At 37.6% G+C, this 72089-nt stretch overlaps 2 protein-coding genes across 3 annotated transcripts; both read right to left on the bottom strand.

Annotated features, from left to right (window-relative positions):
• Window positions 1-4357: 4357 nt before the first annotated feature.
• Window positions 4358-8411, bottom strand: LOC149844953 (putative receptor protein kinase ZmPK1). Its single transcript, XM_089986588.1, has 2 exons — window positions 7744-8411; window positions 4358-6427 (listed from the first exon to the last, which is right to left on the bottom strand). The coding sequence occupies exons 1-2, from the start codon at window positions 8409-8411 to the stop codon at window positions 4672-4674; spliced, it is 2424 nt and encodes an 807-aa protein (XP_089842714.1). The 3' UTR covers window positions 4358-4671.
• Window positions 8412-30351: 21940 nt separating this feature from the next.
• On the bottom strand, window positions 30352-58183 carry LOC149844952 (RNA-binding ASCH domain protein). 2 transcript variants are annotated; one of them, XM_089995398.1, is made up of 7 exons: window positions 57914-58183; window positions 57254-57397; window positions 55076-55143; window positions 54912-54962; window positions 33726-33785; window positions 33183-33647; window positions 30352-30726 (listed from the first exon to the last, which is right to left on the bottom strand). In XM_089995398.1, the coding sequence occupies exons 1-6, from the start codon at window positions 58068-58070 to the stop codon at window positions 33288-33290; spliced, it is 840 nt and encodes a 279-aa protein (XP_089851524.1). In that variant the 5' UTR covers window positions 58071-58183; the 3' UTR covers window positions 30352-30726; window positions 33183-33287. The 2 variants fall into 2 exon arrangements, with proteins under 2 accessions (XP_089851524.1, XP_089851523.1); XM_089995397.1 differs by having other exon boundaries at window positions 30352-30736; window positions 57914-58181.
• Between the last annotated feature and the right edge of the window lie 13906 nt (window positions 58184-72089).

Below are 72089 nucleotides of genomic sequence, written 5' to 3'. Positions count from 1 at the left end.
AGACAAGGTTTTGTTTTGAAAATCAGGGGCATTACATTATTGTTTTGCCATAACTTCAAATTGAGTTTGATCCAAACTCAATTTTAATTTTTATCGGGTCCACTTAATGGATTTGAACAAAACTATGATATCTAGATCCCTAGTTAAATAATTCATTTCCTTTGATAATTGGTTTTCCCCCAAAAAACTTTTAGATAATAATAAATATTATTAACTATAACTGCTACATATCTGAGATTCAATGATCCAATAACTTTAATAAATATAAAAGTATTACCGATAAATAATTTGATAACCATAACCAATGATGATTAATTTTATTAGTAGTAAATTTATAATCTCAGAAAATTTGTAGTTGTTACAACTTTGAGGCACCAACACATATTAATTCAGATGACTATACACAAGGTCATAAGTCACTTGTTTATGCTCGATCAATCAGTCAATCTCATATCAAAATAAATTATCACATATCTCATTTCTATCATGATGTAATTCAATAAACTCATACATGTATCATATCAGATATCACATCATCTAGAAGCATATCATAGCATCACATTTTATAATACTTATATGTTCATAAATTGAACCTTGAAGCATGCGCACGAAAATCCAAAACATGTGTATTCGATACGTCGAATCAATTATATTTCATAACATGTGTATATAATTTTGAACTTGCATATTTAATTCAAAACATGTGTATTTTACAATACGAGATACCTAAACCTTAACACACACACACACACACACACACACACATATATATATATATATATATACATACATATATATATATATATATATATATATATATATATATATTCGTAAAACCATGCATGCGAACATATATACATATTTTATTTATAAAATAATGTATGTGAGCATCTATTTTACTTAATTTAAATCATGCATTAGAATCATGCAAATACTAAAGTTAGTGTAAATTTACCTTACCCCAAAATCCATGTAGTTTTAACAAGGAGCCAAAAATAACAAACTTCTTCAATAGTGAGCTCTCATATTTTAGAGCTACCCCAATTTCATAGATTTAGATAGAGCCTAATTAGAGGTCACTCTCGAAATAGTTAAAAAAAACAACTCTTTTACTATAAGAAAATCGGCACCAAGGGGAGGAGAAAAAGATAGAAAGGGTGAAGGTGAGAGGCATTTTATAGGCAATAGAGCTGGAGAAACCAAGGAGTGAAAAATCATGAGAGGAAAACCATGAGTTGTAAAACAAGGGGTGAAAATCAAGGGATGAAAACTATGAGTTATAAAAAAAGGGGTAAAAACATTGGGTTTAGATTTTGGTTTTGGATTTGGTGAGACTCATTCGGGCATTATATATATATATATATATATATATATATATATATATATATATATATATATATATATATATATATATATATATATATAGAGAGAGAGAGAGAGAGAGAGAGAGAGAGAGAGAGAGAGAGAGAGAGAGAGAGAGAGAAAGAGAGAGAGAGAGAGAGAGAGAGAGAGAGAGGGAGAGATTATATTTAATATAGTTCTTTTGGGTTCTGAATGGACCCAAATCATTTTTACTTTAGTAAGATCTATTTGGGTCTCAAATGAATCCAAATCCCTACTTTATTTTTGTGGGATCCATTTGGGTCTCAAATGGATCCAAATCATCATTTCGTATTAGTGAGATTCATTTGGGTCTTAAATGGATTCAAAATTATTTTTACCTTTAAGAGATCTGTTTGGGTTTCTAGTGGATTCAAATCCTTAGCAAAACCTATTTGGGTCTCGAATGGATCCAAAATTCTTTTATATCCAGTTTAAACCCCAATACGAGTTTAAATCCTACCCAAACTCATTTTGGTTGATCTGAATCATTCGAAGATCCAAATCTGGATAACTTAAGATTTAGTGGATCCAATGTACTTATTTGAACAATTCGAACTTGCATAAATATGGGTTGCTCATCTTAGATCTAGATTTAAATACCTTGTACAAAGCATCATAAAGCCCAATTAAATTTGCTATTAATAATAATTTATTGTAAATAAGAATAACTCGTTAAATAATTAAAATTTATCAGTGTAGATTGGTATCCGAATAAGTAACACCCTCTATATTTCATTAAAATATTTGATAAAAATCCTGAATGTTACACTTGCTCTAATACCAATATACCATGTAAGGAATTGATTTGAATCACACAAGGTCTTTGGACCCTCATACATAGACTCACACGTAAACAAGGATTTAACGTGGTTCAGCTAAAGATGCCTACGTCCACGACAAGGAGGAACTTTCGGTCTCTCTCATGCTCCTTTGAGAGAGGAGAGTCTATATTTATATAATTGCATAAACCAAGTGGTGAGAGTCATTTTATAGGTAAGAGCTGGAAAAACCAAGTGGTGAAAAACCATGGGTTATAAAACAAGGGGTGAACTTCATGGGGTGAAAACTATGAGTTATAAAATAAGGGGTAAAAATCATTGGATTTGGACTTTGGTTTTGGATTTGGTGAGACCCATTCGGATCTTATAAAATCCAACCCATCATATATATACTTATATATATTTAATATATTATATATATTATATTTAATATGATTCTTTTGGGTCCTGAATGGACTCAAATCATTTTTACTTTAGTGAGATCCATTTGGGTCTCAAATAAATCCAAATCCCTACTTAATTTTTGTGAGATCTATTTGGGTCTCAAATGGATTTAGATCATCATTTAGTATTAATGAGATTCATTTGGGTCTTAAATGGATTCAAAATTATGTTTACCTTCAAGATCTCTGTTTGGGTTTTTATTGGATCCAAATCCTTAGCAAAACCTATTTGGGTCTTGAATAGATCCAAAATTCTTTTATATCTGGTTTAAACCCTCAGTACTAGTCTAAACCTTACCTAAACTCATTGGGTTGACCTGAATCATTAGAAGATCCAAATCTGGATAACTTAAGATTTAGTGGATCCAATGTGCTTATTCGGAGAATTCGAACTTACGTCAGTATCTGTTGATCATCTTAGATCACTACTGAGATCCAGATTCAAATACCTTGTACAAAATCTCGTAAATCACAATTAAATTTGCTATTAATAATAATTTATCGTAAATAAGAATAACTCATTTAATAATTGGAATTTACCAGTGTAGACCGGTATCCGTAACACCCTTTATATTTCTTTAAAATATTTGATAAATTTTCTGAATATTACACTTGCTCTAATACCATGTAGGGATTTGATTTGAATCACATAAGGTCTTCGGACCCTCATACATAGACACACGTAAACAGCGATTTAACGTGGTTCAGCTAAAGATGCCTACGTCCACGATAAGGAGGAACTCTCACTCTCTCTCTCTCATGCTAGGGAGGAGAGTCTATATTCATAATTGCATAAACCGTTCATATAGGACTCCCAACCACTTCAACTTTCTCTCAGAAGGGCAAGGGTTCTCATCACAACAGAACTCATTATTATACAATTTCTTTACAGTTTTGAACTCTTCATCTTTACCACTCTTGAGTCCTTCAAGCCCATTTTCATTAACCTTCTCATTTGGGGTTTTCATAGAAAACATCGACTCTAATGAGTTTTGAGAGTTCTACTCCTTCAACATGTATAACCTGGATAAGAAGGGCATTAACCAGCAGAGATGGTGTTTGGCTGTCCACACTTCAGCAGAAAGGCATGACCAGCTGGACCTATGAGGAATATAAAGGGTATGACAAGCATGAAAGCCTTGCCAAACCGGTTAATTTAATTTCCACAGCTGAGGGTGCTAAACTTGAACTAATATTTATTAGTATAGTTTGAATGCTCAAATCACAGAAACTGGAATTTCATCCTCAACTCTAACATAAACACCTTAATTGGGAGACGACTTATTTGAAACCGTTAAGCAAATGAAGCTTGTCTAAAGTAAAGTCTTGCAACTTTTGCATGTATTTGGTGTTAAGGTGAAAAAATTAATGAAAATATATAGAATTTCCGACCAATTTTTCTCTTGAGTGCATGTTTTTGGATAAAAAGGGAACTCATGCAAGAGAACAAGGTAATGAATAAAGGAGTGAGGACATAATCTTCCCTTAGTTGCCTCTTGACCATTTTCTTATATGCAGTTTGCTGCATCATCATCCCTATCGTGCACGAAGTCATGGAACAGAACAGAAGCTTCAAGTGTTTAAAATTTACTAAGGAGACTGCTAGAGTTGTCACCATTGCCTCAACAAGGAGAAGAGGAGAAATAGTAAATCTCTCCTACCAAACGCACCAAACTTGTCTCACACACTATCAACAGGTAAAAGAGAGCCAACAAAATGAAAAATAGAAATTTTGAGTTTTAAAATGTGTAATCCAATCTCATGAAAACATCTTTATACTTATTATACAGAGATTATTGATGAAAAATACATTAAGACGTTACAAGTGCTTCTCTGTTTTCACATTCCACAGAAATCAAACATGTTAATACTTATTGTACGCAGGTTATTGATGAGACTATTACAAGTGCTTCCCTGTTTCCACATAACAACAACTATTACCCAATCTCAAGAATAAGCAAAACTTGTGCTATCAAAATACCTATCCGTTAAATTGGGAAAGACAGTCACTGACGAATTCAATAGACAGTCTGGTTAAAGTGAGCCCTCCAATCAAGCATTCCCTTTTATTCTTCAATTCCGGATAGCACTTCATGGTCTTGTTGACATGTATGTATAATAGAATCTATAACCTGGCTCATGGTTGGTCTTGCATCCCGTTCTTCTTCAACACACTGCAAAGCCACTTTAACCAACATCTCCATTCTTGGCTTGTCATACATCCCAGACAAACTTGGTTCAGCTATTTCTTCCATCCATTGTTGCCTTGTTCTCACCATTTCCCTGATCCATGGGATCAGTTGTCTATATCGCACTTCTCCATCTTCCCCGATCTGTTGAAATCCAACTGAACTCTGCCCAGTCACTGTCTCCAGCACTAAGATGCCGTAGCTGTACACATCAACCTTAGATGTGATGGGTAGGTTCAATATCCACTCAGGGGCCAAGTAGCCCCTTGTTCCTCTCACCTTAGAAAAGTCGTTGGTATTATTTCCACCTCTGTCAAAAAGCTTGGACAAACCGAAATCGGCCACTTTTGGTTGGAAGTCCTTGTCTAGAAGTATGTTTTGAGGCTTGACGTCACAATGAAGAACCCATTCTAAACACTCCTCATGCAGATAAGCAGGACCCTTTGCTGTACCAACTGCAATATTGAACCTCTGTTCCCAACTTAGCTTAGCAGAATTGCCAAACAAGTTCTTCTCCAAGGACCCATTTTCCATGTATTCATAAACCAACAGCCTGTGTTGTTTTTCAGCACAGAATCCCCACATTGTTACCAAATTCATGTGATTGATTCTCCCAATGGTGCTCACCTCACTCCAGAATTGCGCTTCTCCTTGGTTCACACCCTCTAGCCTCTTCACAGCTGCAACCCTCTTATCCTTCAGCACTCCCTTGTAAACCACCCCTGATCCTCCTCTTCCGATTTCATCACTGAAATTCTTTGTAGCTACCTTCAGTTCTTTGTAAGTGAACCTCCTAAAGCCCGCTGTTAGGGCCAAGTAACCTTGTTCAATGTTGTGAAGATGGTCTTTGTCCTTGTGTAAATAAACCCACCATAAAGTTACACATATTATTTCCACCATGCCAATGGCAACAACAAATCCAATTGGAAACTTCAAGTAGTCTCCTTGTTCTTTGACAACTGAAGAAACTCCACCCTCATCAGTTTTGGATAAATTTACTTTTGAACAATCCAAATTGAATTGATCAACAAGAGAACCACTGAAGTTACCCTTCAAAGGAACTTTAACATACATGTCGCTGAAAAAGTGCGGACCAGCTTGACCATTGAAGAGGATGCTCTTTGGGTAACATACTCCATCTCCATTCAACCCATACCCAAAGCCGCGGCAGTTGCAATCACGCATGCAAACGTTTTTACATTCTTCAAATGATACTTTAGTTGCGTAAGTACTTAAATCGTAGCCATAAAAGTCTGTGTGTGGGAGCTTAACAAGCTGCACTTGCGTCTGATTGCAAACAATATTGAAAACTGGTTCGCATCCTTGAGTCCAATCGGTTGGGTTTTTCATTTTAAATCCAGGAGGGCAAGTGCATTTAGGCTCTGGAGTGTAAATACAAATTCCATTTTCCCCACAAAGGCCATGAACTCTGCATCTCTGCAGCGTTGGCATCCATGAAACTTCCCATTTTTTAGTTCTACTATTAAGACTGTATAACCTGAGAATTCCATCAAAATCCATTGTTAATCTTCTCTTGATTCTCAGCCCCACATCTGATGCAGAAAATTGTAAATTATCACTGGAGGTAAACCAACCCTGGTCATCGAAAATTGCATACCTCGTGCTATTATACCTACAAAAGCATTTACAGCAGAATTATAATGTAGTAATCATACGGTGATCCTGGAGTACGTACTCCTTCAAATAAACCATTAGATTTATTTTCAATCCAGCGCTTTAGATACCGATTAGATGAGGTTTGAAAACCTGTCTTTCACCGTTATTATATAACTTAAATGAAAGTTGGGAACAGTAATCTCTCTCTCTCTCTCGTTAGGGCATTTAAAAAGTAAACGAGAGGATCTATTTCCAAAAAATGAAAAGTTTTTATTTAATGCAAAAAAACATATGCCCTTGATGCATGCATGTTGGATCGGTACAATTGATACTTTCATCCATACAAGGCAAGGGCCCTTTTGTCTTGAGTTGCACTAAAAAAGTGCAAATCCATTAAGGTGCATGCCTTATAAGCTTTTAGGCATGCACCTCATGGCATGGCACGCCTCATGGCAAGCCGCTCCTCAAGCTTGCCCTCTTGTTGTCTCTCTCTTGTACACCTTATTCTTGCCTGATTTTTTTCCTTCTAATAACATATGGGTTTGTTATTTTATACATTTGTTGCAATTGTAGATAAATTTGATTTTTTGCTAGGTCCTTTGATAGGTGTTATTAATCTGGATGCTACTCTTTTTTAATGGGACTAGTTTTTCTTGAATTGTTTGGTGGGCTATATTGTTGGGTTGATAGTCATGCGTAGTGAATCTATCTTGCCAAACCTCAATGTAATTGCTGCAAAGCCTGCAATGATGACTGAACAGGCTCGAATGTGTCATTATCCTGGTTTTGCATGAATACTATTGAAAATTTAAACTTTCTATATGCTGCAATTATAGATTCCGAATGTTTGTGAAACGTTAGAACATGATGTTCGTCATCTTTTGTTGGGCTATTTAATTACTAAAATTTGTTGATGTTAATGTGGATTTTTTTATGGTGATATGATTTTGAGAAATTTGATTGTTAGTGATTTTGTTACTTAATTTTTTTTATCGAGTGCTTATATTTTAGCTTTTTAGATACTTAGATAAATGAAGTTATTGTATTAATGCTACTTTAATATGTTAATCTCATATTTGTCAGTATTTTTATTTAAGATTTTTTACTTTTTATTGGTTGTTATTTCATCAATAAAGTATTTATTTTGTTTATTTGTATTATTAAATTTTTTTAAATTTTTTTTTTTAAATGGACTTACTTTTTACGCCTCGAACCTTATGTGTTTAGTTTTTTGTGGAACGCTAAGCTATGCCTTGACGCTTTTCAAATAGTGAAATATGTAAGTGGACACTGAATCGTAATTAACTGTACTTATAATAAGAAAGTGAGAACCTGGTCCTTCCGTTCTGAAAGATGTCATTGTCAGGGTTGGGCCAGTAGAAACTAGAGATATGGGGCCCGTCGTAGAGGAACCTCAGCACGTTGTCGTCGTCGAAATAGAACCGGTAGTAGCCGGAGGCGTAGGAGCCGTCGGACCTTTGAGAAACCAACCTTGTGTATCTTGTCATCGGTTGGAAGGCCAGCAGTGTGTCGGTGGGGAAGCCGAAGCTCTCCCACACCATCCTTCCCTGGCCGTCCCTCAGCACCAGGTTCCCCGTCTCCAGCAGCTCGGCGCTCACTGGGTTAAAAGCGCTCGCGTTGGTGGCCCACACAGCACTGCCGTCTGCGTCCACAAGGACGAGGCCGCCGCTCCTCCGGGAGAAGGAAAGAAGGGAGTCCCTGCCGTTCACCGGATAGTCCCTGTTGGCCATCCAGACGACCGTCCGGTTGACCGACTCGGCGAACCAGACGGCGAACGCGAACGCGTTCTCGCCCACCGGGTAGAACCCGGCCTCGAACGTCCCGCTGGCCGAGACCAGGAAGTCCTCGGAGAACCTCTCCACGGAGAGGGAGTCCCCTAGCTTCAGCACTTGCAACGACCCAGACGAGACGAGGACGAACCAGATCGCCGTCGTTGCCACCCAGAATTGTGCACGTAAGAGCTTGAGGCTTTCCCCCATGAGGACGAGCGAGGGCTCTCTCTCTCTCTCTCTCTCTCTCTCTCTCTGGGAGAGATTTGTTTCCGTTCTTTCCATCTTCTTTTGTAGCTTTGGCTGAGTGTGGGACTCGCACGTTCTCTATGGACTGTGGGACCACTGTTGACTTTGACAATATAAAACCGTGCTTGACGGGGAGAACTATTTTCCGAGTCATTCACTCAATTACAAAATTTGGGGCCCACGCAGCCTGTCTCGAAGGGTTAAAAGAGTGTGGGACCACCTTGTCGTCCACAGATGGATCCAACGTGGTCAACTTAAAAGGAATGGACCTTTCAAATGTGTGTTTTGATTAAAAAACTATAATTTTTAATAAAAAAGTTTTAGTGTTCTTTACAACCATTGGTCTTTGAATGATTAAAAAACACCTTCAGATAGGTTTGTTTCCGAACAGATTCAAATATCAATCTTCAATATTCCGGCCATGCAGATTACTTCTACGTCCAGTGTTAGAATTCATATTAAAACAACTTGCGACCGTATGAGATATCAAGGCGAGTATGACGATAGGATATAATGTTAGGGGTCACTGGTGACTGGATCCCCTTCCAAGTTAATGTGGATCACTCCAAATCCGGATTCGAGTATCGAGTGCATTGGATAGCCCACTCAAAGCTAAAAACACGTACAAGCTTCTTGTGGTGTCCTGGAGTTGGTCGATCGGGGGTTTGGTCATGTATCTTATGACGGATCTTCATCATATGCTAATGCTCGCTATGGAACCCGATGCTCATTGTGCCACGTGGACCTCACCTTCAAATTTTACAGGTGAAAAAATAATGGACTAATTTTCAAGCTCCGAAGTGAGTCTACGGATTGGGGCTTATGCTTCTTGGACTGGACAAACTGTAACTGGATAACAGGTGCGTTGCGACACGCCATCTCACAGTACCATACCCGCTACTGGGCCTCACAAAACATGTCTAGTACCGGGCTTTGCCTACTGAATCGGACGAGTACTGCATGGTAAGATGGGGCTTCACATTTAACCCTTGGACGTCATCTCGTCCATTTTGAAATAGATTTTTATTAATAATTGTAGCCATTTTTTATTTTATCTCAAAAAAAAAAAATCAGGGGCGCTGCCCTCGAACCCCCAACTATCACACCAATTTTTTTTTTTTTTGGCAGCGTGTGTCCAGAGAGTCAAACACGCCCTAACGAGAATCAATCATGTCCACATGGGAAGGGAAGGATAGACTTAGACTGGAGCATTCTGGACAGACACCACCTGGCTTTTCTAGGCAGCGTTTGTCCAGAGAGTCAAACACGCCCTAACGAGAATTAATCACTTCCACATTGGAAGGGAAGGGAAGGACAGACTTAGACTTAGACTGGCGCATTCTGGACAAACACCACCTGGCTTTTCTAGGCAGCGTTTGTCCAGAGAGTCAAACACGCCCTAACGATTATTAATCATGTCCACATGGGGAGGGAAGGATAGACTTAGCAACACGTTCACACGTAGGGCTGATAAATGAACCAAGCGGCTGGTAATTGGGTTCGATTCCGCTAGGTGATTAGCCCGTTTTTATAAATAAAACTCAGCGCGTTAAATAAGTTGAGCTTAACCTAGTGCTGATGATCTACCTGGTTTTATCTCAACTCACATATATGTAGATACGTTCATGCTAATAAATTATGTATATATTGAGTAATTGTTTCATCTCCTAACCATTTCAAACACTGGTTTATGTTTGTTATTAATGAAGGTACGGAACTGTCGATCTAGAAATCATAAATTCAAGTTATATCGGCTCAATCTGACAACATAGATATGTTCAGCATGGTTTGATTACTAAGGATTGGACCTTGGCTCTTGTCTCTTTTTTAGATATAAAAATATGATTTCTTGAATTATGAAATTTTGATATATCCTCTACCATTGAATTTTGAAGCTCCTAAAAAACTTGCTTACATGTCACAAACATATGATTCAAAATCTATTTCTTACTAAACATTTCAACTAGCGGTTTATATTTGCTATCAATGAAAGTACGGAACTATTGAGCTAGAAATCATAGATGCAAGTTGTATCAGCTCAATGTAACCACAATGATATGTTCAGCATGGTTTGTTTAATAATTGATTGGACCTTGGATCATGTCTTTTAGATATAATACTTTGATTTTTTGAATAATGAAATTTTGGTAAAGACCATTGATTTTTGAAGACCTGAAAAAACTTGCTTACATGTCACAAACGCCATTCAAAATCTATTTATTGTTGTAGATCACGTCCATAAGGTCCGATTTACAAAAAAAAAAAAAAAAATTAAAAAATTAAATAAAGGTGATTTATGTTCAATAGTTCCGTACCTTCATTGGTACCATTTGCGCTCTATAACCACTTCCAAAAGACATATTAACAAGTGTTTCTTTTGTTTAATTTGAACCTGTAGATCTATTTGTTGTTGCTTATTTACTAGAAGTCATGATTTCAATTGAATTCAACCTAACTGAAATATACAATCATTATTGATCACCATCCGACACAAAAGTAATGGTCATCATCTCATAATGTAGGCTACAATCAACGTAATAATGTAGATCACTTACTGCCACTGCAGTTTAAGTTTTCAGGTTTAACATACATTACAACCACACACCATTTTGGCTGGATGCCCTTGGTGACAAGAATAAAAAAAGCTGGCATGACTCGTACATGTGCAGACATTATTTTGATATTTTAATAGTTTTAAATAAAATTGCATTATATTTAAGTAAACATACTTTTTTGTATATCAAAATATTGGAAAAGTTAATTTTTACTGGTTAAATTTAAAAAAAAAATGTCTTTCTGTCCTATTTATCAAAAAAGATCACACGCATCTTGAACTCGTGATGTGGTGGGGTTGTGTTAAGGATACTACAGATCATGTGGAGCAAAGAAATCTGGATCCAAATAAGGCCACCACAGATCCAACTCATAATCAATTCAAAGGCAAGGACATTTGTTTAAACTCATCAAGAACAAAATGGATGGAAATTCGATCTGCCTGGGATAAGCTCAACAGAATCTAATGAAGGGAAAGATAATCCAGCAGACCTTAAGTCGAAGAAGTACTTATTTGGTTCCTACATTCAATGAGAGAGTCAAGTAAATCTCAGCAATCTTGCATCTCTACTAAACAACAAATGGAACCTCTCATCTCTACAGAATATTGAAGAGAGATTGAGGAAATATACCTGGCCGTGGACATAGACTCCCACGAACCAGACCAGGTTATCTTGTTGGTGTGTGTTGTGTGCTTTTCTTGCTAAGTTGATATCTTAACTTGGTATTACAGCATAGCATCTCACGATTCATTTTTGTGTGTTGATTCATGACTGTAGACAACTCCAACAACAATAACATGTTCACATCCGATGCTTCTTCTCTGTCAGGTTTGGGTTCTGTCCTTCCCATACTTTCTGCACTAACTAGCCTTCAGCATTTTCTTTGTGTTAAGTTGTCTACGTGAAAGTCACAATTTATCCCACTATTGAAAAGTTATAATCTGCTAAGATACGTAGATAGATCCTTTCCATGTCCAGCTGAATATATTTTTGAACCAAACCAGGAGCCAGTGAAAAATCTAAATTACGAATCGGCTTCTCTTAAGCCAAATCATATCCTCCCTTAGAGATGTTGTCCACAACCAAATCATGGGTCTAAATACATTCTTCAGTGTTTGGTCTGCTCTCAAGTGCAAGTATGCCGCACACTCAAGATCTCATGTGCAACAACTAAAGGCTCAACTACAAAACTTGAAAAAGGAGAATGATACTATATCTACTTATTTTCACAAGGCAAAATATCAACTAGCTATGGCTTTCAAGCTAGTTGTTGATGATGATCTAATGTTACATATATTAGTTGGGTTACCATTGAGTGAATATGGGGACTCTAAGAACTTTGAATAATCGATCAGACCCCAACACTCTTGAAGATTTGTTGAGCATGCTTCTTACACTTGAAGCTCAATTACTTGAACCTGATGGGCCTAAAAAATCCATTGTGAACTTGTCCTACAAACCCACAAATCAAAAACCAACTCTGGTTATCAAAAGAACTGATCAAATCAATCCAAGAGGAATTTTCAAAGGGGTCAAAATAACAGTTGATATCATAACCTAAATCAAGGAAATAGGAACAATAACCAGCACATTTTGAAAAAAAAATCATGGGAGAAAGAGCTTCAATTGATCTTTGACTAAGACGAATGGAACACCCAACGCTTCATATGGTTCAACACATTTTGAAAAAATTTAATTTTCCTGATTTTCATCAACAACACAATTAAGTGTGAGGCTTGTCAACAGGGCAAGAGTTACTCGTTGCCCTTTGATCCCTAAACTCACAAAGTAGAAGGGCATCTTGATCTTTTGTTTTTTAATATTTAGGGACCAACCGTGATTCCCACAACTCATGAATATTTTTATTATGTTAATTTTATAGATGCATTCTCTAGATACACATCGTTGTTTGCCACAAAGCAAAAATCAGAAGGAATTTTAGTTTTTCAAAAAATTTAAAAACTTATGGAGAATAAGTTAGACGTTATATAAAATCCTTTCAAAGTGACTAGGGTGGTGAGTATCAACCCCTCTCCACTTATCTCAAATCATATGGGAATATTGGGTCACCTTCCCACATACACATGAGCAAAAACATATGTGTCGAGCACAAGCATCGACATAATGTTGAGACTGACCTTACTTGAGCAGTCAACTCTTCTATTTAAGTACTAGGATTATGCATTTTCCTCTAATACTACCAAAATGAAATCCTTATTTCAAATATTATTCAAAGTGGAACCTGATTATAAGTTGATTAAAACTTTTGCATGTGCTTGCAGGCCCTTTAACACCCATAAACTTTAGTTTAGTAGCATGAAATGTATTTTTTTAGGTTATAGTAGCCAACATAAAGGCTACTTATATTTGAATGTGCAAAATGACAAAGTTGTTGGTAGAAATGTGGTATTTGATGAAGATGATTTTCCTCTCAAAACAGTGTCCTCTAATCCCACTCACCCCTCCCACCTAATAGTTCGAGTGTTATCCCTATCAATGTTCCCTTTTTACCTCCATTACTGCCCAATAAATCCATTAACACTGACCTGCTTCTTCTCATGTTTGATTCCTCTAAATTCTCCTAACCCTGACCCACCCATAAATATGAGTCAAATCAAATACCTCCCTCACCAAACCCATTGCCTCCCCCGACCCTGAATCCATTGATCCTTCAGATGTTCTACCATCAACCCTCTACGCCCTGAATCCATCGTATGGTCACCAGGTCTCAAACTGGTTCCCTCAACCCCAAACTTTTTTTTCTATCAAATACCTATCTCAATTGTCTTACAAAACTTCAACAAGACATTAAACCTACATGCTTTATCCAAGCTAACAAACACTTCCATTGGAGAAAAGCTATGGAAGATGAGTTCAATGATCTATTGTGCAATGGTACATGGAGTCTTGTACCACCCTCAATATACCAAAATGTTGTTGGATCCAAATGGATCTTCAAGATAAAGCGTATAGTTGATGCTAGTCTTGAGCACTACAAAGCATGTTGGGTGGCCAAAGGTTATACCCGAGAAGAAGGTATTACTTTGAAACCTTCAGTCCCATGGTCAAACCCCCCTACTATACAGATAATTCTTATATGTGACTCTTTGGGGAATGGATGATTCATCAATTAAATGTGCATAATGCCTCCTATTTTATTATAAAATAGGAGCAAGTTTATAATTTTATTATACAAGCAGATAATTTGAGTGACTCTAATTGAGGTCTCTATTTGACTGTGTCAATTAAAAGTTTTAAAATAAAAATTATCCTTCTTTTCACTTGGAAAAACTTTTAAAAGCACACCCAACATTTTAGCAATAATAAAAAAATACAATAAAGATTTTTAAATTTTTAAAAAGGTGCCTAGACTTTCTTATGATTAATCAAAATCCTCTAAAAGTTTTTCATCCCAGTTGTCATTATTGCAAATACTTATAATCAACATAAGCTTTGGCATTTGCGTTATGGACACCTACATTTTAATGCCTTGAAGTTGTTAAATCGGAAAAATATGGTGTGAGGATTATCTATAATTGATTCACCAAATGATGTTTGTGAAAGGTGTGTTTATGAAAAATAACATTGTTTGTCATTTCTTACAAGAAAGGCATGGAGAGCGAAAATGCCACTGGAATTGGTCTATGTTGATGTATGTGGACCAATGAACACTTTGTCTTTGAGCAACAGTAAATATTTTGTATTATTTACTGATGATTTCACTCGTATGAGAATTGGGTATTTTTTATTGCTCAAAAATCTGATATAATTGTTGAGTTTAAGTTGTTCAAAGCATTTATTGAAAAGGCAAGTGGGAAAAATATAAAAATCCTTCACATTGATAGAGGGAAGAGATTTTGTCTAAATAATTTGGTTCGTTTTGCAAAAGAAATGGCATTCGCAGGCAACTTACAGTGAGGAAAACACCAGAACAGAATGGTGAAAGAAAGGACTGAAATGTGGTAAAAATGGCTCAGTGTATGTTAAATGAAATTCATCTTCATATTGATTTTTGGGCAAAAGTTGTAGCCACGACTATGCATATTCTCAATATTTCACCAACGAAGACGATATGCAATAAAACTCTATATGAAGTATGGTGAAAGCGGAAACCTAATGTAAGTATTGTGTGTATATTTGGTTATATTGCTTGTGCCTTAATTAATCCCACTGATCGCTTCAAGTTGGATAAGAAAAGTGAAAATTATGTTTTTGTTGGTTATAGTGATGAATCTAAGGGCTATCGCTTATACAATCTTGTTTCTAAAAAGCTAATCATTAGAAAAGATGTCAATTTTTATGAGAGTAATCATTGGCAATAGAGAAAGAATAAGGATAGCAGTTGGTATTTGAAGAAAATGAAGAGGAGCAGTTGAATTTTGAAGCAAAAGAGAAGTCATCGTCTATAGAGGAAAAGCTTTCTAAACAACCCATCACAAAAATTTTATATCATAAAATGGTCTAGGACTGATGAATTATTTTCTTGGGGTTCAAGAAATGCAAACTCATACCGAGATTTTTATCTCACAAGAAAAATATGCATTTGACCTCAAAAAATTTAATATGCTCAGTTGTAAATTATGTTCAAATCCCATTAATGCATATGAGAAGTTAACTATGAATAATGGTACAGCTAAATAGACCATCCTAAATCCAGCCTATGTTCAAAGGGCATATCTCTGGACATCGGTTCTATTCTATTTCGTCTCACCCCATCAACAATATCAATAATGTCTCAATCTACTCGATGCTTTTGCCTAAAAAAATGTGTCTCTATCTTCGTCTTTTCAGAAGAGACCTTTATCTTTATCAAAAATTCTAGCGACAAGATACTTGTTTCATCTTCGTCAGATCATGATCAGGCAAGACTTCTTGTTCACAACACCGAGTTTAAGGGAAAGCCCTCATATGAAATAAAGTGCTAGCTTAGTCTATAGTCCAACTATTTTGGCCAAGCCTCCCTACCTATGAAGAGGCACTTTAGAAGCTTACATGGTGGACTCGAGTATTTGACTCACACCCGATCAAATATCCTATTTTTAGTCAGCTTAATCTCAAGATTTATGCATAATCCATTTGTGCATCATTTGGGTGCAGCAAAGAGAATTTTGTGTTACAATCTTGCGACCTTGGGTTATGGAATTATGTATAAACCTGTTGCTAACTTTAAATTGGTTGGTTTCACTGACACTGAATGAGCAAGTTTTGTTGATGATTGTAACTAGTGGGTTCATATTTTCACTTGGATCAGAAATTGTGTCATGGAGCTCAAAGAAGCAGATCTCAACAGCTTTGTCATTGTTAGAAATAGCAACAACATGCCAAGCAATCTGGATGAGACAAATTCTGAATGACTTACACTTAGATCAATGTCAACCTACCAAGATCTATTGTGATAGCAAGTTAGCAATTTCATTGGCTAAATATCCTGCATTTCATGGTAGAACGAAGCATATAGAGCTCAGACATCATTTTATCAGCGATATTGTTGCAAGTGGAGAGATCGTGCTAAAGCAATGCTCTACCACCTAATTGCTGATGGCTTTGCAAAAGTACTCTCGTATGGAAAGTTTGTTGTGTTCAGATCGTCCCAGGGTGTTGCTGAGATTTAGCATCAAGGGGAAGAAATGTGAGATAATGCTCAACGTGTTGGAGATGTGTTTCTAAAGTTTAGGAAAGAATCCTATGATAAGTGCCTTAGTTTTAGGACGGAGGTTTCCTAAGTTATAGGGAGTAGTTTTACTTTTCTAAAAGTGTTGTCCAACGTGTTAGTTTCTTTTACTTTATGAGAGTAGTTGCTAAAATTGTGGATTATGGTGATGTTGCTCAGTGGCATCGTGTTTTTTTTTTGTTGCATGCTGAAATGAAAAGTGTGAATGAAATACCTCTTTCAGCTATATCATATTATCTATACTGGGTATGCTCTGTCTTTTCTCTTATCTTCTGTCTTTGCTCCTTTCCAACATAGGGATCTCCTTGATTTAAGGTCAATAACATCATTAGAGGAAAGGTTATCCTCACTTTGTTTTCCTTATCACACGATCTTTGATAGCTGGACGACCTTATCATATTGGCACCAATATCATCTTTTCTCGTATGTGGATCTAGATCAGCTTGACTCGGAGCTCCATAAACTGGTTCACTAACAAGAGCAACCATTTGTTATATAAAAGGAATAAAATGCTGTTAAACAGTAAAGAAGACTGAAGGTACAAATTTTTTCACTCGTTATCTTTTTAGAAGCGCCATATATCCATTCTTAATATAAACATAAACATGATTGTCTGGCTTTTGAACCCTTGTGGACACGGCAAATTGGTGGTCCACCACCACCTCCTCTCACTCTCTCTCTATGTTTATAGCTCCTTTTGGTTGGTTAAAAAATATCTGTTTATAGCTCCTTCAAACAGTGGTGGTCAATTGGTTTTACTATTCGTGATCACACATGTATTATTTTCATGGTTGCATCGTTGCTGACAAGGACCAAGGAGAGGGTTGTGTATGTTCGCCCCCGATGATTCACTGAATCCCACGTCTGTGTTCGGGGCTTTGAATGAGCACCACGTATACAAGCACATGGGGCTCGTATTCCCGTGTATGTTGACATAACTTTGCATCGGACTCTGGTGTTGTTGCAAAGACTTAAGTACCCTTTATTGCTATTCTTCTCATAAAGTGATGGTTTGAGAAAATGACAAAAATGCCTTTCATTCAAAAAAGAAAAAATTATTGTTGGAAGGCCCAAAAATTATATATCAAGACGGTTCTTGAAAAGGAGTGGTTGTAAAGACTTAAGTGCCCCGAAGATGATTATTTAAGACCCAGTCTCTGCACTGCAGGATTATCCGAGAAAGAAATCTTCCCTAGAGTTGAAGAGTTGTGGAGTCTGATTTAGAGTTTTTACCCTTACAGAAAGAGGGGTCTGAGAGCTCCTCCCAGTGTGGGTAGCATCATTCAACTTGAAGAGTTATGGAGTCTGATTCAGAGCTTTTACCCTTATAGAAGGGGGGTCTGAGGGCTCATCCCAGCGTGTTCATGGCCTTTTGCCCTTACAGAAGGGGGGATTTACATTTCGTAGAACACTCGTCACCGGAACGAGATGATCACCCGTCACCGGAACGACGGCTCTGCTGAGACCTCCTCGCTAGGGAGAAGAAGACGACGTGGTGGAGCTTCTGCTGGCCATCCTCAGCGCGACTGCACCGACTGGGTTGCTGTTGAGGGCGAGAACAGTGACTCTTAGCTTGGGCAATCTTTCTTTTAATGATTGTGGTTGTAATGTATCGTTGAAGTTAAAATGGGGAATGAAATGACAATAGAAATTGCTAAAAATTTACAGAAATAAACTAGACTCAATAACGAAGACACCACTTTTTACGGATTTGGAATATGACCTCCGGTTAGGGAGATATGACTCTGACAAGTTGGTCCTAATTTGCGGAAGACACTACAAATCGCTATAGCGATTTGCGGAAGACACTACAAATCGCTATAGCGATTTGCGGAAGACACTACAAATCGTGGATTTGGAATATGACCTCCGGTTAGGGAGATATGACTCTGACAAGTTGGTCCTAATTTGCGGAAGACACTACAAATCGCTATAGCGATTTGTGAATCGCTATAGCGATTTGCGGAAGACATTACAAATCGCTATAGCGATTTGCGAATCGCTATAGCGATTTGCGGAAGACACTACAAATCGCTATAGCGTTTCGCGATTTACGGAAGACACTACAAATGCTACAAATTGCTGTAGGAAAGCCCGATAATACTACAAATCATTGTTGGAAGGCCCAAAAAAATTTTGGTCCGGAGGGCGCTGCCCCCTGAGCCCCCGTCAGGGGCGGCCCCCCCTGGACCCCCGCCCGCTGACCGCGCAGCGGGATCCGCGCCGGGGGGGAGCCCCCGGACCCCCCTCCTGTAAGGGCAAAAACTCTAAATCAGGCACATAAGTAGAGAGAGAAGGGAGAGAGAGTGAGAGGGTTGGTGTTCATGGCCTTCTCCAGGAGGAACCCTTTACCTCTCTTGATTTCTTCTCTACAGAGAGAGAGAGTTTTACAGTGTTTTACGAAGAAGGAAGAAGAAGAAGATGACGATGCAGCAATGTAGGATCGTCTGTTGGATGTGCACAGAAGTAGAGAGAGAAGGGAGAGAGAGTGAGAGGGTTGATGTTCATGGCCTTCTCCATGAAGAACTCTTTGTTTCCCTTGATTTCTTCTCTAGAAAGAAAAAGGGTTTTACAGTGTTTTACGGAGAAAGAAGAAGAAAACATGTTTGTCCTTTTTTTGAACAGAAAAAGAAGAAGACTTTGAAGAGTCAACATCATCCTCGACTTTCTGGATGGAGGACATGTTTGTCCTTTTTTGAACTATTTGTTTTTTCTTTTTTGAATGGAAGGCATTTTTGTCATTTTCTCAAACCATCACTTTATGAGAAGAATAGCAATAAAGGGTATTTAAGTCTTTGCAACAACACCAGAGTCTGATGCAAAGTCATGTCAACATACACGAGAATACGAGCCCCATGTGCTTGTATACGTGGTGCTCATTCAAAGCCCCGAACACAGACGTGGGATTCAGTGAATCATCGGGGGGAACATATAACCTGCTTCGAGGACCAAGGTTATAAGGAGTACTTTGATTTATGGCCCAACATTCTATCCCTCGTTCCTCCCACCGCACAGATAATTTTTGGAATCTTCCCGGCTTGATATCATTCCTTTGGTTCAGACTGCAGTCTGACATCACCATCCCTCCAGCCTTGTAGGTCAGATTTTTGTGTTTTTTGGTTTTATAAAGCTTGAAATAATTAAAATACCCTCAAAATGATGGCATTTTAGAAAATATATGGTTAAAACACATTCACTACCCAAAGCTAAAATTATGAAAAGAAAATTTTTCATTTATGGTGAAGTTTTTGACCCTAACTTTAAAAAATGGTCCTCACGCCTTAAGAAATTATAGATATAGACCTTTGTCTTCCTGAAAATTGTCAAAAAAGGGCCTATATGTTTTTTTTTAACGTCACCAGAATTCTCTAATGCCCCATGTGGCCGAGGGATTCGAACCTGTGTCTTCAGCTTGACACGGGTCCCTGAATACACAAGGGCCTACATTTATTATTGTCTTTAAATCACAAATCAAATTACAATAGCAGCCTTCATCCTTAACTACTTTTCTTTTATCATGAGAATGAATGAGTAGTTTGAATTTTCGAAGGACAATATAGGAAACCAAAAAAAGAATCACCCTTTTTCAAGATGATAGATGTTGACATGCTGTGGTCTCTATTTAATTGTTTTCAGAAAAAAATTATGAGTCGTATTTGAAATTTCAAAAAGGTGAGGCCTATTTTTTAAACTATGAGCAAAAGTTTGGCTCTTAATCAAATAACTGTTACTTTGATCTCATTTATCTCTAAAGAGACGGGAGATGGTCCACCGACTAAATCGCTCAACCCTTGTTCTCCCTTTTAAAATTTGAAGGTACATATTTTTTTTAGCACATCTGATCACATCCATGGTTGAAACATATGAATAGACTACCAATGACTTTTTAAGACTAATAAAAGCTAAACTACACATCAAAAAAAAATTGATACAAGAGTCTATTCATATGTTTTCAACTCTAAAGATGACAGCCAAATGACCATACACTAATTTTGAAGGGAGGGACAAGGGGGTAGGGGTGGCAATCGGGTCGGGTTGGCGGGTCGGGTTGGCGTGTCAGCATACCTCAACCCGAACCCGACCCGTTTATTAAACGGGTCGGCTGTGGCAAACACGAACCCGACCCGTTTAATAAACGGGTAACCCGACACGACCCGCCAACCCATTTAATAAATGGGTTGGGTCGGGTAAACGGGTTTTCAGGTTCGCGGGTCAGGTTGACGGATCGGGTTGGCAGGTAGGCAGGTTGGCGGGTCGGGTTGGCGGGTTGACGGGTCGGGCAGACGGGTTGGCGGGTTGGGCAGACGGGTTGGCGGGTTGGCATACCCCCAACCCGAACCCGACCTGTTTAATAAACGGGTTACACGGGTCGACCCGTTTATTAAACCGGTTGGCTTAAGCCCAACCTGAACCCGCCTAAGAGGCGGGTTGGCGGGTCGTGTCAGAAATTGCCACCCCTACAAGGGGGTGGACCATCCCCCTTCTCATCTCAAAAAGTAACTATATACTTATAAAGGTAATTTCCTGATACAGTCCTGTCTTTTATGAAATTTCTGATGTAGTTCTAAGTTTTTGGTCAATAAAACTTTAATTAATCACCCTTTAGAGCCGTAGAGGTCAGTGTTTCATAGGGGTAGCAAAATCTGACACGACCCGCCAACCCATTTCTTAGCCAGGTTCGGGTTTGGCTTAAATGGGTTTGTGTCGTAAACGGGTCGACCGGCCTAACCCGTTTATTAAATGGGTCGAGTTCGTGTTAGGGGTATGCCAACCCGGCTGACCCCTTTAATAAACGGGTTAGGCGGGCGAGACAACCCATTTACCCGAACCCAACCCGCCAATCCGTTTACCCATTTACACGAACCCGACCCGCCAACCCGCTCGCCAACCCATTTACCCGAACCCGACCCGCTAACCCGCCAACCCATTTATCCGACCTGACCTGTTTATTAAACGGGTTAACCATGTCGTGTCGGGTTACCCATTTAATAAATGGGTCGGGTTCGTGTTTGCCACAACCGACCCATTTAATAAACGGGTTGGGTTCGTGTTGAGGTATGCTGACCCGCCAACCCGACCCGATTGCCAACCCTAGTTTCAAAGTGTTCTAAAATTTCTATTTTACGGTTATTCATTAAAAAGACATGATTGCCCTTTTACAGTTTTAAACTTACATACACCCGTCTTTCGATATTATGAACTTACGAATAACCAAAATGGATCAGAGTTCTGACCTAGATCCAAAAAATAGATCTTATCCATACTTTCCGTTTTGGATAGCATATATCCATATTTTATGATCAGATACAAAACTAGAGTATGGAAAAGTACTTAACTCAAGTTAACTTAGTTGAGGATAATGTAGAACGTATTTTTGGAATTCTAAAGTACGTAACTCAAGTTAGCTAGGTGAGGGTAAAGGTAGATTAAAGAAGGCCCTTATTTGACCAATGTCAAAAAAAAACCTATGACTATATCAGCAATTTTAGAAAAAGTGATACTTGACCTGAAATTATCCAAAAATTCAGGTAAAATGTGAGACTATCAAGAAATTATCCAAAAAAACAAGTCTTACCCACTTTTAAAGTGTTTGTCATTTCAATTACTTTGCTGCAAGGATGAGGGTCAATAAAAGGTGATTTTTCTGGCAGCTATTGTTTATTTTTTACCACTATTGGTCAATAACATGACATTTATAGGTCATTAAAGAGTGAACCAATACCAACAAAAAATCTCGTCAGAACTGAGAATACTAATAACGGTGAGGTAGACTACAACGACGATGCTGTTTCAACAGCGAGATTCTGGCTCACCGTTATAGGTTACTTATAAGTTATAACATTCTTGTATTGCTGTTATAGCCTATAACATCAAGTATTAACGCATCGTTGTAGGCTATAACAGGGATAATTAACTCACCGTTATAGACTCGTTATAACAGTGAGACAGGGATCTCACCTACAAGAATGTCACTATTATAGGCTATAAACATGCAAATTAAAAATTAAAAACTAAAAATTAGTTTAAAAAAATTTACATTCAAAAACTTGCAACTAAAACATACATTCAACAAAAAACTTCAAATACACTTCAAAAATATATCCTCAAACATTCAACTTCAAACATTTCAACTTCATACATCCTCAAACATTCACCTCAAAAATGTATCCTCAAACATTCAACATATTTCAAACGATTGACATACACTTCAAACATACATTTAACAAAAACTTTAAATACACTTCAAAAATACAAACCCCTTACATCTTCTTCAAGTCTGTAACAAACACACTTCAAATATAAACTTACTACATCCTCTTCAAACCTACAACAAACACACTTCAAATATAAACTCACTACATCCTCTTCAAACCTACAACAAACACACTTTAAATTCAAACCCCTTACACTCCCCATATTCTCTTTAAGCCTGCAACAAACATATACACTTCTAATATTCACATAAATCAAAATTTAATTATAGCAATTGTAGTAAAGAGTTTAGAAATCAAAACATTTACACTTCTTAGATAAGCAAATAGTTTTAAAAAATTAGATCTATCTAGAATGGGAGGTTATGTATATGCGCATCCATAAAAGCATGCATCTCCTCTTTGAGCTTCCTAGTTGCTTCTTTCTCTCACTCCATTTTATGTCTAACTACTTCTCTCTCACTTCATTTTTTGTCTAATTACTTCTTATTGTTGCTTAATTTTCTCTCTTAATTGTTGGGGATTTGTTTCCATCGCTTCTAGCTAAGAATATATATGCAAAATTTGAACCTGGTTGAAGGATGATGGTTTGGATGGAGGAAAAAATGCACCCATCTCCTCACATGTCTGTACTACTTTCTAAGGACCTTGGCAAAGATGTCTCATTGCATCATCAATAGGCTTTCTTATTAAAAAGATGTTGAATTTTCAGTTTTCATAGATTGGAGCTTCATTTGCACATCGTTAATAATTGATTATCAGTAACTAATAATAATGTATAAAATAGAATGAATGAATGTGGTACTACAAAGTGTGAGTTACTTACAAAGGTTTTTTTTGCTTCGCTACAGATGAATGTTGTGTGATATGAATGGCTATGCTTCTCTTTGTAGAACACACTCGCTATCAGATCCTACCGATCTATTTTAGTCTGCAAATAATAAATTAAAAATCTATTAGATCAAACATATTTAGCATTATATTATATAAAAAAATAAACTTAAAAAATAAGAAACTTACCCTTGTATGATACTTTTGAAGGTACAAATATAATCCATTAATTAATATGTTGGACCATTTGTTTTACTCTATTTGCAAAAATTTTCAATGCACCCAACATTAAGTATGAATAGTTTAAAATTAGATTAAACCTACATATATAATATACACACTTAAAGTTGGGGTAGGGGTGTCAATTGATCCTGACCCCTACTGGATCCGGTGGGACAAGGGTTAGGGGACACATTAATTAATCTGGGTCAGACCCAAAAGATACGGTTAATAATGGTTCAGAAATATTTTATGAAATTTTCTACCAAACCCCAGTCCAACCAAAGTTCCAATTAAGATTGAAAATTTTCAATGTAAAATCCTTAGTTAATATTATTTCACCAGGTATGGACCAGGTCTAGCTTATGTAATTCTTATCATATCTGAGTATGTTTTTTGTTATAAAAAATGCGATCAAACCCGAATCCAGACCTGATGCAAGCAGCACTTAGTCGGATACAGATTCAAACCCAGCCATTTTGGCAGGGACACCATGACCTACAATTGTGCATCCATCAGAGGCCGACCATAGTCAAGTCATGCCTACAAATACACGTCTAGAACTAATAAATAATGAGACTTCAGACTGATTGGGGTTAAATTAATAAACCATGGCTTCCTAGATCTGACCTTCATGCACCATTTGAAAATATCAACTTTTTCCTTTTTCTTTTTTAGTGGTAGCTAGGGCTGGGAAACAAGCCGAGCCACTCATGGCTCAGCTCATGTTAGGCTCGTATAGAGCTCGCTAAAACTTGTAAATTAGGCTCGGCAAGCTGAATATGAATAATAGGTACTTAGCTCACTCTTATAAGCTCATTTGGTAGTAAGAAATCTATTTTAGATATATTTTACATGTTTTTTTTTGTAATCTTATTTATTTCAACTCTAAAACAATGTATTTTTTTAGCTCGAATTCGCCTTATTTAACTCGGGCTGATTATGAGCTCTAACTTGGTTTGGCTCACCACAAGAATGAGACAAACTTGAACACTTCAAGCTCGTCTCATTCAGCTTGTTTACGAGCCTTAGTGATAGCTGAGAATGAAAGCAATTAGTTGTCTTTGAGGTTGGCGAATGAGAGTGCTAAATAGAATGCTGAGCCGGCTTTGCATGAGTTGTGTTTTGAACGCACGCAATGCTTTTAGAACATGGAGCAACAATTGCTATGGCTTATTGCCAATCACACGTAATCAAGAAAAAAAGAGAATGTTGGCGAATATGAATCAGCTCTCAATCATCCCCAGATCTTCATATCCCTCTTAAATCGTATGATGCAAGTTGTTTTGATCAAATCTAACCTTACAGATGAATTCAACATTGTTGATTTAATAAGAATTGACCCTTGGATCATATTTTTTTGATTAAAAAAAAAGTTTTTTTTTTTGCAAATTAGTGCATCCCTTTTCATCGATTTGCAAAATTAGTCCCTTGCTTTCGCAAATTAGTCACCACCTTTTTATTAGCTCTTGCAGATTAGTCTGTTATATTTGCTGAGTAAGGGACAAGTAAATTGATGGTTCTGATAGGGGTGGCAATCGGGTCGGGTCGGCGGGTTGGTGGGTCAGGTTAACGGGTTGGCGGGTCAGAATACCTCAACACGAACACGACCCGTTTATTAAAAGGGTCGGAGGTGGCAAACATGAACACAACCCATTTTATTAAACAGGTAACCCGACACGACATGGTTAACCCGTTTAATAAACGGGTTGGGTCGACACGACACGATTACATGACACTGTGACCCATTTATTAAACGGGTCGACCCAATAACATAGACACGATAACTGACCCGAGTAACGGGTACCTATTACTTATTTCAACCCCTTCTTCAAGATAAAAAAAATGAGGTGCCTTCAATGGGAGAGACAAAACGTTGGGCTTGCTTTGCTTGGGTGCCAAACCAACAGGAGAAACAAGAAGAAGGAGAGAAGCTGTGCAGTGATGGCAACGAGGTGGAGAGGAGAGGTATCGGGCTCTCGCTGCGGCTAGGTAGGAAGGAGTTAGGTGGGTGACTAATGTGTAAAGTTAGGAGTTAGGGTTAGATAAGTTAATATTTATATATATATATATATATATATATATATATATATATATATATATATATAAACGGGTTGCGGGTTGACGGGTTCATGTAAACGGGTTGACCCGCCGGCCTAACCTGTTTGTTAAACGGGTCAAACAGGTTGGCGGGTTGGCATACCCCTAACACGAACATGACCCGTTTAATAAACGGGTTAGGCAGGTCGACCCGTTTACGTATGACACGTAGCCGTTTAAGCCATCCCTAACCCGGCTAAGAAGCGGGTTGGCGGGTCGGGTCAGATTTTGCCACCCTGCAAAGGACCATTTTATAAAAATATGAATAAGGTAGGGACTAATTTGAAAAAATTGGAAGAAAATAACTGTTCTGCCCTCATCAAAAAAAAAAAATCGACTGATTTGCAAAAAATGACAAAAATGACCACTTTACCCTTGTTCAAGCTAAAAATCATGAGAAAACCCCCCAAGGCATTAGATACAATTTGTGAATTGCGCCATCTCAAGCAGAAAAGCTTGCACACTGGTTGTTACCCCCATTCTCAAGTGTACTGAGAATGCGTGAATGGCTGATGTTTGAGTCCTACTGATCAGAGGCATATGAGCTACATCAGTGATCAATGTGCCAAGGTAGTCACTGGTTCAACGCAATATGGTCCCCTGTTTTGCATTAACAATGACAAAGAACACAATATCATAGACGAAAAGGTGTTCCTCCTCTCCCCTTTGTTCCGAAACTGGTTGCAGATGAGAACTGCAAGTAGGATGAATTTGACAGTACAAATGTGCATGCACCTGGATGTCCACAAGCAACACATGATCACTACACGCTCACAATCATTAACTCACAAGCTATGACACCTAAAGTCACTCTTTTTTATGCAGATTGAACACCTATTCTTAAAATGTTTGGTGTTACTTTCCATCACATTTGTATCGAGTGGAAATGCCTTAAAATTATGATTGCATGATGTAGAATCATCCGCTCTGTTCTGTAAAAGGTAGCAAGCCATGCAACTCCAAACCATGCAAGATTTAGGAACGTGCTGGACCTTGAAGCGATCTTCAGATGGCTAGGACTGATACCACCTTAGTGTCCCAACCCTTTAACAATGTATTGTTCCCACCCAAAGCTATAAGGAACTAGGGGTCCAGAACCAATAGTGTTTGTATGAAAACCAAATACGGGTCCAAAAGCAGTCCTACCTGTTTTCAGCCTAGACCACAGTTGGGGTGCAAACATATTGGATAAGTCAGATCATGCCAGATCCAAATCTAAATCCTAAAATGCAAACATGAGATCCAAGTCCAATTCTAGATCTAAAACTTATCTCATCAGGTAGGGTTGAATCTAGACCAAAAATACATGTGAAAAGACTGCAATTAAACCAGATTTTGATATGAATCTGAATTAGTGCCCACACAAAGACCAATCCCTATCCACATACTTCATTTTATTGGAAAATGACCGTATTGACACATTTTCTTACAAACTCCACAATTTGCTATATTTTTTTCATGTCCAAAATAGCAAATAGCCAGCATTATTGGAATGTCCCTTTTACCCTTTGCATGAGTGAAACTAATGAAGTTCACGCGATATATCGCTCTGCCCCTCGTGTGCCGCATACACCCATGTAAAATGAGGTTCGCACATTTTTTTTTGTAGACTTCACGAAATTCGCATAAAATTATATGTAAACTTCCTGTTAAATTTGAACAAAATGAGGAAGTTCGCATATATTTTATGCCTCATATATTTTGTGTGGACTTGAGAAAGTCCGCACATGTTTTATATGGACTTCCTCAAGTCCGCATAAAATATATGGACTTGAGAAAGGCCGCATAAAATATATGAAGACTTCCTTAAGTCTATATAAAATATATGAGAAATTAACGAAGTCCACATATATTTTATGCAAACTTGAGGAAGTCTGCATATATTTTATGCAAACTTCCTCAAGTCTGCCTATATTTTATATGCACTTCCTCATCTTCACCTATATTTGTTGTTTGCATGTTTAGGAAGAACAGTTTATCTTTTAGATGTCAGATCAAGGTGATTTTGGTGGCAGTGAAAAGCTAACGTTTTGATTTGTCTCTTTCTTTCTTTTTTTCTAGATTTTTGGTACAGGTAACCAAAAAATAGCATAAAACAAACAAAAAATGTACAACCCTAGAGTGTCCATGTTTCTATTCAGGTTTTGGAACTCATAAATGAGAATCCTAAAAGGGTTTTCGGTTCTAACTCAAAACATAAAAGTTATTTCGAACGACTATAAAAACATAAATTTTCAACATCTGATCGGAGAGATACGGCACACAAAAATTATTTGAGAGAAAGTTCACATATATAGGTCTCTATGTGCAAAGGGTAAAAATGACTTTTTATATTTAAATATTTGTGATTTTGAAAATAAAAAATATATAAAAAATTATAAGGTTTTTAGGAAAATGCATCAAACCAACACACCTAAGCCATAAAAGAAGAAAAAGAATGAAAACAACAAAATCCCTAACCATGACCCTTAAAATTTATGCCTATGTACAGAGACTGGTCTCCCCTGTACTGATGCAAGTTATCATGTTCCGATAACCATGGCCAAATTCAGCTTATGGCCTCGGTGAAAATCATCCTCTAATAGATCACGTCATACACACCTACCGAACCAGCACAAGCATGGCCCAGGTAGATATAATTACATATCTACCCATATGTAGTTGCTTCAAACTAGTGTGCCATATAGGTAGAAGTATCGATGTTGGTATTAGCATGCGTCAAACAGTTCGTATGCAATCACGATTTTCACTCATCCACAGTAAAAAACTTCGAACAGTCATTTTTTTTCAAAATGCTACTCCACCAGCCTTGAGGCAAATCATCAAACAGTTAACGTGCACTCCATTTTTGTAAGAAAGATCAAGGGAAGCATCCATGATTCGACATCATGCAATCATAGTTTTTAGGCATTTCCACCGTTTACAGAACAGAGCGGATGATCCTACATCATGCAATCATAATTTTAAGGCATTTCCACTCGATACAAATGTCATGGAAAGTAGCACCAAACATTTTAAGAACAGGTGTTCAATCTGCTTAAAAAAGAGTGCCTTTAAAGAAACAATTCGGTGTCATAGCGTGTGAGTTAATGTGGGTTTCACCAAAGTGTAGGAAATAGTGAGCTTGTGATGATTGTGGACATCCAGGTGCGTGCACATTTGTACTGTCAAATTCATCCTCCTTGTAGTTTCCATCTGCAACCAATTTCGGAAAGGAGATGACCTGAGGGACAGAAGGAACCCTTTTTAGGCTATCAAATTGTGTTCTTTGTCATTGCAAATGCAAAACAAGGGACCATATTGCTTTGAGACAGTATCTACCTTGGCACATGATCACTGATGTAGCTCATATAGTCTCATCAGTTGGACTCAAACATACAATTGAGAATGGGGTATCACAACAGTCAATGTGCAAGCTTTTCTGATTGAGATCGCAATTCACAAATTGTATCTATTGCCTTGGGGGGTTTCCACATTATTTTTAGCTTGACCAAGGGTAAAGTGATTATTTGTCATTTTTGCAAATCAGTCCTGGCTTTTTTTACTTTTTTTTGCAAAATGGAACTTGGATGAGGGCAGAACAGTCATTTTCTTCCAATTTTTGCAAACCAGTTCCTACCTTATTCATATTTTGCAAAATGGCCCTCTTGGACCAAAGAGGATTAAGCTTGATTTAAGTGCATCCTAGCTTGATGTCAACCCGAATATAAAAATTATCAGAATGGTAGAATGTGACTGCCTCGAAGCCAGATGGGCTCCATATTGAAATTCAACAGCACTATCCACAACTAGGCCCAAAGCGATCACTCACCTACTAGGGCACCCTGGGTTGAGCATTATCCATCCAATTTGGAGGATTGATGGACAAATAGTAGTTCACCAGAATTATTAAGAAGCCTAAGCAATCATCAGCTGTTATGGCACCCTTTGTTTAGCATCATCCACCAGCATTGATGAACAAACAATAGCACATTGGCATCAGCTATAAATAAGGCTCAAATGAAATAGCTGGATGGTTAGGTCGCACTATCATAACCCAGGGGTCTCAGGCTCAAATCCCAAGGGGGTTCTCCACCAGCTTGTCTATTAAGAAAAAAAAGGCCAAGATAACCATTCGCCTATTTGGGCACCGTGTCCATCCATCTTTCAAGGATTGATGGACAAAAAATAGTCCAAGTATGCTCTTATGTAAAACATCATTAAACATCTAATATATTTTGTTTCATTTCAAAGATTAATGTGTTACACAGAATAGCAAGTTCTTGGAAAGCAGGTAAACATACCTTCAATGACCATCAAGCACTTAGAGAAAATTTTAGCACTCAAAAATTTCTTATGCATCATAATTAAAGCTACTATAAATTAGCTACATTGAAGAAGACAATGTTACAATGCAAAGTTCCCACCCTTGCAAAATCCAAAATGTCAAAATGAAAAATATACATTAATATATGTTCACATTCCAACAAGCTGACCAAAAGGAATTCCGATTAAAGAAGCATAAGAGGAAACCCCAAACATAAGTTACAGAAGAATACAGTGTCGCCTCGCAAGTGCAACTCGTCACAAAACCAATACTCATTTCAGCAAACAATACATGAGGGATTCTTGGCTACGCCCACAGTTATTATTAGCAGCATTCCAGAGTCAGTTCGCCGCTCATGATGACTTCAGTCCTCTCACAGCCGCTGCAAAGATCTAAGGATCCATGTATTTCACAGTCCATATGACCATTAAAAATCCAAACTTAATAGCTTCCACTAATGATAATAAATCTTAAGCAAAAAAAAAAGAAAACATTTGCATGATTGCAATGTATTGTTTCACGGTCAAAGGTTTGATTTGAGGACAAGGTAAGGGAGGTGGAATACTAGGCATCCTCTTTATTGGTATTATTAGTCAACTTGGTTGGGTTCATTTTTTCAGTCGGATTATTATTATTTGGTTATGTTGGCTCCATTATTGTTTGAGTTTTTTGGATCAGTTTGGTATGTGTCATTGGATTTGATAGTTGTTTGTTTGGGTTATATTTTAAGTAGCAATTGTAAGAAAATTAGAAATTAATGAATGAAATGAAATCCTTTGCAAAGCAATGGAGGTTAAGGTTTCCTTGAAATAACCCCTCTCTCCTTCTCTTCCGTCGTTCTTCTCACCCTCTCTTTCTCTCACACTCTTCTTTCCCTCTTCCTTTCCATTTCCTTCTTTTCCTTGTCTCCTTCCCTCTTCTGTCTTATTCTCTTTTCCTATTTCCTCTCTTTCCTTTCCCTATCTTCTACTTTTCCTCCATCTCCCCATCTACCTTGTTGATGTGAGATTGACCTAGCAGGCTTGATACTCATGAAGCCTTAGTTTATGGGGCTCTTTGGATTGTTCAAACCACCTTTGTATAGCTTGAATATCTTATGTGTGTACCCACAACATGATTAGTACAATATCAAGAGAGAAATAGAGACAGAGAGGAAGAAATGAGAGTAGGAAAAAAGTGGAAGGAAAAAGAAGAGGTCATTAATTCTTGAAGCACACATGACCTTGCAAACATGGCAGTAGCAACATACTAGCTTGATTTCTACACCCTACCAACAATTACCCTATCAACAGAGTCTTCTGAAAATGGATAATCTTTTTTAAGAGAAAAGAAAGATTATACAAGAAAATGGGTGTTTTCCTAACAATTACTAGAAAACTTCCTTTCCAAAGAAAACCTCCATACCATTTTTTTTTTAGAACTGCAAAGCTGTATGCATAAAAATTGCAAAATCAAACATTTACCTTCTACAAACATTCAAAGTAAATGCACATTTTATGGCACTTAACTTTTCATGTTATTCTAGCCTCATCAACCAGTTAATTGGAATTGAATATTCTTTACTGCTGATATCAATTATCAGAGATATTCCCTCGCTCTCATTCATCTTGTAGAAGAACTGCACCACCTCTCTCACATTTTCTTTTTATGATAGCGAAGATATGGGTATAGCCCCTGGTGACGTTCAAGCCTAAGATCATTCAATTAAGATGAAATGTCTCAAGAGTTCATTGAAGGAAATCAACCCACTGTTAAAACCCACCACTTATCCTCCGAGTTATTAGCCAAATAAAAACCTGGTCATGAGAACCGACTTCCGAGTTCAACATTCTCATTTTCATTTATTCAAGGAAGTAATATACCAGAACAAGTATTCCATATTATTGATACAATCACAAAGATACTATAAAATATGCATTAAAGAAGAAAAATGCCTTTCAGTTCCAACAGATGCTGTAAGAACGTCCTCTATTGTTGCCTAAACTTTATGTATGATGTACAAAATGATTTTTCCACAATTATTTCCTCATAAAATAAATTTATACATCAATCCTTCATGAGGGCAAGATTACAGATATATCCAAAATAATGATTTCATGCCAAATCTTACCTCATTCTAGTCTACAAGAAGAATATAGGTTTATCATGATGCACTCACTACCTTGCCATACCATTTCTCTCCCGTACTGATCAACAATGAAGAATCAGCATCACACTTGGGGTTTGATTCCAAGTGAAGACCCAGAAATTGACAAATGATCAATGCCAAATGCCACCAAGTAGAATCTCATTAAGGTGTTTGATGACTTGTTTCCTAACCTATATCGTTGGTTGAGAGATTGGATCCCTTTTATATGAATGAGCACAATCTTCATACTCTGATTGTTTATTAGTGGGAATCAAATGTGTTTTCACACTACTCTTTTAACCCATGTAGGGTGAAATTACTCTTTTTAGGAACTAATTTTGATATATAAGGCCTATTGTATAGAACATACATATGTGACATATTCATCCCCTTAAGTTTCTTACCAGCATCTTCATTTGATTGCATATACTTCATGCATGTCATCCATGCAACAAATTGGAAGTGCCCCACCATTCCAAGGCTTTGAATATTCCATGGAATTTGATCAAATGCATGCTTGACTATAGGAATGTGAAACACAAGTTTTGATCATCACTTGGAATTTGAGCAAATCCATGGCTTGGCAATGAGAATATGAAGAAAAAATGGCACCAAACAAAACGCTCAAGTTATCAGGTAGCGCTTCAGTAACCAGCAACAATAATGTAAGGACGAAAATTTAAGCACAAAATGAAGGGCATAACACTGACCTTGTACGAAGTCTCACCAGAATGAGGATCAAAGTGTCTGGTCATAACCTGATTTCTCCCAATGCTAGACCCTTTTTGATCCACAGGGCTAGATAAATCAGTTTTTTATCTTGTCCTTCTAGGTTGTAAATACTTTTCCTGCTCTATAGGAATAGTACTATTAACATTGGGTGTGCTTGTTTCAACCAAGTCATGTTCATTCTCAACATTGACAGGACTGGTTTTAGGTTGGACATTAACCCTGTTTTCTCGTTTTCTTGAAAACTGTGTTGCTGCTGCTTGAGCACCAGCTATAGCAGCATTTAGATTTGGTGTACTACTAATTGTTGATGCCTGTGTATCACAAACACGTGAAGCAAGCGATCCTGGTTTTAAGGAGAATGGGTCTGAAGGATCTGGAAGAGAAAATCTCACTGGAAATGGACTTTGGACTTGAGATAGGCCTCTTACTGCTCCCTCAAAGACCTGTTAACATTATGCAAGAAAAGACAAAAAGTGAACGGTCATCTCAAGGATCAGTAGAAAATGTAACAAAACGGGTACCTTTTTCTCCAAGTTATAGATGCCTTGAAACCCACGCATTTCAAAAGGAACCACCAATTTCTGCAAGGGTCAAGAAAGAAGCAGTTTGTAAAATAATACACGAAACTCTTCTCAAACATAGTGGCAGTCCATCTCTATATGCTTTGTATGCTCGTGGAATGTGTAATTTCTAGAAGTGTAGATAATGCTCTTGTTGTCGCAACACACCTTTGATAGAGTAGATATGGTAACACCCATATCCTTCAATAAACTTCTTAGTCAAACGATCTCGGTAGTGGTAGTTGCCATTGCCCGATACTCAGCTTTGGTGGAAGATGTTAAAAGTGTATATATATAGCTATACATATGTGTACATACCAATGTATGTACATGTATTATATACATATATATGTATATATATAGTATATATGTGTATTTATATATTTTTCTTTTTCTTTATTTTATTTTTTTCTAGTTCATTTTGAACTAGATTAAAACTAGTCAACACATTGTTGACTAGTTTGATTCTCTCAAGAGCCTCTCTCTTGTATATAAATAGGGGTCATCCCCCTCACATTGTATTTTAAATGCTTCTAGTATTTTTATGGATTGAATAAAATGTTTATTTTTTATATTCTTGAGCCTTCTTGTGTATGCCCTTTTGTGGGCTTTGTTGATGTGCCCATAGCGGACACTTGTGAACTTTTGTGTTCTTGTTTGAAGTCTCTTGTTTCATTACATGGTATCAGAGCATTGTAGCTCTTAGATCTTTGGAGATTAGTTGCCTCATTTTCCGTGCTTGTGGGAGCAAAAAGAAGTCTCTTAGTTATTGGTGATTCAAGTGTTTGTGTGCTTGCATAGTTGGAGAAAAAAGTGGTTTGTTGGCTCGAGTACTATTTGATTATACTCAAAGTTCGTGGAACCGTGATTGTGCTCTTATTTTTCTCCTACACACCTCTCTTTCTCATCTCATCTTGTTTCTCATCTTTTTTTTTATTTTTGTCCCTCCTCTTTGTAAGAATGGATGACAATGATAGAGTCACCATCATGCCCATGAAACTCAATTATATAAATTATGTAATATGGGCTTCAATTATTAAGCATCACATTTGAGGAAAGGGGTTGTGGGGATTAGTGGATGGTTCCAATCCGAAACCAAAAACTAAGGCTTGAGAATACCTTAAGAATATGTATTCCCTTAAAAATATTGCGCATGTGTGAAACTTACAAGGTAAGTACTATGACCCAAAGTGACAAAAGTATTAGGGAATATTATAATGAGTTGTAGGAACTTTGGGAAGAGTTGGCTCTTCTTGAGCCGAAGTAGCATTGTCTCGAGATATCGAGCTCCACAAAAAACAACTAGATACATTGATAGACAAGTACATAAGAGATCTGATTAGTTGACGATAGGGAGTAAGATCTTCAAACGGAGTACCATCGTTGGCCCTCATTTTTTCATTGATTACCTCAGGAGTATCTACTACTTTTCCATCTGTCAAACCTGATCTAGCAATTATTTCATATGCCAATTTAATTTGTGAGATTACAAATCCTCTTAGAGAGTACACAACCTCAATACCAAAAACATACCTTAGAAAACCAATGTCAGACATATTAAAATTTCTTTTAAAAATATTTTTAATATCAACAATACCCTTTTTATCACTTTCAATGATATTCACATCAATAATATAATAATAAAATAATTATATTTGTTTCTGCATTATTAAGAAGAAGAGCAGTATCAGTATAACATGAAATAAATCCAATGTTGATAATGACCTTACTAAAACGATCATACCAAGCCTTAGGGGCTTGCTTAAGACCGTATAAAGTTTTCTTAAGTTTTAGAACTTTGCTTTTATCAATGTCAAACCTGAGAGGAGGATCCATGTACACTTCTTCATTAAGGTCCCATTAAGAAAGACATTTTTGACATCTAATTGGTAAATTGATAATTTTTTAATAAAAGATATGATTATGAGAGTCCTAACACTTATCATTCTGGCTACCGGTGCAAAGGTTTCTTCATAATCAATCTCATATTCCTAATCATACCCTTTAGCCACTAACCTAACCTTATATCTTTTTAAAGTTTCATTACTCCTGATTTTAACATTGAATACCCACCTGCATCATATAATTTTCTTTTCTGAAAGAAGATTCACAATTTCTTAGGCTTTATCTCTATGAAGGGCATCCAACTCAACCTTCATTGCTTCTACCCAATGGGGATAGTCTTTGGCTTCTTTGTACGTAGAAGGTTCATGAAAGGCATGAATAGCAAATAGACAAGCTCTATATTTTGAGAAAAAAGACTCATATGACATGAATCTTCTAAGAGCCTTAGATATATGATCTGATCACCTAAGTTTAGACTCATCTCTAAGTTTAGACTCATCTATGGGTTGGTTTTGCATGAACTTATCAAGTGCACATGTATATTCCTCATTGTTACGTTGGGAATAGACCTTAAACTCTTGAACATCATTGGCTTTGTTAATATTGTTTTCATTTCTAGAAAGATTGGCGAATCATTATTAACATTATCATTACTAGGATCATTAGTAATGGAATCATCATCAACATCATTCACATAAATTTCATTAACGTTAGATGATTCATTCTTTTCCTTAGGCAATAAATCAAACAAGAAAGAATAATCAGTATCCTCGTTAATCACATATTTTTCAAATCCATTTTCATTTTAAAGAAAAGTAACATTTCTAAAAATATAAAGTTTTTTATTTTTGAAGTCATAACATCTATACCCCTTTTTATTTTCTCCATAACTAAGGAAAACACATTCAATGGCTTCAGGAGACAATTTATCATTTCTTGCACAAAGAACAAAACATCTACAACAAAAAAATCTTAATCTTTTGAAATCTTGTTTAATATTGAAAATTTTTTCTAATTAAGAAATGTTTTTCAAAGCGGAAGATGGCATTACCGCGATATCGGCCCAAAAGTTTTTAGGAACATTTGTAGAAATAAGTAACGTTCTAGTAGTCTATGTAATGTGTCTATATCAGTGTTGTTAAAAGCGCGCGTTGAGGCACAAAAGGAGGAGGAGGAGAAGAAGAAGATTCTTAGTTATATAATCAGCTTTTTAGTTACTTTTTTATAGTTTTTTAATTCTCAATCATATAATCAGTTTTTTTGTTACTTTTTTATAGTTTTTTATCTTGATTTTTTAATCCTCTGTGTAGTTTTTTCACAGCTATATAATTTGTTTTTAAGTTATATAATTACTTTCTCAATTGTATAATTAGTTTCTCAATTATATAATCAATTTCTCAGTTACTTTTACATGTTAATCTCATGTTTTTTAGTATTTATTTAAGATTTTTTATTTCTTATTGATTGTTATTTCATCAATAAAGCATTTTTTTATTTATTTGTATTTTTAGATATTTTTTATAGTTTTTTTTAAGTTTTCAAAACAAATTGAGGCTTACGCTTTACGCCTCGCCTCAGTTTTTAGCAAAGTGCCTCGCTACACCTCAACACTTTTCACAACATTGGTCTATGCTTTCTTCAGCAAGACTATTTTGTCGAGGCAATTCAAATGCTTTCTTTGATGTAAAGTACAATTTTGTTTAAAATAAAATTTGAATTCATTTAACAAAAACTTGCCTCTCGAATAGGAACGGAAAATTAGAATATTAGTTTGAAATTGATTTTTAATTAAATTATGAAAATCCTTAAAACAAGAAAATGTTTTTTATTTTTGCCTAAAGAAATAGATCCAAGTATATCTAGTATGATCATCAATGAAAATAACATAGTAGGAGAATCCTCCCTTAGACATTACCAGAGCAGGTCCCTACACATCCGAATGCACCAATTCAAAGAGTTTCTTAATCTCATAAGATCTAGAGGCAAAAGGAAGAGCTTTCATTTTTCTAAGTATACAATCTTTGCAAACAAATTCTTTCTCATTACAAAATTTTTTCAAGAAAAGAAAATGAGATAGTTTGAATATACTTAAATGACCTAGTCTTCTAAGACAAGTTTCAATATCATTTTTTGAGCATAGTTACAAAAAGAGTTTGGAACCTCCGCTTCCCTAATTGGCGATCATGTACCAAACAACCCTTAGATTAGGAGATTTCATACCCATGATCGGATATTTGAGAAACAGAAAGTAAATTTAAGTTTAATTTAAGAACTCTAACTTTTGGAACAAAGAAATTTTTAGAATCATTTTTTAAATCCTCAATGCTAATGATTTCTAAAGAAGTGTCATCGACGGTAGAAACACTAGAAAAAATTTTATTGGTGCCGCAATTGGATAATAGGGACCCATTATAAGCTTTGTTGTCAAAGGCGGCGCCTAGGCGGTCTAGGCGACCTAGGCATAGTCCCACCGCTTGGGAAATTGGGTTTGGGCGGTGGGGCTCTATTTTACTGCCTAGGCGCCACCTAGGCTAGGACCGCCTAAGCTTAAAGCCTAGTTTTGTCCCTTTTTTTTTGTTGACCAAAGGCTGTATAAAAAGGGGAAATGAGTAGACCTTTCCCCTTTTTGCTCTCTTTCTCTCTCTCGCCCTTTCATTTTCCCTCTCTTGCCCTTTCGTGTTCTCTCTCTTGGTTTTTTGCAGCAAGAAGAAGAAACAAGTCTTGTCAAAACGTGATGATTCTGGATCAGATCTGGTCCGATATTTGTAATTTCCTTTTTTTATGTGCTGGACCATATTACCCTTTTCTCTTGGTTATATATTTTATTTGTTTAAGGGTATTATTATCCTAATGTACAATTAATTGTATTATAAATATTTGTGATTAATGAAACCCACGTTAAGCAAGGATTCAAAGCAAAGTTGGAACGTTGCAGCCCTAATTCCTCTTCTCTTCTCTTCTCTTCTCTTCTCTTCTCTTCTCTTCTCTTCATGATTGAGGCTTGTTCACAATCCGATATTTTTGTTATGGTATCAAAGCAAAGTTGATCGGGATCACTATTGTTTCGTCAAAGGTGACTAGATCGATGGGTTTGATTTCTTTATTTGTTCTTCTTCTTTTTTATTTCTCCCCGGCGGTTCCTCTTCTTTCTTATTTCTCCTTTTCTTCTTTCCTCCTTTCTTCTCCCTTCTTCAAGATCGCCATTTGTGGTTGATCAGATCTGACGACAATCAGATCTGAATCAAAATTCAAGACCGTCATTCGTAGTTGATCGGATCTGACGTCAATCATATCTGAATTAAAATTTATATATTTTGTTGAAGAGAACTTATTCAGATCTGACGACAATCAGATCTGAATTACAATCAGGAATCGTTGCTTATTTTCGATCAGATCTGACGTTATTTAAAAAAAAAAATCAAACTGACGTCAACATATTGGAATTCCTGTTGCATTCTCTGATCCTATTTTATTTTCTTTAATTCTTCATTCATGGATCCCACTTTTAATCTTTTATCTGCCAATTTCCTTGGGCAACTTGTGTCTGAAAAGTTAACAAATTCTAATTTTCTCACTTGGAAATGCCAAACAATTCTTTTTATTCGGAGTCATGATCTTTTAAGACACCTTGATGGATCAATTTTGATCCCACCTCAAAATGTGATCCAAGAACAAAAGGATAAGAAAGGAGTTGTAGTGTCTACCACTACCATTCGGAATACAGAATATATTCTGTGGATGAAAAGGGATCAAGCCCTTGTTGCATACATTACATCAACATTATCGCAGGAGGTACTTTTGGGAATTCCAGATGACTGCATTGGTGGACAGTTATGGGCGCACCTTGCCCATACGTATTCTCAATTTTTCAAGGCACGCATCATGAATCTCAGAAAGCAGTTTCATATTCTGAAGAAAGAAACAATGAGCATTATGGAATACTTCAACAAGATGAAGCATATTATAGATCAGCTTGCATTGGTAGGTTCTTATTGGCCTGAGACATACTTGAAAAAGAGATTATGGAACAGCTTCTTATTGGCCTTGGACCAGACTATCATGTTATCTCCACTACCCAAATTGGATGTTACTAAAGTCAAGCTTCTTGGATATGAGAATACCCTGAAAATGATGATGGATGAGACAGGTAATACAAAATCTTATGAAGTTCTCTCTACTAACGTCAGTCGTGGAAGAGGACGGGGAGGATGGATAGGAAATAGAGGCCGTGGTCGTGCAGGGAACCAGGGTGGCAATGGAGGTCACGGCTTGTTACCTCTTCCCAACGTACCACCTTTTGTAGGGATCCTAGGGACGTCATCCACCCACTTGTTTTCTCTATAAAAAGTCTGGACATATTAAAGCTCACTGATGGTACAACAATCAAAATAATCAGTTTCCTTCTTAAAACAGAACTCAAAACAACAAGGGACAGCGAGCAAATCAAGGACTGGAAGGTCAGTCACAATCAAAACCTGATCTGAATTTACTTCTGACAGCACTTTTTGGGCTGAATTTGAAGCAAAATGATCGAGTTTGGTATATTGATTATGAAGCTGCTAGCCATATCACAGGAGATGAGGGTAAGCTTTCAATGTTAGTTCCTTATTCTAGAAAGTCTAGTATAATTACAGAAGATGGTACTCGCCATCCAATATCACATATTGAAAACTCTTCTATACCTCTATATCATTCTAATCTATGTCACACGGACTCGGCTCCAAGGTCGCCGCACCCGCGTCGACACGCACCGACACGGGTGCGGACACGGGTGCGGCTCGGACTCGGTCAACCCGACCCTGGGTGCGGTCAACGCACCCAGGGTCATTTTGGTCCATTTTTTGGAAAAAAAAATTTGAAATTTTTTTTTTTAAAATTTTCTGGGCTACAGCTGTAAGGAAAAAAACCCATCACAACTAAAAAACCTGTACACTTTCAAGTTTTAAGTACAAAATGGGCACAACTCAAGTTTTTGTGGTTTTTTCCTGTATGAAGAAAGTGAATTGTATGAAGAAAGTGCCCAAAAGTGAATTATTCCTGTATGAAGAAAGTGTACAGAATGCCTTCACAACTCATCACCTGTCCCCTAATGGGCACAACTTTGACCGAGTCTTATATATATATATATATATATATATATATATATATATATATATATATATATATATATTTTATTTTATTTTTAATATATATATAGCCGAGTCCCCGTGTCCAAAATTTTTGAAATTGCGCCGCACCCGTGTCGCACCCGCACCCATGTGACATAGATTCTAATACTCTTAATCTCTCTAATGTTTTATTAGTTCCCAATATTACAAAGAACCTATGTCACACGGACTCGGCTCCAAGGTCGACGCACCCACGTCGACACGCACCGACACGGGTGCGGCTTGGACTCGGTCAACCCAACCCTGGGTGTGGTCAACGCACCCAGGGTCATTTTGGTCTATTTTTTGGACATTTTTTTTAAAAAAAAAATCTGGGCTACAGAATTTAAAAAAAAATCTTGAGGGGGGGCGCTGCACAGTGGACTGTGTTGTGTCTTTGCACTTTTTTTTTAATATATATATATATATAGTCGAGTCCCTGTGTCCAAAAATTTTAAAATCGCGCCACACCTGTGTCGCACCCGCACCCATGTGACATAGCAAAGAACCTTGTCTTTGGTTCCAAACTTGTCGATGATTCTAATCTTTGTGTTATTTTTACTCCTGTATATGTCAAGGATGTTCACATGAAGAAAATGTTTGCAGAGGGAGAACGTGTTGGTAACATGTACATCTTCAGAGAACGATTGAATCTTGTTTCTTATCCAAAGAAAATAAGCCAAATGTTTGGCATAGTCGGCTAGCCCATTATGGTCGTCCTTTTATTGAAAAGTTAGTTTCTGACAATTTAATTCCTAAACAAAGTCTTAGTTTTGAATTTACTGATTCTCTTTGTCCTAGTTGTCAACTGTCATAAAGTCATGTTTTAGCTTTTAATATTCTTAATAAAAGAGCCTCTAAATTGTTTGAGATTGTTTATTCTGATGTTTGGAGGGCCGCTCCTATTAGTTCTTCTTCTGGCAGTCGATATTATGTTACCTTCATTGACGGTTACTCCAGGTTTACGTGGATTTATTTTATGAAACGTAAACATGAAGTATTCCAAATATTTCATAAGTTTCATATAATGGTCAAAAATCAATTTGTTGCTTCTATTGTTAACTTCTAAAGTGATGGAGGTGGCAAGTATTAATCGAAGGAATTTGTAGACTATTTCCAACATAATGGAATTACACGAAGGGTTTCATGCCCTTATACTCCCCAACAAAATGGGATCGCTGAGAGAAAACAGTCATATACTTGAGAGTGCTTTGGCAATGATGCATGAAGGAAAAGTTCCCCTTTGGTTATGGACAGAGGCTTTTCATTCAGCAGTACATGTTATAAATTGTCTTGCCATGAAACTGTTTGACTTCAAATCTCCATTATATGCTTTATATGGAAAGCATCCTAATTATGATTCTTTTTGAGCTTATGGGTGCACTTGTTATGTTGATATAGATGATAATCTCATAAATAAGTTTGACCCAAAGGCTAACATTTGTAAATTTATTGGATATTCTGATTATCATAAAGGTTACAGGTGTTTTGATATCGACAAAAGATGCATTCGTGTTTCCAGAAATGTTGTTTTTGATGAACTCTCATTTCAACCCATTGCTAGAAATCTTGAAAATGATATTCGAAAGAAAGAATATTACAGTCCCTGGTTGAGCAATGATCTTTTTGCCAATGGTGATCGAATATTTGAGGACTTTATATCATCTAATTCAACTCGGCACAGTAAAGAGATGTTAGTGATAATCCAGTCAATATTGATGGTGTCACCTCAAGTCCAGATCATGGGAATGTGAAGGCATGTCCAGGTAGATACAAAGATGGTATGGTATATCAAAGAAAGTCAAGATTAAATCAGACGGAAACTGAATAGCAGGATCAGCAGCCTTATGATAATCAAAGTTATCACAGTTCTCCATGGGCTGATGTCAAAAAGTCTGCCAAGGTTCAACATCCAATTCAAAGGTGGGTAAGTTATGAGAACTTCAGTATAGATCAGCAGATTTTCTTGACAGAAATTCAAAAGCAAGCTGAACCTAGATCATTCATTGAAGCTTATCAAAATAAGCGATGGATAGAAGCAATGAATGCATTACATGAATGTGGAACTTGGGATATAATGAAATGTCCACTTGGAAAGGATGTTATTGGATCTAAATGGGTCTACAAAATTAAATTTAAACCAGATGGTAGCATTGACAAATACAAGGCTCGCTTAGTGGCAAAAGGTTTTACACAGGAACGTGGTCTTGATTATAAAGAAACATTAAGCCCGGTTGTTAATTCAATAAAGGATCCATATCCATTCCCAGGGTTTGTATTTTAATGTAATGAGTTACTAATACAGGGGCACTTTTGTCCACGTGTAAATTATTGTAACCCTATTAAGGCTAATGATGTATTAGCGCAGCCTGTGTGAAGGATACAGTGCTGCCGATTCCCAACAATATCAGCTCTCTCTCTCTCTCTCTCTCTCTCTCTCTCTCTCTCTCTCTCTCTCTCTCTCTCTCATCTTTGATTTCTGCAGGAATTCTGACATGGTATCAGAGCAGCGGCAGGTCTGAGCATAAAAATCTCTTCAGTCGAAACGTGAAAAGCATGTCTTCATCTCTTCTTTAGCCGACCTTCTTCAGTCGAGTCTTTCCCATTCAGAGGCTAAGATCCTTCAGCCGAGTCCCCTTCATCTTCTTCAGCCGAACCCAACAGTAGATCCTTCAGCGAGAAGCGAGTCCCCTTCATCTTATTCAGCTGATCTTCTTCAGTCGAACCCAACAGTAGGTCCTTCAGCGAGCAACGAGTCCCCTTCATCTTATTCAGCCGAGTCCCCTTCATCCTCTTCAGCAGATCATCTTCTTCAGTCGAACCCAACAGCCCAGTCTTAACAGGTCGAGTTTTCTGTTTTCCAACCAGTTTTGCTTCATCATCTTCTAATATCTATCTTTCTAGTTTCTACCGTGAAAATTTATTGGTCGAGTTTTCAGTTTTCCATTTGTTTTACTTTATCATCTTCTAATATCTATCTTTCTAGTTTCTGTCATGAAAAATTATTCTTTAGTTTCCTGTTGATTCATCATATTTAACGTCTTATATTCTGATATCAGTAAAATCGAGTTCCCTGGTTTTCCAACCAGGAATCTGCATGTGATATCCTCATTCATTTTCGTTTCCTCATTCATTTTTTGTCAAACTTTCCATACTCTTAAAAAAAAAGGAGGTATATATAGAGCTCCCATTTCTCTTGTCGTGACACTGTGCCGATTTCTGTCAACTGTGTCAGTTTATGATAAAACAGCCCAGTTTCAGTCACTAGTGTTATTTCCACCAAAAAAAAGGGTTGTCAACAAGCCTACAAATGGATACTTCAGCCAATCAGGGTCTTTCTTCCAATTTCTTGGGGCAGCTAGTTTCGGAAAAACTAACTACAAACAACTATCTGACTTGGAAAAGGCAAATTGTTCCTTTTATTCGAAGTCAAGACCTTTCAGGTCACTTGGATGGCTTCACTCCAATGCCCCCAGAATCCATCACATCCGAAGCCAAAGAGGATGGAGGATTGTTGAATATTGTTCGCAATCCTGCATTTGTTTCTTGGATGAAGCGCGATCAAGCACTTGTCGCATACATCACTTCCACGTTATCACAAGAAGTACTGATTTCCATTCCTAATGATTGCACATCCAAAGTTTTGTGGGAGGTTTTAGCTCAAACCTACTCTTAGATATCGGAAGCCAAAGTGTTGTTTCTCAAACGTGAATTTCAGATGTTAAAAAAGGGAGCAATGAGCATCATTGAATTCTTAAATCAAGTCAAAAGCATCACAGATCAGTTAGCCATGGTTGGATATCCAGTGTCAGATAAAGAAAAGGTGCAGCAGACACTGAATGCTCTGGGATCAGAATATCATGTTCTTGTGACGTCTTTATTGTGTCTACCTACGCTACTCAGTTTTGAAGAATTACGTGCTAAACTCTTTCAGTACGAGATGACTCTGAAAAGCATGTCTGATGCTTCAGCAGGACAATCATCTACGCATGAGGTTCTTGCCACAGGGATAATAGCTGATCGTTCACAAGGAGGACGTGGCAGAAGCAAGGGAACTCCAATCCAGGGTGGACGTGGGTTACTACCTACACCAAATTCCAATGTCAGTATTTCAAAGAATGTTCCCACATGCTACCAGTGTAACAAACGTGGTCACATCAAAGCCAACTGCTAGTTCAATCCACAAAATTGGAATAGAACACAAAATAATAGAAATGTTATTACATCAGGAACTGCAGGTACATTTCAAGTCAGCGATGATGCTAAGGATCTTCTCTTATCTGCGATGGCCAACTTGAATCTAAAACAGAGTGATGATAGAATTGTAAAAGTATCTTCAACAAGATACTTTAGTCGATAACACAACAACCTTAAGAATAAATGTGTGAACATACACACCCAAGAACACTTGTGCACAACAAACACAACACACCGAATCACAAATGTGCACTTGCACCCATAAGTTTCATAAACACTAAAGAGGTTGGGCTATAATCCCAAATCCCTTAGAGAAATACAAGAGGAGCTGCCCATATAAATAGGGCTTGGAGGAGGCCTTGGGAGGGGCTCCACATAGTCGTTGGAGCCCCTCCAACGGTCACAAATGTGACCGTTGGAGGGGTCCAACGACTAGTGGGTTGGGCCCCTCCCAATGCATGTACAATGCATTAAATGCAAAAAACAAAAATACAAAAAGAAAAAGAAAAAAGAAAATACAAAAAAACATATTCTTGAAAAAGAATATGTGTAAAATTCCTAAACTACCCTTACTATGACTATATATATTTTATATATATAATTGGTAAATACATATACATATATTATATATATGTATATGTATTACCTTATATATATAAAATATATATACGAAATTACAAGTTTGATTACATAATTTAACACCCCCCCTCAAACTTAGGGCAAGATGACCGATAGTTTGCCAAGAAGGAAGTTGAACCGCGGAGCGCACAGGGCTTTAGTAAAGAAATCAGCCAACTGATATTCGGACGTGACATAAGGAAGGTCGATAACTCCTCGGAGATATGCTTCACGAACATAGTGACAGTCCATTTCGATGTGTTTTGTCCGCTCATGAAAGGTGTGGTTCTTTGCAATGTAGATTGCACTTTTGTTGTCGCAACATAACTTGGTGGGTCCTTCAATTTTGATCCCCATGTCTTCTAGCAGTTGGTGAATCCAAACAATCTCCATGGTAGTAGTGGCCATGGCACGATATTCAGCTTCAGTTGAGGAGAGCGACACCTTTTGTTGCTTCTTGCATCTCCACGAAATTAGTGAGTCTCCTAAGAACACACAAAAACCAGTGGTGGAGTGACGGTTATTTGGGTCACCTCCCCAATCTGAGTCAGTATAAGCAATCAATTTTAAATCAGAGGAAGAGGACAGAAAAACTCCCTTATTTAGAGTACCCTTTATGTATCTTACGACCCGTAAGATGGCACTTATGTGAACGAATGTAAGCGCATGCTGAAATTGACTTGCAGTATGGACTGCATGGGATATATCTGGTCTGGTAATACTCAGATACATCAGGGACCCTACAAGCTGTCTGTAAGGTGTAGGATCCAATAGGGGAACTCCATCATCAATTTTCATCTTTGCTCCTACTACCGCAGGAGTTTCACACAGCTTCTCATCTGTAATACCTGACCTGTCAATGATCTCAGAAGCAAGCTTAGTTTGAGATAAGAAATATCCTCGAAGAGAGTATGCCACTTCAATTCCCAAAAAATAAGTTAAAAAACCCAAGTCAGACATTTCAAATTTATCTTTTAAGATAGATTTTATACTTTTAACCCCGTTAGAATCACTCCCAGTGATGAGCATGTCATCAACATACAGAAGTAAAATAACAATCCCTGCATTGGATTTTCTAACAAATAGAGCAGTGTCAGTAAAACAAGAGGAAAAACCATTCTCAATCATAACAGAGTTAAATCTATCATACCAAGCCTTGGGAGCTTGTTTTAGGCCATAGAGTGCTTTCTGAAGACGAAGCACCTTTCCCTTAGGAGTCTCCATTCCAGGAGGAGCATCCATGTAGACTTTTTCGCTTAAATCGCCATTTAAAAAGGCATTTTTCACATCCATTTGATAGATGTTCCATTTGTTGATAGAGGCAACGGTTATAAGACATCGAACAGTGACCATACGAGTTACAGGAGCAAAAGTCTCTTCATAGTCAATACCATATTCTTGACTATATCCTTTTGCAACCAAGCGAGCTTTATACCTTTCAAGGGATCCATCACTTTTAGTTTTTACTTTGAAAACCCATCTGCACCCTATTGTTTTCTTGCCTTTAGGAAGATTTTGGAATTCCCAGGTTTTGGCTCTTCTCAGAGCCTCAAGTTCATTGTCCATGGCATTAATCCATTCAGGGCATTTACGTGCTTCTTCAAAATTTCTAGGTTCTATATAAGAGTGGATGGCACTAAGGCAGGCTCTATATCTTGGTGAGAAAGAGTCATAGGAAATGAACCTAGAAGGAGGCCTTCTACTTCTCTCAGTTCTACGAGGGATCACTTCATTCTGAGAGGCACTGGAACTGGCATCATTATATCTGTCAAGAGCACTCCTAAAGTTGTTTTGATCTCTATGAGAGTAGGTGATAGGGTCTCTAGGTAATTCAATAGGTTGATGTGACGAAGGAGACAAGGAGATGTTTTCCTCGGTTTCAAGTCCATTTGGGTTACCTTGATCTGACTCATTATCACTAGTATCATCGTCCTTATTCAGTAAATCAAATAAAAAAGAGTAATCCATATTTTCATTATGGGGGTCACAACTTTCAAATCCACTAACATTTTCCAAAAAACTCACGTTCCTGGAAACATACAACTTATCACTTTTGATATCATAACAACGAAACCCCTTTTGGGTTTCAGAATAGCCAAGAAAGGCACAAGGAATGGCCTTTGGAGAAAGTTTGTCATTCTTATCAGTAAGAACAAAACACTTACACCCAAAGACCCTTAACCTGCTATAATCAGGTTCCTTATCATACAGTTTTTCAAAGGGAGAAATTTTGTTTAAATTTTTCGATGGAAGTCGGTTTATGAGATAGACAGAGGTAAGAGCTGCCTCAGCCCAAAGATTTTTTGGAATGTTTTGAGAAATGAGCAAAGTCCTAGTTGTTTCAATGATGTGCCTGTGTTTTCGTTCGGCTAACCCATTTTGTTGAGGGGTTTTTGGACATGATTTTTGGTGAAGAATTCCAAAATTTTCAAGATAACCCTTAAATTCATTTGAGAGGTATTCTCCTCCAGAGTCAGACCTAAAAATTTTTAAACATCCATTGAATTGATTTGAAATCATCATGTGAAAATTTTTAAAGGTTGAAAAAACTTCATGTTTATGTTTAAGGAAATAGATCCAACAAAACCTAGTATAGTCATCCACAAAGATTACATAATATGAAAAACCTCCTTTAGACATTACCGGAGCCGGTCCCCATACATCGGAATGGACAATTTCAAATGGTTTTGTCGTAAACATGGATCTTTGAGGAAAGGGCAAACATTTCATTTTCCCAAGAATGCATTCATTACATAAAAAGTCACTTTTACAAAGATGTTTAACAAAAGGCAAGTACGAGATTTTAACAATATTGGGATGACCCAATCTCTTATGTCATACATGAATGTCTTTGTTTTGGACGACGTTGCAAAATTGACTCTTGGGAACTTGAAGAAAATCTACGTAGTAGAGGTCTCCTCTTCTAGAGCCTTCCCCAATCAATCTCCCGGACTGGCGATCCTGTATCCAACATTTATTAGAAGAAAAATTTATATCGCAACCATGGTCCGAGAGTTGGGAAACGGAAAGAAGATTTAGGTTAAGGTTTGGGATAAAACGAATTTTTGGAACAAAGAAGTCTTGTTTTTCAAAATTACCTATTCCTTTAATCTCAAGAGATGTACCGTCCGCGGTTGATACAAAGGATGGAAAAGCACTTTTAGAAAAATTTGAAAGAGTGCAATAACTAGGGGTCATGTGAAAGGATGCCCCGGAATCTAAAAGCCAAGATGTCTTACCGGGGGAAGAGGATGACATAGCGGCTCCGGAAGTACCTCCCTTGAGAAGAGGTTGTAGGGCTTCCACTATTTGTTGAAGAGAAAGAGACTCACTTGATAAAGGGGGTCGTTCTTCAACTTGAGATGCCATAGCCGTTGCAATCAATTTCTTCCATTTAGGACACAAAGGTTTGATATGTCCGGGTTCTTTACAATGATAGCAAGTTACTTTGCTATAGTCTTTTTTGCCATACCGATCATTTCCTCCTTGACCTTGATTCTTGAAATGAGGAGGTCTATAGGTCCTCATGTTATTTCCCGGTCTTGACACGGCATTAGCCATTTCACCATCTTCTTGAGTAGAAGAAGTAACAAGAATGCTAGGGTTATTTTTGCCAATCCCCATACGGGTTTCTTCACCACTTAGCTTGGTGATAACATCTTCGAGTGAGGGGGATGTGAAGGCGGAGAGAAGAGAGGACCGAACTTGTTCAAATTCGGGTCTAAGGCCATTTAAAAAATTGAAGAACCGGTCTTCTTCAAGTTGTTTGTGCCTTAATTCGATAGCCTCACCACTCCATTTAGGTTCAAGGATTGCGAGCTCGTCCCAAATAGAGGATAATTCGGCAAAGTACTCCTGAATGGTCATGTCATTTTGTTGGAGAGTCAAAGCCCTCTTTTGAAGAAAGTACTTGTGGGATAGATCTCTTGAGGTGTACATTTTCTCAAGATATACCCAAGCTTCGGAAGCCCTTTTAAATTTGATGATGTTGACATTTATCTTGGTCTCAACGGATGAGAAAATCCAAGATAATATCTTGAAGTTCTTCATTTCCCAATCATCATGTTTCTTAGAATATTCTTCAAGGGCCTTTTGTCTTTCATCCCCTTCAAGAATCTTAATATCACCTCCTTCAACAATGGTAATTTTGGGTTCCGGTTCCGGTATGGATCCATAAACGTAACCCCAAAGCCCCTTTCCTTTAATATGGGCTTCCATATTACCGGCCCAAACATGATAGTTTGAGCCATTAAGCTTAAACCCAAGAGAGAAATGGGAGTCTTTTTCGCCCATTAGAGAGGAAAGAATGCAAGAGATAGTAAGTACCTTAATTACTTTTTGCGTCTTTCTTGACAAAAGAAGCTCCTAAAATATTGCTCGAAGAAGATGATCCTCTTTGATTTCAAAAAACTTGAAGGCACGCTTCCCGAGGAATGCAAAAGAAGGCGAGTCGCAATTCTTCTTCTTCAACCTTGCTCTGATACCATGTAAAAGTATCTTCAACAAGATACTTTAGTCGATAACACAACAACCTTAAGAATAAATGTGTGAACATACACACCCAAGAACACTTGTGCACAACAAACACAACACACCGAATCACAAATGTGCATTTGCACCCATAAGTTTCATAAACACTAAAGAGGTTGGGCTATAATCCCAAATCCCTTAGAGAAATACAAGAGGAGCTGCCCATATAAATAGGGCTTGGAGGAGGCCTTGGGAGGGGCTCCACATAGTCGTTGGAGCCCCTCCAACGGTCACAAATGTGACCGTTGGAGGGGTCCAACGACTAGTGGGTTGGGCCCCTCCCAATGCATGTACAATGCATTAAATGCAAAAAACAAAAATACAAAAAGAAAAAGAAAAAAGAAAATACAAAAAAACATATTCTTGAAAAAGAATATGTGTAAAATTCCTAAACTACCCTTACTATGACTATATATATTTTATATATATAATTGGTAAATAGATATACATATTATATATATATATGTATATGTATTACCTTATATATATAAAATATATATACGAAATTACAAGTTTGATTACATAATTTAACAAGAATATGGTATGTTGACTCTAGGGCAGCAGCTCATGTCACTGGCAATGCAGGTAAGTTCTCTACCTTGACTCCTTATCTTGGTAAATCTAATATTGTAACTGAAGATGGGACTTACCACCCTATTTCAAACATAAGCAATGTCCTCATTCATTTGTCTGAGTCATCTATTCCTTTATCTGATGTTGTTCATGTGCCAAATATAAAGAAAAATATTATATCTGTTTCTAAGCTTGTTGACTCTACCAATTCGTCTGTGGAATTTACTCTTACTTTTGTCTTTGTCAAGGATCTTCAAACGAATGAGATGTTCACTAAAGGAGAGCGACGTGGAAACATGTATGTCTTCAATGAAGATTCAGCCTCTAGTGTCCTGAAGCCCAAGTCTGATCATGTCTCCAAAAGCGTCTTAAGTATATCCAAATGCAATAAGTCAGATCTCTGGCATTCTCGTCTTGGTCATTGTAGTCAAGTCTTTATTGAAAAGTTAGTGTCCAATGGTTTTCTTTCAGAGTCTGTTTCACCTTCATTAAAGGATAAAATGTGTCTCAGTTGTCAGGTCTGCAAAAGTCATGTACTTCCTTTTCATCAAATAAATAAAAGAGTCTCCATGCCCTTGGAAATAATATGTTCTGATGTTTGGGGCCCAGCCCCCAATCCTTCCTCTTTTGGAAGCAAATATTATGTATCTTTTATTGACAGTTTCTCTCGTTTTACCTGGATATTCTTTATGAAACACAAATCAGAGGTTATTGACAGTTTCTCTCATTTTACCTGGATATTCTTTATGAAACACAAATCAGAGGTTTTTCCCATCTTCTGTCACTTTCATGCCTATGTTAAAACTCAATTCTCCCAAAACATTCAAATTCTCCAATGTGATGGAGGTGGTGAGTATTCCTCCAAAGAATTTTTAGATTTTCTCCAAGATAATGGGATACATCGTAGAGTTTCTTGCCCGTACACTCCACAACAAAATGGAATTGCTGAACGTAAGCATAGACATATTGTGGAAAGTGCAATGAGTATGATGCATGGTTGTAACTTGCCCATTAGTCTTTGGACAGAAGCCTTTCACACTGCCACTCATGTGATAAATCGTCTTCCTATGCCTATCCTTGAAAATCAGTCTCCCTATTATGTTCTCTTTGGTGCACATCCTGATTATGATGAGTTACGAGTTTTCGGATGCACATGTTATGTACACATTGACAAATCCAAGCCTTCATATGCCAATTTGTTGGTTATGCAAATGAACATAAGGGTTACAGGTGAATGAGAGTTGAGGTTTCAAACAATCATCCTCAATATATTTGATGAGGCCTTTGGACAAGATATGGTTCTTCATAGTGGAAGCCCAAGTGCACTAGTTTGAGCCATTCAACTTGATGGGCATAACAAACACGAAATCTTTTTTCATCACGAACAAGAAAGAGTTGATGGAGAAGGATGGTCACTTGAAGCTTTGGCAGATTCTCAAAGAAGAGGCACGACCACCACGATGGTCCACCACTAGGATCAAGAGCCTATTGGCTCCAATACCATATAATGAAATAAGTGCACGCACAAATAGATGCCACTAAGAGCTAAACAATTACAACAGCCTGGACAAAAACAAGAAGCTACTTATGGAAAAAATACAAGATCAGCAAAGATAGCACAAGCACAAGCCACTAAAGGGCTACAATACATAAAAAATAAATAATTCTATTAACTCAAAATGCTTAAGAAAAGCATTACAAATGGGGAAGAAAGATCCCCTATATACAAGAGGAAGAGGGAGGGAGCCAAAGGAAGGCTCAAGTAGACGTTAGATAGGCCTAACGGCTAGTTGAGCTAGCCGTTAGACCTAGCTAACGGCTAGAAATGCAATGTACAGAAATACTCCTAATGGGCATTTCAAACTACAAAATAAATAAAAAAGAAAAAGAAAAACTACATACAATCACCTAAATACAATCTAAATATATATAACACATTTACAAAAGAGATCTAAAGATAATGCCATGTACTTGCTAGTGGTGTAATCTAGATCAAGTCTCAGCAATGAGTTCCTGGACAGAAAATCACCACTCAGGCAGGACAGGATCATTGGCCTTTCAGCTTGCTAAATTAAACAAATAAAGATTCTGGATGCTTCAATATTGGAGGCAGTAATTAATAGTAGAGCCAAGGATAAACACGTGCAACACACAACTAGAGTTCAGAAACATATGCACAAAAGCCAACCAAAAAACATCAAGTTATGCTTCAAGAAGTACACCCAAGTACATCTAGAGAAGTCCACCATAAACAGAAGTAATAAAAAAAAAACTTCCCTTTGAAGTAACAAGAGCTGGTCCCACCATCCCAGACATCCATATGAATAATAGCAAAGGACTAAGCTCTCACTGGATGTTTATGGAGAATCATTAATTTTTCCAAAAATAGTCATCAAAAGAAAAAGGTTTTAGCACTGTCCTATGAGTCAAATAAAAAATAAAAAAGATAAAAAATTTATATTAAGTTCTTAACAAAAATAAAAAATGAATATTCAATACAACAACTGAAACTAAAAAAAACATTAGTTCATGAACAAAACAAAATAATTAGAACATAATCACATTTCTAACTTTCAAATCCATCTAAACAAATATTTGTTTAGTTGCATCACCTAGAGATTTGAAATAAAAATAAAAAACTAAAAATTTCAAATGTTTCAAAATACATAACTAAGGCATGATTATAATGTTTTAAATATTATAAAAGAATATAAAATACCAACATTGATGTTCTCTACCTATGTATTCTCATAGGCAAACATGGGCACTCCTACCTAGGTAGCTTGGGCAGGATTTTTACTAGTAAGCATATCATCATCATAAGATATGCAAACAAAAAAGATTTTAAAATTTTAAAAAAATCAAGAAAAACACACACACATGTATATATGTATGTATGTATGTGTGTATGTATGTATGTATATAAGATCTTAATCTATGGTACCTGGACACTCCATTTTGTCCTCAGTACCAGTGTCAACATGATTTGACACCTGGATATGCAATTTTACCCTTCGTACATACAAGTTTGTATTCAATTTATAATTTATAATTATATTTTCAGTTTATAACTTTATATTTTCAGTATATAATATATTTTAGATATAACATATATATTTAGATTATATTCAGTTTATTTTGTATTTATATGATATTTAATATATATATATATAGCCGTGTCCCCGTACCCACATTTTTTGGAATTGCTGTATCATACCCTCCGTACCCATACCAGTACCCAGGTGACATAGCTCTTAATGTATTACTAGTTAAGAACATTAAATACACTTAGGCTAAGTTTGAAAGCTCAGATATTAGATCTGAGATTCTGAGGATTTGATATGGCATGGGGCAGCTCTGATGCATTGTGGGCCCAACGTTGAGACCCAAGGTACTCAAAAACTGGATCTGAAATCCTCTCTTTTGTGGATTTCAGATACATGCTAAGTGGGTTAGGCCAGAGATCATTGATTCTCAAAACAGACCCTCAGTTTGGATCAGGGTTACCGGAAACGCTGTAGCATTCGAGGAAGCGTGCTTCCCCGAAACGTGTTTCGGAAGCGCGAAACACGCTGCTTCCAAAACGTGCAGGGAAGCGACCCTTTTAAATGAGAAGCGTGCTTCCCATTTCGCTTCTCGTTCGTTTTTTCTTCACTTTCAGTGAAGTTCTGTCTCTCTGACAATTCCTACTTTATATATATATATATATATATATATATATATATATATATATATATATATATATATATATATATATTCGTAAATCCACACCCTTATTTAGAAAAACATGTTTTGTAACAGCTCTACTCGTGTTGCACCACAAACCCATGCATATATCCATGTGTTACTAAGATGGAATCTCGTGATGTTTTTATCTGTTTTTCACAACTTACGATTAATCATATATCAGTTAATATGTTCATCATAACTCTGTCCACCATTAACAGTGTGCTCCACTTTCTAATGCTCTCTTATATGCTAATTTCATTTTATGAGTTTGAGTAGTAAAACCAATCAAGATTAATTCTTTAACTTATACCAGGAAAACATGGACCTAGAACATTGCACTCACTGAAAAAAAATCACGTACTAATCTGACAAAAATAATAAAGTGATTTACAGAATAATCCATAGGAGATGAAATTCATCACGGCATTGGTCATAGAAGAATGTCCACAAAAAGCATTATTCTTTTCTTGGAAGCATACAGGTGTTTTGAAATATAAAAGATAACTACCTGTGGTTGTTCACAGAGCCAGCAAAATTCTGTTTGCCCTTCAAGACGGACCTGAAAAGCAGTAAAGTGAAAAGTGGGTATTCTAAAATATGCAAAAGATGTCAGATTAACAACACTAGAAAATGAATAAAGAAACCAAATAAACAGAAAGAGGCATTGATTACTCCTTCAGGTATCTCTTCCCAAGAGACCAATTCTTCACATTTAATACAGCCAACCACATTAACACAACCTGCAATTATAGTACAAGATTTCCATGTTACCAATAACATGATATTAGAAAAAGAGAATGACCTGTCTAATAAGATTCTATAATTTAGGACAAGAACAACTAAACAAAGGAAAATATATTATACTTCATGCCATTGCTTGCTATGATATATGAAATGTGGTTTATGTAGTAGACATGGTACAGATAATAGCAAATTTTTTAAATGAGGAATACAAACGTGTAGCATGTGCATATATATGATTTCCAATGTCCACACTCTAAGAAAAGAAAGAAAAGAAAAAAATTACTTTATTGGTTGTGGGATCCATTAATATAAGTAAATCAAATGCTATATTCTACCATTAATTGTTTTATGAAATAATATTGATACTAAATGAACCCGATATTCATGTTTATGTCTATATGCATATTCAAGACTACAACAAAACCTAATACTTTATGCATTACATCATGTTAGTCATGAATGCACGCAGTGGGGTAGCTAGGATTTATGTGAGGGGGGGGGGGGGGCAAACAGGGGTGTAGAAAAAAAATGGTGTGATAGTCAGGGATTTGGGGGCAGCGCCCCCGAAAAAAATTTTGTTGAGATAAAATAAAAAATGGCTACAATTATTAATAAAAATCTATTTCATATGGACAAATCAAACTATTTGCTGCAGTCAGGGCTGGGCTAGGACTGGATCCGCCTCTGAATGCACGTACAATACATGTATGCATTTCATTAACTACAAATTGTAAACTAGTATATAGTTAGAGAAGGGTAAGGGACATGACATGGACACGCTTGGTACAACCATAGTCACAAATACCAGTCTTAGTTATATCTCCGCAAGGCAATTTCTCATGATAATATAAGGTTTAGTATATAAACCTCAAAAAATTCTTGAGAAAATCTCTGCACATAAAAATTTTAAAAAAATATACATGAAAGTAGCATGTTTAGATAATAAAATGCACATATAATTAAAGAAATAAGTAAAAAATATAAAATAAAGAAAAAACATATTTAAGATATAGAAAAGAAGTAAAAAAGTAAATGTAACTGATAATATTGTGATATTATCACAATATAGATATAAATTTCTGATATTTTCAGAGTATCACAAGATTTTTCCTTTAATATCGTTTTATGAATTTACAAAGATGTTATCACGATATTTTCAAAATACCACCTATATGCAACTTGCAAGTTCTGTAAAATTAGGATACAGAGACATGGGAACAACAGTTATATCCCCACAAAAACAGAAAAGACTACATTTTGTTTCTCTTACTAGGGGGAGATGTCCCCAATATGAGAGGCATATTTCCTTAATTGGAAGAGAAGGTCAATATGAAAGTCTGAAGAATAATAAGTGAAACCCACCACATCAACAATATAAATAAGACAGTAAGTCAGATTTGAAACTACACCAGGATTCACATTGCCTGGCAAAGAAACGTTGAGGAATATTAACAAAAAATTTCCTTTCCGGTTTAAAAGAGAGATTTTATTTTAAGTAAATTCTTAGAAACAACATGGTTATATACTTATATTGATAAGTGGTGATGGAGACTTAATGAGAACTTGGCTGAAAAGTTGAGCAATACCTTTCTAGGAAGTTGTTATCCTTTGTAAGAATGTCTCCTGGCTGCTAATATTAAAGGTGCAGAAGCTAGGAAAGAGCCTTTCATTTTCCTGTGGATTTAATTTTAGCACACAATACTATTTGTCTTCTCATTTGTTCCCCTGTTAGTCTAGGTGGTCTTTTGGTTCATGATATTTCACATGTACAAAAAGAACGTGCATCATCCTCTCAAGTAATCATCCTGAATTATTAAGATGAAAACTTGAACTGATAACTATACATCTGAAAATCCAGCTTTTAGTTTGTAGTTTAGTAATCTCAGGGAAGTTAAAGAACTCTGTAATATCTTGAAGATGTTTTGCCAACTAAGCAAACCAAGTTATTTTAGACTTGACTTCGCTGAATAAAGGAGATCATCTGGTCATTCACTATGAAGGACAAATACGGAAGCGTCCAACAGATCGCTCATGTACCATGTACAAAAAATAGAAAAATTGTTAGGAATTAAGAACTGGAAGGAGCATCATAAAGAACCATTATACCTAAAAGACGTGAAACTGGATAGTGTTCAGGAAATTTGAGGTCAGTTACTCCATCAACTGCATAAATTTGTCTGTAGAACTCCTCCATTGCAGTAATTGTTTCTGAATCTGGGACTTTTGCCGCGGCATGAATCCAAAGACGGCCTTCCAAAAGCACAAAAGGAGTAACATGTTTTCATCTACATATTATATTTATACACTACATAATATAAAAATGCATAACACTAAAAACTGCCAACAAATAAAAGAATCAAAAGGATCATCAAGTGGTAAATAAGACTATTCTATTCCACAAAGATACCCAAGTTGGATGAACAAATCATGTATTTAGAAAATATAAAACTTACAAACAGTGGTATACACATGGATATGGTCATGCATATCAACATTCCACAAAATTGCTAGAAGGTAATCTTCAAGGTTATAACATTTGGACAATTCAAGGTTGAAGTAAAGTTGTTCAAAAAAGCCCGAATCAACAAAAAAACAACCAAAAAATAAAAGAGAAAGAAAGCTCCAATTAGAAGAAAGTACAAGGAAGAACGGGTCGATTGTAACATGAAAGCTGATAATCCTTTTTGGGGATTTCGACGAAGAAGTCGCGGGTCAATTTCTCAGAGAGGTTGGTTGGTTTGGGGTTGGGTTGTTAAATGGGTGTACCTCTGATGGAGGAGGGCCAGGATCTGCCCTCGATGCGCTTGATGCCGTGGATGAGCAGCGAAGCCCACGGCTGGTGCATCGTCAGGCACGGGTTCCGGTACTTCTGCTGCTGCTGCTGTCCCTGCCCTCGCAGCACCGTGCGACTGCCGCCCATCATCTTCCCTTCTCTCCCTTCCACTTCCACTTCCTCTCCTTCCTTTTCTTTTCTCTTTCTTGGGTATTTGAACGAATCAGCCAGCGACCAATGAAGCTTGTTTGATTACAAAGGTTTCCTCTCTTGCCTACCTTGGGGGAATCTTTAGGATCCCGTTGCCGTGATGTTGGAAAAGGTAATAAGGCAAATTTGATGCTGACGATTGCCTGTGTGCCGTCGATGGATTTTGGTGGGATCTGGCTGTTTTCTTTCAATCCGAAAAGGAAAGAAGTTGAGCACACAAGACTATGGGGGGGTGTAAGTTGTAACTGAGTCGGGAATATTCAACCCGAACCGATTCGAGCACATAGGGGTGTCAATGGGTCAGGTTTGATCCGTACCCGACCCGACCCGTACCGAACCCTATGGGGTCAGGGTTTGACAATAAATGAGAAGGTCTGAACCAAACCCGGCCTATTGACACCCCTAACTAGACCGACCTGGCCCTGTTCAGATTCCCATCTGGCAGGTTTGGATTGGGTCTGAAATCTGAACCTACCTTTTAAACGGGTCAGTTCTTGGATAAAAAAATATAGTGCAGCTGACTAGTTTTTTATGCCGAATTTGTACTGTATCTTTGCTTCTTCTCGATTAATGAGTTTTTTCCACACAATCAAAATGTAGTTCATGCTAAAAACTTGTAGTTCCTCGTCTAAAATGACTGACTATAAGTTCTCCAGCCTTATGAACTTGGGGAATGATGGCTATTGAGAGAATGGCTGTAAAGCTCCTCTTTAATAAGGAAAACAAAACCAATCATTCCAAAAAATACACTGATACTTGGATAGGACTTAGGGTTAAGTGTTGGAGGGATTAGGTGGGCTCGGTTAGGTTAGAGAATGGTCAAAGTCATATTCGGGTAATAGGGGTCTGGTTTACTGATAGGTTTTGGTAAAAAATTAAGTACACCAAAAAAGTATGGTGAAAAAATCTCAAATTTGAAGAGATGATTCCAAACACCTTGGACTATGATTAGATAAAATTTTAGTATCAGAGGCTTAATATTTTGGGAGAACTAGCTCGGGCAAGTGGCAGGTCAGGTTTGGGTTTCTGTAGGTTGGACCGGGTTCGGTCAAAACATACCCGGTTTGAAATTTTAATATCTCATAATTGAGATATGATAAAATCAAGATTTTTTAAGGGTTTAAATTAGATATCTTAAGAAAAATTGGGTCAAAAATTTAAACTCAAGGAAATTCACAGTTTGGGTTGGGCAACCTAGAAAAGTCTAACTAAAAAAGGGCTCTGTCATAAAACAGGTTCTGAACATAATTTAGTTTAGGCGGTTTTAGGCTTGATTTTGGCTAAGGCAAGGATTCTAACGACTTATAAAAGTTGGTCTGGGTACGGTGAGGTTTTCTACAGTGTAGAGTCATCAACATTCCGAGTTGGCCAAGGTTCTATGAATGAGCTTAGGAAGGTCGAGTCCTTCAAGTTATCACATGAAATTAGGGAAGGGGGCCTAAAATAGGGTGAACGAGTCAATGAAAGTAGCGACTCACAGGGGTAAGAAATGAGGGAAGAGGGCTTAAGGGCCAAGGGGCAGAAGGGAGAAAGAAAAATGTTCCTAGAGAGAGGCAATTTCTTAAGAGAGAGTGAGAGGCAAAACTTGATTTTATTTCTTCGTATCACAAATACATAAATCAATCTTCTTTTATATGACAAGGGAACTTCAATAACAAAATAAGAAATAAAAGCAAAATCTTTACTTAGGTAAAGCCTATTGAAACTCAAGAAAACACATTCTCAAGACTTTAAGAGGGCCCAACACACAAGATACACTTGAAACTCCATGGAGGGAACCCAAGGGGTCTACATGACTTTCTTGGAGGGGCTTGACCCTCAATGGTGGAGATCACATGCCCCTCTTGGATGCTTCTAGAGGGGATGTTCAAGTGGGTCCCACTAGATATTTATGAGAGGGTGCCCAAGGGGATCTCCTATACTGAGGTGGTTCCATAAATGAGGTGGATGTCTTCCCATGTGACTTGCTAAGATTGGATCTTAGGTAACAGATCTAGTTTGACCAATAGAGAATTCATTTGCAATTCCTAGGCTATAGGAGTTGGATCTGAGTTTATGAAATATGGAATCACATCATCTTCCCTTGAGATTTTTCTAGTTCTTTAGACAAAATTTTTTCTCCTGTTGCTTCTATTTGAGCTTTCACTATTCATCGAGATGGAGCATCGATGAATATGTTTTTGGGCTCCTTCTTATATTGGAGCTTGAAATCATATCACGTCATCTTTGCGACCGACTTCTGTTGGAATGGAGTCATGATCTATTGCTACATGAGGTATTTCAAATTTTTGTAATCGGTGCAGACCGAGAAGTGCCTTCCAAGGAGGTAGGGCCTCCATTTTTTGAGAGCAAGGATGATAGCAGGCATCTCCTTTTCATATGTTGATAATGCCTTGGCTCGATTGGAGAAACTCTTGCTAAGGAAAGCCAAGTGGTGGCCTTCTTGCATCAACATTGCTCTAATTTTGATGTCACAAGCATCGGTTTCCATAATGAAATCTTTGAAAAAAGTCAACAAGGGCAATGACTGAGGCCTCCCACATGGATCACTTGAGCTTGTAAAAAGCAGGATCGGCTCCACTAGACCAAGAGTGCATTTTTTTTCAACATCGCCATCAATGGGACAACAATGATCTTGTATCTCAACATGAACCATTTATAATAACTAGTGATACAAAGAAACCCTCTCAAAGCCTTGATGAAAGTTAATTTTGGCCAAGAGACATGTTCTCATCTATGATGTGGTCGAGGTATAACACACTGGGTTGTTTGAAGATGCACTTGGTCTGTTTGGCCACAAATTGATGCTTTTTTAGAGTTTGTAGAACAACCTTAACATGTTCTCGATTATCCTTCCAAGTATGACTATAGACAATTATGTCATCAAAGAAAACAAGAACAAACTTTTTAAGCCTCTTTGGAAGGTGGTTAGAGAATTTGTCAATCCGAAAGACATGACTAGGAACTCAAATCATCTGTCATGAGTCCTAAACGCCATTTTTGGTATATCTTCTTCCGCCATCCAGATTTGATGATAACTTGCTCTAAGATCTATCCTTGTGTCGTGCCCCATGCAATTCATCCAATAACACATCAATGACCGGTATGAGGTGTTTGTTCTTTGATGTTACCACATTGAGAGCACAATAATCAATGCAAAACCCGAAAAATATAATCTTGTTTCTCACCAACAAGATTGGTGAGGAATATAGGCTAGAATTAGGTCGAATCACCCCACTATCGAGCATTTTTTGGATCAATATTTCTATCTTATCCTTTTGAGAATGACCAGACCAATAAGGTCTAACACTCATGGGTTCCGCACCTAGAATGAGAGTGATATGATGATCCTGGGACCGTTCTGGAGGTAGCAAGATCAGTTTCGCAAAAACGTCTTCAAACTCGTTTAAAATTTCTTAGAGTTGGGGAAGGACCTCTTCTTCTTCATTTTCTGCTTGCATGGTAATTTGCACCATACATAACAAGGCTACCCGAGTTACTCTAAAAAATTTAAGAGCCTTCATCAAAACTATTCTGTCACTACCTTTAAGCCTATGGGTCTTGAGGTGCACACTCCTATCATCATGCTCACTTTGCTTACTTCCAGGGGAATGACTTTCTCAAAAACTAAGAGACAAAATAAATTAAAAGAATAGGTCAGTCATCTAGAGCATCTTTTTTTTGTCACTTTAGAAAAAGCTCCGTAGTCCCTTTTATCTGAGCATTTATCATCAACTAAGTCCGTGTTTGAGGGTTGAAGGGAAGGCAATGGCCAAAGAGAAATGAAAGTCCTTGAGTCTCATGAGTGAACAAAACATGATAAGAACATGCTTTATAAAGAAAAAGAAAGGAAAATCCAACAAGTGGACTATAACTAACAAGCCTTGTTGTCCTTCTTTACATGTCCAAGGGAAACTCTTGAAAAGATGAATTGTCTATAACCCTTTTCAAAATTGGTTTGTAGGAGCCACCTAAATGTTATCTATCTTAAAGCTGCCCTTATGAGAAGCCCTACTTGGCCCTAGAAGCCTTAATTCACACTAGGTCTTTCCAGTAGTTCCAATCTAGATTCCTATTGAAAGACCTTAATACTCAAAAGCCAAAGAAAAAGCCCAAGAGCTCAAAGGACATTATTGCCTATTACAGGCCAGGGGGAGACTTAGGAACAATTGGCAAAGTTGTTTGAGAAGGGAGAAGAAACCCAAAAGCCTTATTTGATTGACTACTGTTAGGGTTGTCAATGGATTGGGTTTGACCCGGACTCAACCCATACCAAATCCTATAGGGTTAGGGTTTGATGATAAATAACAAGGATCAATTAGAATCTGGGTTGGTCTTAAAGGGTTCGATTAATATATGGAGTCGGGTAAGGTATGGGTTTGGTTCATGTAATCCTTATAGGATTTGAGTATGGTTTCTCTTATGGTGGGTCAAAGGACCCAGTACCAACATCTCAAATCAAGTCTGGGTCTGGTTTTACCTAGGTCCAAACCAGACCCAACCCATTCCCTAACTACTATACATAGCCAACTAACATCAACGAGCCCAATCTCCACAACAAAATGAAGTCAAGCCATAGTATTGTAGGCCTGAGTGACTACTTGAATGAAAGGAGTTCCCACAAGATCTTTGAATGTAGTGTAAACTTCATTGCTAAGTGACTATTTGGCTCACCCAATTCTTCCACTGGTCCATTTCATTTCTTTAGAAGATCACACTATTGATTGGCAAGTGAAGTGAAGTTGACTGTTGTGTTCGTTAAAGGCCTTTTACTAAAGTGTGATTAGCTTTGAGAACACTCAGACTTGATGGACTTTGGTAGGTAGAGATTTGATAGCATACCCCTAAAGCACTTGTTTTATGGAACGACCAAAGCATAGAGAAAAGCAAGGTGCTATGAAAAGGCAACCAAAGTGCTTGAGGTGGAAAGTGGAATGAAGTCATCTTCTTTTTGCTTTGTGAGTTTCTTGGTGAAAAGTAGAGTGGAGTCATCTTTTACAGTTATGGATCCAATTTTTTATGCAAAATTGAAACTGAACTGGACAAGATTTGTGAAAGAAGAAGTGGGATCCCTACCTACAAGCTAAGCATCTTTCCTCTTCCCATGAAGATGGATCAACCTCGTCAAGAACATCAACTCCCTCAATCTTGTTTTTGGTGTGCAACACGATGTAACTCATACACAATCATGTAAGAAGGAGCTTGATGGTACATAGACACCACCAAAACTCAAAAATATCCAAATAAAATCAAATATGGTATCCATTAGAAAAATGTAATACTTAAGTTAAATAAAATATAAAATTAAATGCAAAATAGGTGTAGGAAATAGAGTCTCACCTTGGGCTTAGGTAGCCCTTTCTACTAGAATGATGAGAAGGACGATGAGTGGGCAGAGCTTCGGCTAAGCAGAGGTTGTGAGTAGGCTAAGTGAGGCAAGGATTTAGATCTAGGCCAAGAGTTTAAGCTCCAGCAAGGTATGGATATATGTTCACTAGGCTAGGGCAAATCCAACATAGTTTGGGTGCTTAGGGACTTAGTGGGGGGAAGGGTAGATCCTGGACTTATGTTTAGGGGTTCCGAGGCCAAAAAATAAAAATCCAGTGTCATGCATGAGCTTGCATTTGATTAGCCCAAAAACTGAGGTGACAATCTTATTGGATAGAGATCTAGCTTAGGATCTAAGTAAGAGAAGTTTGGCAGGCTGAGAAAACTAAGCTAGGGTTTAATGAAGGTTTTGTGGCAAATTTCTAGGTTTTAGCAAGCTTTGGGTGCTAAAATACCTTTCAAGTGTGATTTGGATCTGAAATAGTAAGTTTCAAGTCTGGACGACACCCTAATTGTTTGAGTGACAACTTGGCCATTTGGATCTGAATCTAGCTCCAAATAGTTCAAACAACAACTCAGCCCTTTGAATGACAATTAAGAATGTATCTAATCCAGATCCAACCACAAGAGAGACAAGTCTAACTATTTGGATCTGAATCTAATCTATATCCAAGAGTGACAACTAAGAATGGATCTAATCTAGATCCAAACTATTGGAGGCACCAATTAGGCTGGAGTGACTACTTAGTCTGGATATGATCTAGATCCAAACAACTCAAGTGCTGGATCAAATCTAAATCCAATTAGTTAGAGCAACAATTTGGGTCTAGATCCAAACCTAAAGTGTCAACTTGGGTTCAAATCTAGAACCATAGATCGAAAACTGAGTCAGAACAACAATGTATGGACAACAATTGACATGAGAAGACAATTTAAACTAGATCTAGATCAAAAAACATATCAAAATCAACAAGAAACCCTGTTTTGACCATAACTTTGGATTCAGGTATCCATTTAAGGTAATTTTTGGCTCGATGGAAAGCTTATGATGCTTACATTAATTCTTATTTTGGAGAAAAACTTGAAAACATCTAAGACAAAAAAATGGATCCAATTATTTTGGATATGAAACATTTGGATAAAATCCATAGGAATATGATTGGTCAAAATAAGGGTCTCTGCAGTAGTAAGCAAAAAGTTTGTCCAGTTAGTTCAGACTTCTCTTAGCTAGTAAGTAGTAGGCTAGATGCATAAGTTACTTCACATGTATCTCCTCCAACCCCAAAGAATGGCTTTCCTTTTGTCCTGTTTTGTGCCCTCCCTCTTTCCCTTCTTTATGTTCATCTATTAGGCAGCCCACATACATGAAGAGAAGAAGATGAGGGGAGGGGTTTCTTAGTTGTCAAGTGGAAGCAATCAATGTTTTGCCATTTTATTTACTCCTTGCTCTTAGTCTATGCTTGCCGTGCTATTAAGTTGGGGTTTTGGCTGTTTTTACCTACTAGTAGATTTGCACTAATACTCTTGTTGTGTGAAAACAAGACTCAAATTGTCTATACCGGGCAAGGCAGCTTGGTTGCGGCAATGTGGCCACCTAAATGATGGGTGGGACGTGACTCTAGGGGTGGACCCCTCCCTGTCTGTTGCCCAAGAATGGATTAATCTAATATCATGGACCTCTTCTCTTTACAGTTATGCTTAATGGGGAAAAGGACCAGCTATGGTGGAAGTCGACTAGAAGCCCTGACTTGCATATGATTTTATTTCAGACTCAATGGTACAGTGGCTTCCGAACCATGCCTTATGGGGGCACGGTCTTCCTGTCAAGGCATCTTTAACTAGATGGTTGGTGCTTCTAGATAAGATTCTATCGGAAGCGAACTTGAAGAGGGGCTTTTGCTTGTCTAGTCGTTTTTTATTTTTGGCTCTGCAAACCACCCGTTTTGGGGGTGTCCCTTCATTCAAAAGTCTTGTTAGTAATGCTTGGAGGGACAGGGACTTGCCATGGGGGCCTAATGAGCTGCTTAGATCCTTACTCAGCTCAGGAAATTAGGGATTGGGATTTAAAATGGTTGTTTGTGTGGAGATGTTGGATTCTCACTATGTGGAGATGTGTGTGGTTGGAAAGGAACAACAGAATTTTTTAGAGCAAGCATGTTTCTCGGGTTGCTTTGCTGCAAGTAATTAGAGGGTTGCTGCTGAAACTTGTGCAACTCAAGTGGACTGGTTCTAATATTAATTGGATTGGGGAAGTCGCATTGGCCGTCTTGAGAGACCCCCACATATTGCCAACTGATCCTTATACTTGTTCCTACTGTTTTTCTGCTCTGTTTTTCTGTTTTACTGCGGTATTTGATGATCTCTAAATGGACTGCGGCGACTTCTAGTCACCCAGTCCTTATATTGATTTGCACTATACGAATGAATTGTCATTTCTTTAAAAAAGAAAAAGAAAGCAATACTCTAATTTACGAATCAAGTAGGTCAAATAACAAAAAATACACCAACATTGAAAAAGCAACCAAAGTGCACTATATGAAAGGCTCATGAGCAGTGAGCATTGAGTGTAGACTTTTCCTACAAGAGCAAAACAAAGTGAGATTTGGATGTGAGAAAAGCTCTCTTTTTACGTCTATATGAAAGCTTACAAATGCTATTATCAATCGTAGAAGTTAATACCTTTCATAAGGGAATAGAACAAACGACATAGTCAAGTGAAACATTTCTTTTTGCCTCCCATTTTGTACGTTCTTTGATTGTGTTTGTTCATTTGTAACATTTTTTTAGTTGATATCTAGAAAATCAATAAGGTTCTCTTATCAAATATGGGATGGATTCTAGCTTGTAAGGAAAGCAATCTGTGGCCATCTCTGATTCAAAATAAATATCTATACTTTAATTTGTTGTGGTATGAATGAAGAGAGGTATTTTTGGATCATGGGGTTAGAAGTCGATCAAGTTCAACTTTCACATTATTAAGGAGAATATGATGTGGAAAGTGGCAGAGTACAATTCCATTGAATTTTGGTTTGAACCGTGAGCTGGCCAAATTTTCCTCATTAGTCTCCTAGAGAGTAACTTATCGAGAGACCTTTATAAATACTCGAGAAATATTTCCATGCATTCGATTTTAAATGTGTAAAAACCCCTCTGGCGAAATCGCCGAAGAGGATAATAATAAAAAAATGAGCCGTCTTCGAGGATTCGAGAAGGAGTGAGGATAAACCTCACCCCCAAAATCCGCGGGAGGGAGCGAGGTTTATCCTCAACCCCCTCACTCTGCGTGAGGGCTACAAAAACCCTCACGCAGGCCCTCCTTTCGCACCCTATATCGAAAGAGAGGGAGGAGACTTACCGACGATGACGACGGTGAAGTGAGTACCTTTTTCCCTTCTCCTTCTTCATCTTCTCCTATTTCATTTCTTTTTCGTCAAAGCAAAGAGGGCCGACAGCCATGGCTGTCGGAGAGTTTATGTAAAAAAAAAAAGATAGAGAGAGAGGAGGAGGGGGCTGGCCAGCCGACCGATGTCGATGGTCGACCCCCCTCTGCCAATAAGAAGGACAAAGAGGGCGGCCCTGGTGGCCGACCCCTCTCTATGTAAGAAGAAGGGGGGTGATGCCCCTTTTGACCCCTTGTTAGGGCTTTTATCGAGGGACTGGGTTGGTCCGAGTGCGACCCGAACCAAACTGGGTCGGTTTGGGTGCGACCTAGACCGAATTCGACAGTCTGGGTCGAGCTCAGATTGAGCCAACAAAAAGAGAGAGAGAGAGAGAGAGGTCTGTTCGGCCTGGGTGCGACCCAGATCAAACCAGGTCAGTCTGGCTTGCACCTTGACTGAACTGAGATAGACAAAAAAAATGTGTGGACTGGTTCAAGGTGAACCGGTTCTAGCCGCATCGGGTTAGGTGGGTCAGTTTAGACCGAACCGGTCTGAACTGAACCAGTTCAAACCAACTTGGGTTCTAGCCAAAACGGTTCACGAGAATTGGTTCAAACTGACTCGGGTCTGAGCTGAACCGATTTGATCCAAACCGGGTTTGATTAAATTAGTTTGGTCTAACTGGATTAGGGTTCTTGGTTCAAATCCAGCTGAATTGAACCAGACCTGTTCTGGATCCAATTGGATCAGTCTCAGATCCAGACCCAGTCAGACAGGTCTAGATTTAGTCAGACTGTCTCGGATCTAGTCAAGCAGGTTTAGATCTAATCAGATTATTCTAGATCTAGTCAGAATATTCTGGATCTAGACAAGTAGGTTCGAATCCAGTCAGAATGTTCTGAATCCAGACAGGCAGGTCCAGATCCAGTTAGACAGTTCTTGATCCAAATGAGTAATAACTTTGGATCAAGTTGAATTGTATTGGATTCAGATCGTAGATGGATCTAGATTAGATAATTCTGGAGTTGTACCAAAATCTGAAATGACCAGAATATCCATTTGGATACCCGAGATCTATTTCGATAAAATACACATAACTTTGCACTCAAACTCGATATTGAGTGAGGTTTGGTGCGTTGGACTCGTATCGTAGAGAAGAATCTACTAGTTCATAAAATTTAGTCAAATTAGTGATGTAAAAATTGATGGTTCATGAATAAATTTGAGAAAGGGTATTTTGGTAATTTAGTAATAATGTGTGAAGTTTTGTGCATTAATACGAACATATTATGTAACAACCAGATTACACTGTTAGAGCATCTTGAGACTCAAATTCAGTGAAAGCACGGTGTTCGCACTTGAGGTAAGAGATGTTATAAGTAATTTTAGATGTGAATAACATTTTCATATTCCATGTTATTTAAATGTATTAGCGTGGTAGTTTTCGAGTGAGACCATGATATGCATAAACTTTCATGCTTGACATTATGAGTTGATTTATATACGTGTTAGTTGTGAGATGCATGTTAGTTGTGATATGTCATGCATGATAGAAAGATATTGTATTTGTGATTGCATGTCTATATAATCATTAATATCATGCATTATGATGAGACTATGTTTAGATTAGAGTCTCATTTAGTTTATTCATGTTGTATAAATGAATATTTTGATATCAGCATGCATGATCCCTTAAATCTCGAAAATAACGACCTGTGGCAAGGGCTACCTGGTTTGCGGTCAGAGTGCAACCACCACGGAGAGTGGGCCGCTAGTGATTTAACGATATAGAGACACTACATCATTGTGTGCTAAGTGAGAGAGGTGTGGGTTCTAATGTCATCATGAGCTTAAGAATGAGATTGGTTGTGATCAGTCGCGACATCACTCGTGTGAGAATAAGTGAATTATGAGTTTGAGGATGTTGTTCAATGCATGAACTTAGTTATGACTTAGGATTACACTCACGCTGGTTTGGGACTCTAGAGGACCATAGATGGTTGATAACCATCATGTTAGGATGTAGCATGAACCATACCGAGATTAAGAGCTTGACCTTCCAGCTAGCTACTGGTGAGGTCCCCGTGGTGGTTCACTGCAGTGCCTGGTGGTTTGGGGACCACTGGGAGTGTATGGTTCATTGTCTGGCCAACATGTAGAATTGAAGTGTTCTACGGGGTTGCTACGCCCATAGACGGCTATAACTGGTATATCCAACCTAGTGATAGTTGTGTGTGAGAGAGTGTTTGAGGATGATAATTGGGGTAATTAAAATATACAAACATGTATGGTGTATCAAGAACTAAACTAAGATTAGGGGCTTAGAACCAACTACAGTTGTAAGTTAATTATTATTTACTTATAATTATTTCTTACTGGTTGTAGACTCATTCACATTTTTGTTAATTACAACTATAAGTTCCAGACATTAGCATAGTTAGGTCGTGAGCAACTTTTCCTTCTCCAGCAGAGTATTTGATATATTTTACTTTTCTTGTCATTCAATAAGATGTATTTGCTTTCTTTTGTTATGAATGATGAACAATTATAAGGAGTTGATTTATGAGAATAAAATGAAAAAAAAAAATTAGCCACGTTATCTTCGTGTAAACTTTCTACTCTTTTCCTCTAATAAGTAATACCAACCGAACTCGGACTTCTGAGGTCCCAGATCGGGGTGTTACAAGTGGTATCAGAGCCAGGTTTACACAGAAAAATATTCATCATTCATAACAAAATTCAATGACAAGATATAAGTCTCTGTTTGAATAAGGCATGTTAGTGATTAGTTTGTTGCGTGATTAAAAATGGCTAACGAATGAGGAAACCACAAAGACCCAAGGACTCAAGACCCTGCTAAGCCTTCAGTCGGAGGAAGATAGGAGTTCATCGCAGCAATGGTGATGGCTACCAGAGTCATCACAAGCATGACTCAGGTAGTTAGAGATTCGACACCACGGTCTCCTCTGATCTACATTATAATTGGAGACAAAGGTTCTTACCATCAGGACTACCCCTACACTACTCAGAGACGTCAACCACCACCTTATGGAAATAGGACTCATCAGTTCAATTGTCAGAGGGCGAGGTCTATACGTGGGTAGATGATGGGAAATCAGATGGTGGCTTGAGGAGGAATCAACATACGAGCATCACTGAACACGAACTTTATGCCTCAAGGAGGGCTTAGTATGGCCAGCGCGCTGGGATGACATATGTCCCGAGCGAGCTATGTGACTGCCATGAGTGTGGATAATCAGAGAGTTTCACCTCCATTCTGAGAGTTTTTGTCTGAAGAAACTCGAAGAGCCACATTTCAGGTAGCCAAAGCAGCATGGCAGGCAACAAAAGCCAACCGAAGTGGCCCAGGATTTGGGCAAGGACGAGCAATTTCAGGAAGTTCGAAAGAGGAAGGCGAGGATGAAGACCTGATTGATGATCCTGTCTCACCTACATACACTCCTGCCTCACCTACTCACACATCTTCCTCACCCACTTATACTCCTGCTTCGCCCCCATACGACCTGAATGCTCCTCCCGCGACTCACCAGTATCAGGCTTAGAGGAGCACAAGGAACAAGTCATGCTTCAGATGGATTAAAGAATGATTAGGATTAGTTAGTTTATTTAAGTCGAGTCATATTGTTTGAATTGCATTGTTTCTTCTTTCCTTGCTAGTGATGTTTCTCGTACATTTATAAGACTTATGAATGAAATAAAATGAATGAATTTATATATATATATATATATATATATATTGTGTGATATGTGATGAAATTTCGTATGAGTAACAACGAGCCACATGATAATAAATTTACTAAGCGATCATTTTTCTGCAGTATCGATGGCCACTCGCAGAGAAACATCCTACCTATCAAAGGACACAATAGCGGCTAGGCGAGAAAGGGAGCTCCTTGGCGGACCATTACGAAGGGCAGCCTCATCATCCTTTACTACGGAAGAGGCACAAGTTCAGGGGAGCCACGCGGCGATTCACACTCCTGAGAGGTATGCTCTACGTGAGGGTAGAGAAGAAAGTATGGAGATCCCACCTGGATCACCAATGAGAAGTTCAGCAGGTCAAAGTACGAGAATACCGCTAGAATATACTACCAATCGCGTATTGTATGAGCTCCTATAAACGACTCGAGCCCAACAAAGTCAACCTCAGACGGTGATTTCTGGCATCACCTCATGGGCCGAGAGGTTCAAGAACATGCAACCTCCGCTCTTCGATGGCACTCCTGACGGTGTCGTGGCAGAAAATTGACTGATGCAAGTAGAGAAAGTATTGGATGCCATCCAATGTCCAGAGGATCAGAGGGTATGGATAACCGTATCCAATCTGACCAGCGATGTGGAACACTGATGAAGGTCTATCAAGGACACCTTGAAGTTGGACACGTACTTGCCCTGGTCCACATTCGTGAGGAGATTTTACAGGCAATTCTTTCCAAAGTGTTAGAGGGTGGAAAATGAAGAAAAATTCAGAAAGTTGAAGCAGGATGACATGACTGTTGCCCAGTATACCACTCGTTTTAACTCTCTCACCCATTTTGCCAAGTCCTTAGTGGCAAACGAGAAAGAGAATAGTAGGAGGTTTGAGAGGGGATTGAAGCTTAAAATTTTAAGGTTGGTAGGACCACAACAAATAAAGAAATACAATCGGCTCGTAGACTATGCCTCTAGGTACGAGTTTTGGGAGATGAGAACAAAAGAGAAGCCTCAAGCAAAAGAAAAACCCAAGACGGAAGATAAGGCCCAACACAGTGATGGCAACAGGGTAGAGTACTATCGAAGAAAGTTTCAGTCTAGAGGAAGATTTCAACGAGGCAACAAGAGGCAGTACGGAGGACAAACCTCTGGTCAAAACCAGGGTAAGCAAGTCAAGTATGTGAGCAATCAACAAGCCAAGCGGCAGAAGATCCAGAAGTCGGCCCAGTCGAACAACGCTTACAGGACATATGGTCTACAAAGGCACGAGGGTAAATGTGACTTGAAGAACGTAAGATGTTTCAATTGTCAGCAGATGGGTCATTATGTCAATGATTACCCACAACCTGATCGGAGAAGCAATGCCCCATCGAAGCCAAAGCCCGCAGTACCAAGTCGCGCCTACACTGTTGCTCTTTAAGAAGCTCTTGCCAGCCCTGAAGTGGTTGAAAGTACACTTTCTATTTCTGGTATTCTTGCTCATGTATTATTCGACTCAGGAGCTACACATAGTTTCACTTCTTCAGCATTTGGAAAA

Source organism: Nuphar pumila, chromosome 2, assembly GCF_984573655.1.
Source record: "Nuphar pumila chromosome 2, dmNupPumi1.hap1.1, whole genome shotgun sequence".
Classification (NCBI taxonomy): Eukaryota; Viridiplantae; Streptophyta; class Magnoliopsida; order Nymphaeales; family Nymphaeaceae; genus Nuphar; species Nuphar pumila.
Note: the sequence above shows the minus strand (reverse complement) of the source record. Positions and strands in the feature narration are given on the sequence as shown.

Excerpts from the sequence above, each read along its gene's own strand:
- LOC149844953 (XM_089986588.1), bottom strand. The coding sequence starts at position 8,411 with ATGGGGGAAAGCCTCAAGCTCTTACGTGCACAATTCTGGGTGGCAACG. Across the intron at positions 6,428-7,743 it reads TTTCAGAACGGAAGGACCAG|GTATAATAGCACGAGGTATG; the intron begins GTTCTCACTTTC and ends ATGCTTTTGTAG.
- LOC149844952 (XM_089995398.1), bottom strand. The coding sequence starts at position 58,070 with ATGATGGGCGGCAGTCGCACGGTGCTGCGAGGGCAGGGACAGCAGCAG. Across the intron at positions 57,398-57,913 it reads CTGGCCCTCCTCCATCAGAG|GCCGTCTTTGGATTCATGCC; the intron begins GTACACCCATTT and ends TGCTTTTGGAAG. Across the intron at positions 33,786-54,911 it reads GGCTCTGTGAACAACCACAG|AAATTGGTGGTTCCTTTTGA; the intron begins GTAGTTATCTTT and ends TGACCCTTGCAG.